Here is a 72,089-nt window from a genome sequence, read left to right on the forward strand (position 1 = left end):
ATCTGTCCAAATATGGGATCAGTTGATTATATGAAGCAAATGGGTCTTTGTAGTGAAAAGGGTGAATTACAGTAGCTGATATGGTGTTCCTTCCAGATAATAATTAGGACTGAGGTGTTCATTAAAAACAAACAAACAAACTCCCCTCAACCAAAGGGAACTGCCACATCTGAGGTTTTCTTCTCTTCACAGGGTCAGTCTTCATCTGTGTCTAGTCAATACAGGGGTGTGAAATCATGATCACTCTGACTAAAACAAGGACAAAGATTCAGAGCTTCCTGAACAGCATTATAATCTCCTCTCATCCAGTCTCTTGTCCTTCACTTTGTAATAGGAGGTAATGCTGAACATACTCCCTAATCATTACAAGCTTGAAGATTTGCATCTCTGAGTCTGTTTCCCAGGAAAAATTACTTAAGATAGAGATTATTCATTTTTACTTTCAGAATTCTTAGAATACTTTTGGACATACTGTCATATAATTTTACTGAGGAAACTCTAAATATCAAGGTTGGAATGCACAAATCCTTTCAAAGTTACTCATCCAAACCATATTTAAGGAACTCCAGATAATATTTTCTTTGACATGGAAAATAGCAACATCTCTAATAATTATCAGAGAACCAACATTTGAGTATACATTACAGTTAAAATTATATGCCAGACATCTTTATCCATACTTACAGATTGACCTTTTTCTGAAAAGAAGTATGATACATACTGTGTAAAGTATGCTACACAGAATGCCTTGTCTTATGAAAAATAAGATAGAAAAGGGAGGGGGGGAATGAGATGTTGCTAAGTACACTAGATTAAGGACAAAGAAAGGATACACTTACAGCTCAGACTAAATTTAGCAGACAGAGGAAGTTATAAGGCCTGAATTTTACTTCCCTTGCCTCTGTCAAGGAGCAGACTCTTCACCCTAGAAAAAGTAGGATAAATATATAATCTGAACAGAAGCCAAAGATGATTGAGGGGATAGTAAAAGAAACTTACATGGTCTTTAGTGAATTCAATCTCCAACCACAGAAACAATCTTACCAATTCACTGTGAAGAGTTGTAGTGAGACTGTAAAGGCATTGGTAGTATTTTTAAGTAATCATGACTAGCTAGAAAATGTGAAAGAAAAGATATGGTGGATGATATTTCGAGTTTTGAAAGGGCAAAAATAACAGAAAAATTTACAGACCAGTGAACCTGGATCTAGACAAAAACTTCAAATGGATTATTTAAAGAAGAGCCTGTAAATACTAGGAAAGGGACATAGCCATGGCTAGATACTAGAATGCTAGACTCTCATCAATTCGTATGTTGATTCAGACATTAAAATGACAGATCATTTTGTTCTTATACACAGAATAGTTCAGAATTTCAACAAGACATTAACAGAATCCCATGGGAATTATACATACAAGATAAAATCTGTGAGCTAGATGATGGCAAAGTCTGAAGTTTTATATAAAAAGAACACACTCAAGTCAATTGGGAAGAAATTCCAGAGCACTATGGCTCAAGCTTCATCCACTGCAAAAATTTAGGACACACTTTTTATGTACTTACCACAATGATATAAATAGCCCCATATTATTTTAAGCATAGTAACAAATTTAGAAAATGATAGAAATTGAAAATCTGACTTCTATACATTATCAGGATTATATTAACTCAACAAATGAGGTTATACATAATAAGCTATATATTTAAGTAACAACATTTTATGGTGAAAACACTAGCTTCTTGCTACCATTCATGTAAAAGAGACAGGTTTCAATTGATGACAAGAAATAATGACTAAATCACTAGGAAGAAGCTTCCCAAAAGGAACAGGTCTGTCACATTAATAGTAGGATTATTATAAAAATCAACACAAAGATAGTCCCAACTGTTGGCTTGTGAATCTTGAATTCTGTGTATGGTCCTAACTGTCATTAGTTAAGAGAAAAAGAAAGATCACCAATATTAAACATATACCAAGTACCATTTTAAAGTCACCAGAGAAGCCAATGCTATTTAATTTTTATAATAAGTAGTTGAGGTAGTTAAAATTATTCCAATTTTACAGCTGAAGAAATAAAATCTCAAATTGTTTAATAAATTTAGCCAAGCAAACAAAGCTGTAAGTAGAGGCAGTAAGGGCTTCCCAGGTGGCACTAGTGGTGAAAAAACAAAACAAACAAACCAACAAACAAAAAACACAAGACAATACAGGAGACAGAAGAGACTCAGGTTGGATTCTGAGTCAGGAAGATCCCCTGAAGGAGAAAATGGCAACCCACTCCAGTATTCCTGCCTGGCGAATCCCATGGACACAGGAGCCTGACAGGCTACAGCCATGGGGTGGCAAAGAGTTGGATACCCCCGAAGTGACTTAGCATGCACACATACAGAGGGAATAAGTTTAACCAAAATTTGTCAAACTCTGAAACTTTCTTAGAGTTCCTAATGTAAAACTTTAATGTTCTTAATAAAGAAACGCAAGCCCATGGAAGATGGGATTTCTATTACCTATAATAACTGACCTTTAACACTTTTCTTGGGCTTCCCCAGTGGCTCAGTGGTAAAGAATCCACCTACAAAGCAGGAGATTCCAGTTCGATCACTGGGATGTAAAGATCCCCTGGAGGAGGGCCTGGCAACCCACTCCAGTATTCTTGCCTGGAGAACCCCATGGACAGCCTGCTGGGCTACAATCCATTGAGTTAGTTGCAAAGAGTCAGACACGACTGTAATGACTGAGCAGGTGTGGACAGCACTTCTCTTCCTTACTATGATTGTGACTATTTTAAGAGTCATAATTCTTCTGGTCCTAGTTAGGATATCTTTTTCTTCGTCTGCACAGCTTTCTTCTCTCTCAAACACTTTCTCTCTCTCTCTCTCTCTACCCAACACATGAATTGAATAAATGCTAAAATATTATTTATAACAAATAAACTATAAGAAAAATGCATACTTCCTCACTTGTTTCCAATTCACTCATTCATATCTAGAAATTAATGAGTATCAGAAATTAATGAGGATTTCTTAAGTAATTTTATTCTACTAATATATATTTTCAATATCAAACAAATTGAAACACATTGATAAACTGCTATAAATTCCTTCACATTGCAAGTATTTTTACCAAGTGATGTCTTGGGGATTCTTTCCATAAATTTATGTCTACATACACATGTACAAGTTATTTTACAGTTGTTTTAAATTGCAATTCTTGACTTTTATTAATATCACTGTAGTTCAAAGTCCAAGTGAAAGTGATGAATGGAAATATTACAAGTCCTAATGCCTAATCTTTAGGACAGATCTTTAGGTTTAAGAACTATTTAAATATCAGGCTAGTAATGACCAAGATAAGCAGGGTTGATTTTGAGTCTAGTGGCATTAAAAAACGTATAATGTCTGTAACAGAAGACATTTGTTTTTGACAAGAGATCTCTTGAATTATAGGACTACAGGCTTCAAGAATGTTCAGTTCAGTTCAGTTCAGTCACTCAGTCATGTCCAACTCTTTGTGATCCCATGAGTCGCATCATGCCAGGCCTCCCTGTCCATCACCAACACCCAGAGTCTACACAAACCCATGTCCATCGAGTCAGTGCTGCCATCCAGCCATCTCATCCTCTGTCGTCCCCTTCTCCTCCTGCCCTCAATCTTTCCCAGCATCAGAGTCTTTTCAAATGAGTCAACTCTTTGCATGAGGTGGCCAAAGTATTAAGAGTTTCAGCTTCAGCATCAGTCCTTCCATTGAATGCCCAGGATTGATCTCCTTTAGGATGAACTAGTTGGATCTTCTTGCGGTCCAAGGGGCTCTCAAGAGTCTTCTCCAACACCACAGTTCAAAAGCATCAGTTCTTCAGAGCTCAGCTTTCTTCACCATCCAACTTTCACATCCATACATGGCCACTGGAAAAACCATAGCCTCGACTAGACAGACCTTTGTTGGCAAAGTAGTGTCTCTGCTTTTGAATATGATATCTAGGTTGGTCATAACTTTCCTTCCAAGGAGTAAGCATCTTTTAATTTCATGGCTGTAATCACCATCTGCAGTGATTTGGGAGCACCCCAAAATAAAGTCTGACACTGTTTGCACTGTTTCCCCATCTATTTCCCATGAAGTGATGGTACTGCTTTTATATTTTATCTCAGTCCACAATACACCCCTGCAATTCTTTGAGGTTTTTCATTTAGACTTTGGAATACAAAGGCCACCACTCCTCAATTCTGGCCTACTATCTAGATGTTAAAGAATCCACCTGCAGTGTGGGACACCTGGGTTTGATCCCTGAGTTGGGAAGATCCCTGCAGGAGCGAATGACAACCCACTCCAACATTCTTGCCTGGAGAATCCCAATGGACAGAAGGGTCGCAAGGATTTGGACATGACTAAGTGACTAAGCATACATCTAGTTTTAGGCTGCCTGACTTACACTGTTCCACCATGCTGTTTACTGTCTTGTCTTTTGCATTTAAATAGATGTTTCCTCACTGAAGACCTTGAGACATTTTTATAGTAGCATGTGTTGCCTGGCTGGCTCAAGAGTAATACTTTTCAAAATTTGTATATTTAAATTCTGCTCCTTGTTAATAATAGCTTACAAAACATTCATGTATTTAACCATGTTTAGAGAACATTCTTTTACTTTGATATGGTAGAGAATCTGATTCACTATTGAACTGGAGTATGTTAAGTAGTAAAATATTTAATTTTTACATAAATAACTGAGTTCCATATTTTGAGAATAATGATATGGTGGCTTGTAGCAACCAGTGGGCTTATGATGCTTTATAGCTTGTAAGTTCTCACAAAGGCAGTGGCTTCATATTAGAAAATAACTAGGCTATCAAAATCCTAATCCTCAAGGGATTCATATTTGAAATGGAAAGTTTGTGTTATTCACTGGAGAAAAGAATTTTTAAATGCTTAACCATAGCAGGAAAATGGAGTAATTTTTCCAGACTTTAAGCATGTACTGCCTTTGTTGCTGTGGCTATGATTTTTTATTTATTAATGATTTATGTTTATGAACTAAAGTAAGTTAACTATAATCTGTTAAATATGAACTTAAGTATTTTTCTTCAATTTGTGAGATGATATTCAAGAAGCATCTCATATTGGTTTACTTTCAAAGAAAAAGACAAAAAAATACTATGAAAATTTGTGGTGTTTGTTAAAATAGATTATGATCAATTTTCAATTAATAAATATTTCTCACATTTTGGTGTGAATTGTTTTGCTAGGTATACATTGTAATATTGACTTATTACAACTTGTGTTATACTTAAATTGCTCAGTTAACTGTAGCCTCTGTACAATATTTATGTATTTAGAAGTGCTTTGCCTCAACATAGGAACCATATGTGGTATTTGCTGTGTTGCACTACTGGAGTATGTTAATAGCTCTTGCCAACAGAGCACAGAAAACAATACAGATGATAATCTAACTTGAGTTGTTTGAAAAGTGAAAATTACAGTGGTATTAACAATGAGTGTACAAATTTAGAATTATGTCTAACATTCTTTATATATATGGTTGCCACTTACTATTGATTTAGGCTTCCCTGATAACTCATTTGGTAAAGAATTCACCTGGAATACAGAAGGCCCCAGTTTGATTCCTGGTTCAGGAAAATCCCCTGGAGAAGAGAGGCTATCCACTCCAGTGTTCTTGGAATTCCCTTGTGGCTCAACTGGTAAATAATCCACATGCAATATGGGAGACCTGGGTTTGATCCCTGGGTTGGGAAGATCCCTGGAGAAGAGAAAGCATTCCAGTATTTTGGCCTAGAGAATTCCATGGACTGTATAGTGAAAGTCACTCAGTCGTGTCCAATTCATTGTGACTGTATAGTCCATGGAGTCGCAAAGTCTGACATGACTGAGCAAATTTTACTTTCACTTACTATTGATTAATGATACAAAAACTCAAAATTAAATCAAGTATCAGTGATATGCCTCATCTATGCTGAGCCCTTAGTTCTAACAGAACCCCTATGAAGTAGATATTTTTATTATCCATTTTATAGATTAAAAGAATGAAATTCAGGAATTTAAGGAACTCTCCCATTTTCAGCTAGTATATAAATTAAGGAGTCAAGATGAAAGACAAGGCTGTTTACTTTAGCAGTCCTATTCATGAATATCTCATTTTATTCTAAAAGAGCCTTTCTCTTTAAGTATTCCTATACTTAATCAAATAGTTTTTAACAGTACAAAATGTGTGTGTGTGTCTTATGTGTAACATGGCTACAGTAACAAAAAAAAAAAAATCCTAACAAAGAATTATTTAAGTTCTGTGCAAAATCAGGTAGTTAATAAGGCTCCTCTGTGCAGTGGGTAGCCATTCCCTACTCCATGAGACCTTCCTGACCTAGGGATTGAACCTAGGTCTCCCACATTGCAGGCAGATTCTTTACTGTCTAAGCCACCAGGGAAGCCCACCTAGTGAGATGACTACTGTCATATTATACATATATGTACCTTAGGTTTCTAATTTACTGTCAGGTACTATATTGCATAACTTTTTACACATTTCATTGGTAGAGACAAAAATATTATTAATTTTGTTGACATATAAAGCAGTGATCAGCCAACTAGCACTTATAGTCCAAATTCTGCTACTTTTTTCTGTAAATAAAATATGCTCATTCCTTTATGTATTGTCTATAGTTTTACTCTATAACTATAGAGTTAGGTAATTGCCTTAAGATCATGTGACTATACCAATGCCTCAATCAAAAACGGGAAAATGATTTTTGATGGAATCAGAATATGTTGTGAAATAATAGTTTTTAGAAAGATTCACAGAGAACACATTTTGTTTTTGTATAAATGAAAATTTTTTCCATGTGTTTAATAATATATAAGTATCCTATGTGTTTCATTGACTTAATTTGTCTGACTAGCACCCATAGGCATTATAATTTATCAATCACTGTGTCTATATGTGATCTAACCCAGAGCGTTCTTGAACTCTTTTGCATGTTTTTACCTTTTTCAATATATCTTGCCCTGATTTCATTTTGTTCTTGCTTCTTTGTGTTATTATTTATTCTTTTACAGAAGGATATAAATGTAGATATAATTATATATATATATGTATATATAGATACACATATGACAATAGTAATGAATATGGATATAGACATACACATCTTTCTAGTTGAACTCTTTTCTTAATGTGTAAGACACTGGAGATACTTTTCAAAACAATGAATTAAATATAGCTAATCTCAAGTATCTCCCTTCCATTTTGGAAGATCATATTCCTTCCTCAGGCACAAAGTCTTCCAATGAATTTTGCTTAAACAACAGATATCTATACCATCCCTGTTCCTTTCAGTCCAGGCTAGAAGTATTTCTACTGGTATAAAATTCTCAAGCCCTCTTGGCCCTCTGTGAATTTTGAGGAGATCCATGCCATTAGACACCACGATTCTCCACAGATCCTTTCTGGATAACTCCAGTTTTCTTCCTGGGTTTTAATGATTGTTGTTGCATACATAAGCCACATGCCTAATCACATGCCTAACTGTTACCTTAGTAAATAGTTGTTCAACTACACTCTTGGCTCTACCCCCAGAGCATGCTGTCTGGATGGGCGGAAAACTTTCCAAATCATCAAGCGTTGGTTCCTTTTCATTAAACAGTTAATTCCTCAATTTATTTCTTTTCTCTCACAATATACTACAAGCAGGAAGGAAAAATCAGGTTGTACCTTCTAAACGTGGCTTAGACATCTCCTCAGCTAAGCATCCAAGTTAACAGTGTACAAGATTTACCTTCCTATATTCAACAGTATAAAACAATCTAGCCTTGTTTTATGCCACTTATAACAAGGATAGCTTTTCTTCCAATTTCCAACAGCAGGTTTCTCTTTTCCATCTAATACCTCACCAGAAAAGCCATTAGTGTTTCTGGCAACATTCTATTTATAATATATGTATACTCCAAGGTGGTAGAAATTTTTATACAGTTCTGTTTATTTCTTTGAGTACACACCAGAATCACCTTCACTATGTATGTATCTCTACCAACAGTCTTTTCAAGGTGGTTTAGATTTTACTATCATGTGCTTCCAAACACTTCCATTCTCTATTCATTATCTTTAAGAGAATGTATTCCTAGTGGAAATGAAAAATATCTCCATGTGTTTAATGAAGATACTTACACATCTGAGTATTTGATTCAGTAACATTCAACTTCCTAGCACTAAAATCTAACTTTGTTTCCTAAGACAAATAAGCAGCTTAAAAACAAGCAAACAAAAAGCTTTGTTTCACAGTTCTGGAACCTAGAAGTTCAAATCGACCATGTTCCCTCTGAGTCTCGGTAAGCAGGTTGGGGAGGAGTGAATTCTAATTTTGCTTCTCCCAGTTTCGGTTAATTATCAGCAATCTTTGGTGTTCCCATCTTTGTCTCCATTTTTCTTAACTGTTTTTTCTTGAAGTATTACAGGTATTATACCTGAAACATTGCAAATTAACTTTACTTCATATGTATATATCTATTCTTTTCCAGATCATTTTCCATTATAAGTCATTACAAGATATTGAATATCTATACAGTGATACCTTGTTGTTTGTCCATCTTATACATAATAGTTTGCATCTACTAATCCCAAACACCCAATCCATCCCTCCCCAAAAGCCCCTTGGCAACCACAAGGTTGTTCTTTATGTCTGTGTGTCTGTTTCATAGATAAGTTCATTTGTGTCCTATTTAGATTCCACATCCAAGTAAAATCATATGTTATCTCTTTCTGACATACTTAACATAAAAATCTCTAGGTTCATCCATGTTGCTGCAAATGGCATTATTTCATTCTTTTCTATGGTGGAATAATATCCCAGTATGTCTCTCTCCATGTCTGTATATGTGTGGGCACGTGTGTGTGTATGTGATATATACACCCCACATCTTTATCTATGCCCCTGTTGATGACATTTAGGTTTTTTCCATGTTTTGGCTATTGTAAATAGTGCTCCTATAAACACTGGGGTGCATGTAACTTTGCAAATTAAGGTTTCCTCCAGGTATGCTCAGGAGTGGGATTGTTGGGTCATATGATAATTCAACGTTTGTTTTTTTAAGGAACCTTACCATTGTATTTTCCGTACTAATTTACATTCCAGCCAACAGTGTAGGAGGGTTCCTTTTCCTCCACATTTTCTCTAGAATTTATTATTTGTAGACATTTTAATGATGGCCATTCTAACTGGTGTGATGTAACACCTCATTGTGGATTTGATTTACATTTCTTTAGTAATTATCAATGTTGAACATCTTTCCATGTACCTGTTGGCCAGCTGTATTTCTTCTTTAAAGAAATGTCTGTTTAGATTTTTGGCCTTTTTTTGTTTTGTTTTTTTTTTTTTTTTTTTTTGATTAGTTGTTCTTTTCTCTCTCTCTCTCTCTCTCTCTTTTTTTTTTTTCCCCTAGATGTTGAGCTGTATGAGCTATTTGTATATTTTGGAAATTATTTGCTTGTTAGTTGCATCATTTTCAAGTATTTTCTCCCAGTTCATATGTTGTGTTTTCATTTTGTTTATGATTGCTTTGCTATTCAAAAGCTTTTACATTTAATTAGGTCACATTTGTTTATTTTTGTTTTTCATTACCCTAGGAGATAGATCTAAAAAAATATTGCTGTGATTTATTTCAAAGAGTCTCCTGCCTCAGTTTCTTCTAGGTATTTCATAGTATCTGGCCTTGAATTTACATTTTTAATCCATTTTGAGTTAATTTTTGATTAAAGTGTTAGAAAACATTCTAATTATATTATTTTACCTCTAGCTGTCCATTTTTCCTAGCACCACTTATTGAAGAGACTGCCTTTTCTATGTTGTATATTCTTGCTTCCTTTGTTGTGGATTAGTTATGCATAAGTCCCTAGGTTTCTTTCTGAACTTTCTATACTGTTCCATTGATATATGTGTTGTTTTTGTGCTAGTACTATAATGTTTTGTTTACTGTTGTTTTGTAGTATAATCTGAGATTAGAGAGCATGATTTGTCCAGCTCCATTCTTCTTTCTCAAGATTATTTTGGCTATTTGGGAGTCTTTTGAGTTCCCATGCAAATTCAAAAAATTTTTGTTCCAGGTCTGTGAAAAATGCCATTGCACCGAATCTGTAGATTCCCTTGAGTAGTTTGGTCATTTTAACAATGTTAATTCTTCCAATCTAAGAACACAGTATATCTTTCTATCTGTTTGTGTTATCTTCATTTTCTTTCATCATCATCATCATACAGTTCTTGAGTACAGGTCTTTTGCCTCCTTGAGTAGGTTTATTCCTAGATTTTTTTTTTTTTTTTGATATGATGGTTAATGAGATTGTTTCCTAAATTTCTCTTCCTGATATCTGTTTCTTTGTCTCAATTTTACGTGACCTTGTGTGTTTCTGTTTCTGTGTCCAAATTTCCCTCCTCTTACAAGTACATGACTTACATTGAATATGGAGCTTATCCTAGTCTTAACTTGAGAATCTTTGCCAAGCCCCCATTTCCACAAAAGGTCACATTCAGAAATTCCAGATGATCTTAAAGTTTGCAGGGACATGGTTCAATTCAGTAAAGAGGTTTAAAAAACTGTGTTGAGAAACTTATGGAAATTCCTTTTGGATTAGCTAACTAAAATTTTAACTTTCCCAGAAAAAGGATTTGTACCACTATTGTTAACATTCACTAATCCCATTCCAAATAAAGAAATTTCAGGCTTTATGTAAGTTGTAAGTCATGCTTGGGTCTTCTTTTTCATGGAGGAGAGCCAAACATGAGGGTTTTGGGGGCCAAGTTCAGAATCTCTTATTTTGTTAAAGGAATAAAAAAGAAAACTATTTTAATGAATAAATTATCAGGAAAATTGACATCAGCAACATAAACCTAAATTCAGTACAAGCTAGAGAGCCATTTATGCCTGTGAGGATATCAATTCCTTTTAGACACCAGCTTGATCAAACAAAACAAAGAACAAAATACATCCTGATCTCTCTTCTTTTCTTAGGACATTTTATTGCAGAGGTAGATTGGCTCAAGGATTGGTGCCCCTTGCCAAAGGTCTTTGTGTAAATATCAGGTTTTGTTATGGGTCTATGTGACATCAAATCTCCTTCCTTTCCAGGTGATTGTGTTGGCACCCAGACATGAGCTTCCTTCATCAGTCACAAATCAAACTCCTATACCAACTGGACTGAACATTCACTAAAGACAGACTTCCTGATGGGAAAAGAACTGGCACATGATATGCCAGACAGGTTGCCAATACTGTCTTTTTATTTCTGTACATCATTTTATGCTATTCCTTTATAATGTGTGACTGGTCACCCAGAGAATACACTTCCCTTTCAGCACATTCTACCCCAAAGCAAATCAAAGACTGTCACACTACATACATTGTGAAACTTAAGCCTACCAATATAAAAGAAATTTAATGAAAACAGAAAGAACCATTTATAGTTATTAGGATACCATTCATCCATTTAGTTATTTATTCATTTTTTAAATTATTGCACTCCTACTACATGCCAGATATCTTTGCATATGAAGAGGTTACAATCTGATTTCATTTTTATTAGAATTTAGTGTTAGTAAAATAACAAATTTTATCTTATAGGATTTTTAATGGTTTTAGTCTTGTACATGAAACAATAGCATAGTGCTTAATTATGCTACCTTGAATAAATTGTGCAAATACATTCTGCATGTGAGGTGTTTCTCTGGAATGTTAGCACAGACAAACCTCTAGGAGTATACATTTTCAATGGAAAAATTCAGGAAATCCTTCATTGAATAAAAAATAATCCACCTTTGTCACAGAAATGTTAAGTATAATTTCAGACTTCATAAGGGTCTACAACACTGCCTATTTCAATGAAAATTTTCACCAAGAATAGATTAATTATCATCCTGCATCTGGGAACATAGAATTGTCTTCCAAGTAACTTCAACTATGTGCTAATTCATTCATTTTCTTTTGCTTGTTATGCTATTATGGTGATTTTGTGTCTTATGCCATGCTAATTTGTTCCTCTACTTTAAAAAATCAAAATAAATTAAACTGATGAACAAACACACAATTTGCTAATTAGCATCATAACAATTATCATAATAAGGCAAAGAAAATCAAAGAGAAGTAACATATAATCTTAATTTATTATCAATGTGAAGAAAGCATAACTGGCACTAATCCCCTGCAAGAAAATCCTCCATAGAGAAGTCTAAATCTTTCAGAAGATCTTTGTTCCTGCTTCATTAACACCCATTAAGATCTGTGCTTAAACGGTACTACTGACTTTCAGTATATTTAAGGAAAAAGAATCCTTACAAAGTAAAGAAAGAGAAAAGGATGAATCAACATGTAAAGGACATCAATTAAAAATTTTCACTTTACTTAATTTCATTAACTGAATTTTTATATAATCCAATTATAAATCTAAAAAGTTCAGGTTTCTTTGGTGATTTGAATTTTCACCTTTAAAGTGTGGTCAATCTGTTACACATCCATGCACAAATCCTTAGAGCCACATCATTTTTGTTCACACACTTCTGAACAAATAACAGTGAATTTCTTCCATTTCAGTACACAAAATGCTGCTTCTTTTCTCTTTTTTATCTGTGACAATATATTATAGGTTATATATTAAGGAAAGAATGCAAAGTAGAGGACATGAAATATGGATCCTAATTCCAAATAGATGATTAACTTCTTCAGTTGAATGGAGTATGAAAAATAATTCCAGATTTTCTTTTTATTTCTTATAGTTGTACAAAGCAAGGAAATTCAATGGCAATTGACTCCTAAGAATAAAATTAATCTGTATTATTTTCATTTAGCTTGTTAATAATTTGCAATAATGTCCTCTATTTATGTTTGTAGTACAAGATTTCATCCTTCAAAAATTTACAACCAACAGTTTTAAAAAATATGTTATTCAGTTCAGTTCAGTCACTCAGTCATGTCCGACTCTTTGCAACTCCATGCACTGCAGCATGTCAGGCTTCCCAGACTATCACGAACTCCCAGGGCTTGCTCAAACTCATGTCCATCAAGTCAGTGATGGCATCCAACCAACTCACCCTCTGTCATCTGCTTCTCCTCTTGCCTTCAATCTTTCCTAGCATCAGTGTCTTTTATAATGAGTCAGTTCTTCAGGTGGCCAAAGTATTGGAGCTTCAGCTTCAGTATCAGTCCTTCCAATGAATATTCAGGATGGGTTTCCTTTAGGATTGACTGATTTGATCCCCTGGTAGTCCAAAGGACTCTCAAGAGTCTTCTCCAACACAACAGTTCAAAAGCATCAATTCTTCGGAGTTCAGCATTCTTGATGATCCAACTCTCACATCCATACACAACTACTGGTAAAACCATAGCTTTGACCAGATGGACCTTTGTTGGCAAAGTAATGTCTCTGCTTTTTATTATTTTGTCTATGTTTGTCATAGCTTTTCCTTCAAGGAGCAAACGTCTTTTAATTTCATGTCTGCAATCACCATCTGTAGTGATTTCAGAGCCCAAGAAAATAAAGTCTCTCACTGTTTCCATTGTTTCCCCATTTATTTGCCATGAAGTGATGGATGGTCTCGGCAACTCTCGGCGATCCCAGCAACTCCCTGCCATCAAGCCGTGGTACTTGTGGATCAGCGCGCAGTGCCAGCCAGGGCATGCTTCTAGACCCCAGGGAGAACCGCAGGAGCCTGCAGGATGCAATGCAAGGCAGTCAGCGATGCCCTGTGCAGCTTTCTTCTTTAGAGGGCTTTGGAATTTCCAGATTGCTTCTCATGTTTGCGAACGTTCTTTGGATATTTGAGCAGCAGTTGCATTTTCTCCAGGATATGCAGGTGAATGTGGGTCAATTCAAGGAGCAGTGGCTGCGTGGGTACAGGAGGGCCAAGAGGAGCTACTCCACATTCAAGGTCAGGAGGGGCGGCTGTGAGGAGATACCCCTCATCCAAGGTAAGGAGCCGCGGTTGCACTTTGCTGGAGCAGCCATGAAGAGATACCCCTCGTCGAATGTAAGAGAAAACCAAGTAAGACTCTAGGTGTTGCAAAAGGCATCAGAGGGCAGACACACAAACCATAATCACAGAAAACTAGTCAATCTAATCACACCGACCACAGCCTTGACTAACACAGTGAATCTAAGCCATGCCATGTGGGGCCACCCAAGATGGGTGGGTCATGGTGGAGAGTCTGACAGAATGTGGTCCACTGGAGAAGGGAATGGCAAACCACTTCAGTATTCTTGCCTTGAGTTCCCATGAACAGTATGAAAAGGCAAAATGATAGGATACTAAAAGAGGAAATCCCTAGGTTAGTAAGTGCCCAATATACTACTGGAGATCAGTGGAGAAATTATTCCAGAAAGAATGAAGGGATGGAGCCAAAGCAAAAGCAATAGCCAGTTGTGGATGTGACGGGTGATAGAAGAAAGGTCTGATGCTGTAAAGAGCAATATTGCATAGGAACCTGGAATGTCAGGTCCATGAATAAAGGCAAATTGGAAGTGGTCAAACAGGAGATGGCAAGAGTGAACATCAACATTCTATGAATCAGCGAACCAAAATGAACTGGAATGCATGAATTTAAATCAGATGACCATTATATCTACTACTGTGGGCAGAAATCCCTTAGAAGAAATGGAGTAGCGATCATGGTCAACAGAAGAGTCCAAAATGCAGTACTTCAATGCAGTCTCAAAAATGACAGAATGATCTCTGTTTCCAAGGCAAATCACTCAGTATCACAGTAATCCAAGCCTATGCCCTTTCCAGTAAGGCTGAGGAAGCTGAAGTTGAAAGGTTCTATGAAGACCTACAAAACTTTTTAGAACTAACACGCAAAAAAGATGTCCTTTTCATTATAGGGGACTGGAATGCAAAAGTAGGAAGTCAAGAAACACCTGGCGTAACAGCCAAATTTGGCCTTGGAATATGGAATGCAGCAGGGCAAAGGCTAATAGAGTTGTGCCAAGAAAACTCACTGGTCATAGAAAACATCCTTTTCCAACAACACAAGAGAAGATTACACTTGGACATCACCAGATGGTCAACACCGAAATCAGATTGATTATATTCTATGCAGGCAAAGATAGAGAAGCTCTATACAGTCAGCAAAAACAAGACCGGGAGCTGACTGTGGCTCAGATCATGAATTCCTTACTACCAAAGTCAGACTTAAAATGAAGAAAGTAGAGAAAACCACTAGACCATTCAGATATGACCTAAATCAAATCCCTTATGATTATACAGTGGAAGTGAGAAATAGATTTAAGGGCCTAGATCTGATAGACAGAGTGCCTGATGAACTATGGATGGAGGTTTGTGACACTGTACAGGAGACAGATATCAAGATCATCCCCATGGAAAAGAAATACAAAAAAGCAAAATGGCTGTCTGAGGAGACTTACAAATAGCTGTAAATAGAAGAGAAGTGAAAAGCATAGGAGGAAAGGAAAGATATAAGCATCTGAATACAGAGTTCCAAAGAATAGCAAGGAGAGATAAAAAAGCCTTCCTCAGCGATCAATGCAAAGAAATAGAGGAAAAGAAAAGAATGGGAAAGACTGGAGATCTCTTCAAGAAAATTAGAGATACCAAGGGAACATTTCATATAATGATGGGCTCAATAAAGGACAGAAATGGTATGGACCTAACAGAAGCAGAAGATATTAAGAAGAGGTGGCAAGAAAGTAGAGGATATTAAGAAGAGGTGGCAAGAATACACAGAAGAACTGCACAAAAAAGATCTTCATGACCCAGATAATCACGATGCTGTGATTAGTCACCTAGAGCCAGACATCCTGGAATGTGAAGTCAAGTGGGCCTTAGAGAGCATCACTACGAACAAAGCTAGTGGAAGTGATAGGATTCCAGCTGGGCTATTTCAAATTATGAAAGATGATGCTGTGAAAGTGCTGCACTCAATATGCCAGCAAACTTGGAAAACTCAGCAGTGGCCACAGGACTAGAAAAGGTGAGTTTTCATTCCAATTCCAAAAAAGGCAATGCCAAAGAATGATCAAACTACTGCACAATTACACTCATCTCACATTCTAGTAAAGTAATACTCAAAATTCTACAAGCCACGCTTCAGCAATAAGTGAGTGGTGAACTTCCAGATGTTCAAGCTGGATTTAGAAATGCAGAGGAACCAGAGATCAAATTGCCAACATCTGCTGGATCATGGAAAAAGGAAAAGAGTTTCAGAAAAACATCTATTTCTGCTTTATTGACACTTTGTGGATCACAATAAACTGTGGAAAATTCTGAAAGAGGTGGGAATGCCAGACCAACTGGCATGCCTCTTGAGAAACCTATATGCAGATCAGGAAGCAACAGTTCAAACTGCACATTGAAAAACAGACTTGTTCCAAATAGGAAAAGGAGTACATCAAGGCTGTATATTGTCACCCTGCTTATTTAACTTACATGCACAGTATACCATGAGAAACACTAGGCTGGAAGAAGCACAAGCTGGAATCAAGATTGCCAGGAGAAATATCAATAACCTCAGAAATGCAGATGACACCACCCTTATGGCAGAAAGTGAAGAGGAACTAAAAAGCCTCTTGATGAAAGTGAAAGAGGAGAGTGAAAAAGTTGGCTGAAAGCTCAACATTCAGAGAACTAAGATCATGGTATCTGGTCCCATCACTTCATGGGAAATAGATGGGGAAACAGTGGAAACAGTGTCAGACTTCATTTTGGGGGGCTCCAAAATCACTACAGATGGTGATTGCAGTCAAGAAATTAAAAGATGCTTACTGCTTGGAAGGAAAGTTATGAACAACCTAGATAGCATATTCAAAAGCAGAATCACTACTTTGCCAACAAAGGTCCATCTAGTCAAGGCTATGATTTTCCCAGTGGTCATGTATGGATATGAGAGTTGGACTGTGAAGAAGGCTGAGCACTGAGAATTGATGCTTTTGAACTGTGGTGTTGGAGGCCTCTTGAGAGTCCCTTGGACTCCAAGGAAATTCAACTAGTTCACTCTAAAGATCAGTCCTTGGTGTGCTTTGGAAGGACTAATGCTAAAGCTAAAATTCCAATACTTTGGGCACCTCATGTGAAGAGTTGACTCATTGGAACAGACTCTGATGATGGGAGGGATTAGGGGCAGGAGGAGAAGGGGATGACAGAGGATGAGATGACTGGATGGCATCACGGACTCGATGGACATGAGTCTGAGTGAACTCCGGGAGTTGGTGATGGACAGGTAGGCCTGGCGTGCTGTAATTCATGGGGTCGCAAAGAGTCAGACACGACTGAGTGACTGAACTGAACTGAACTGATGGATGGTCTTGGTTTTTTGAATGTTGAGTTTCAAGCCAGCTCTTTCAATGTCCTTTCACTTTCATCAAGAGGCTCTTCAGTTCCTTTTCACTTTCTGACATAAGGGTGGTGTCATCTGCATATCTGAGGTTATTGATATTTCTCCTGGCAATCTAGATTCCAACTTGTCCTTCATCCAGCCCAGCATTTTGCATGATGTAATCTGCATATAAGTTAAATAAGCAGGGTGACAATATAAGTCTTGACTTTCTCCTTTCCCACTCTGGAACCAGTCCATTGTTCCATGCCTGGTTCTAAATGTTACTTTTTGCCTGCATACAGATTTCTCAGGAGGCAAGTTAGGAGGTCTGGTATTCTCATCTCTTGAAGAATTATCCAGTTTTCTGTGATCCACACAGTCAAAGGCTTTAGTGTAGTCAGTGAAGCATAAGTAGATGTTTATTCTGGAATTCTTTTGCTTTTTTATGCTCCAGTGGGTGTTGGCAATTTGATCTCTGATTCCTCTGCCTTTTCTAAATCCAGCTTGAATATCTGGAAGTTCTCAGTTCATGTAATATTGAAACCTAGCTTGGAGAATTTTGAGCATTTCTTTGCTAGCCTGTGAGATGAGTGCAACTTTGTGGTAGTTTGAATATTCTTTGGCATTGCCTTTCTTTGGGATTGGAATGAAAACTGACCTTTTCCAGTCTTGTGGCTACTGTTGACTTTTCCAAATTTGCTGGCATACTGAGTGCAGCACTTTCACAGCATCATCTTTTTATGATTTGAAATAGCTCAGCTGGAATTTCACCACCTCCACTAACTTTGTTAGTGGGAAATTCTGAAAGAGATGGGAATACCAGACCACATGACCTGCCTCTTGAGAAATCTGTATGCAGGTCAGGAAGCAACAGTTAGAACTGGACATGGAACAACAGACTGGTTCCAAATAGGAAAAGGAATACGTCAAGTCTGTAGATTGTCACCCTGCTTATTTAACTTCTATGCAGAGTACATCATGAGAAATGCTGGACTGGAAGAAACACAAGCTGAAATCAAGATTGCCAGGAGAAATATCAATCACCTCAGATATGCAGATGACACCACCCTTATGGCAGAAAGTGAAGAGGAGCTAAAAAGCCTCTTGGTGAAAATGAAAGAGAAGAGTGAAAAAGTTGGCTTAAAGCTCAACATTCAGAAAATGAAGATCATGGCATCTGGCCCCATCAGTTCATGGGAAATAGACGGGGAAACAGTGGAAACAGTGTCAGACTTTATTTTCGGGGGCTCCAAAATCACTGCAAATGATGACTGCAGCCATGAAATTAAAAGACGCTTACTCCTTGGAAGAAAAGTTATGACCAACCTAGATAGTATATTCAAAAGCAGAGACATTACTTTGCTGACAAAGGTCCGTCTAGTCAAGGCTACAGTTTTTCCAGTGGTCACGTATGGATGTGAGAGTTGGACTGTGAAGAAGGCTGAGCACTGAAGAATTGATGCTTTTGAACTGCGGCATTGGAGAAGACTCTTGAGAGTCCGTTGGACTGCAAGGAGATCCAACCAGTCCATTCTAAAGGAGATCAGCCCTGGGATTTCTTTGGAAGGAATGATGATAAAGCTGAAACTCCAGTACTTTGGCCACCTCATGCGAAGAGTTGACTCATTGGAAAAGACTCTGATGCTGGGAGGGATTGGGGGCAGGAGGAGAAGGGGACAATCGAGGATGAGATAGCTGGATGGCATCATGGACTTGAAGGACGTGAGTCTGAGTGAACTCCGGGAGATGGTGATGGACAGGGAGGCCTGGCGTGCTGCGATTCATGGGGTCGCAAAGAGTCAGACACGACTGAGCGACTGTACCAAACTATGCTTCCTAAGGCCCACTTGACTTCACATTCCAGGATGTCGGGCTCTAGGTGAGTGGTCACACGATCATGTTGTCTGGGCCATGAAGATCATGTTTTTATAGTCTTCCTTGTATTCTTGCCACCCCCTCTTAATATCTTCTGCTTCCATTAGGTACATACCATTTTTGTCTTTTATTGTGCCCATCTTTAGCCACTCCAGTGTTCTTGCCTGGAGAATCCCAGGGACGGGGGAGTGTAGTGGGCTGTTATCTATGGGGTCACACAGAGTCAGACACAACTGAAGTGATTTAGCAGCAGTAGCAGTGCCCATCTTTACATGAAATATTCCCTTGGTATCTCTAATTTTCTTGAAGTATTATTCTATTTTAAATAGACATTCATTCAAAACCGTTTTTTGTTTTTCATGAAAATCTCTCCAATTTATCTCTTCATGACTAACGCTTTTAAATTTTTTATTTATTTGAAAAATTATTTTACTAAGACTGCTTAATATCAATATCATGAAAGAATAGATAAATGATAGAACGTGAAATGTTTTCATATTAAATGATGCGATTTTTATTAACATTTGTATTTTCTTTTTCCTCATTTTTGTATGCAATAGCTTACAAATATACAGATAATTATATGAAATTCTTATCAGAGTTGTAACTTCTTTATAGAGCTCATGTGTATTCTTTTTCTTATTTCCTATCCTTTTATTTTTCATATCTTAGTGAGTTGGCTAAGTCTTGCAGGAAAATATTGAATAAATACTATAAAATATGAATATTAATCAATGGTATTGGCTGTTTTTGTCTATTTCTTGATTTTACATGTAATGACTTTTATACCTACCCATTGAATATAATGTTTCCTATAAATATTGAACTGACATGATGCATAAGGTTATGGAAGTTCTCTCCTTGTCCTAATATGCTATTTTTCTCATGAATGAATGTTGAATTTTGTCATAGGATTTTTTTCTATACCTATTCATTTAATTGTTTCCCACCTTTTAATGTTAATGTAATATATTATAATGTAATCTTTTTTTTTTAAATAATCTTAAAACATCTTTGTATACTTGGGCAAGTCCAGTTCGGCTAGGATATAATTTCATTTTAAACCACTGATGCAATCTAATTCCTATTAATTTATTAAGGAGTTTTGTGTTAATGTATATGAACTTGCATGCAGTCTTCTCAGTTTCCTTATCTGGTATGGTGGGCAGCCTTTAAGGTGGTCTCTCTCCTGCAAATCCCTGCCTCCTTGAACTCACACATTTGTGTAACCCTTCTGTCTCTGGACAGAGTATTGCAGGATGAGATGAGATGTCATTTTCAATATCAGATTCTAAAAATACTGTGGCTTCTGTCTTGGTTATTCTCACTCATACTTCTCTCTCAGATACCTATCTCTGGGAGAAGCAAGTTGCTATGTGGTGAGCAGCCCTATGAAGAGAACCAGGCGGAAAGCAATAATGTCTTCCTCCTGTGACTGACATGTACTCAAAGCCTGCTAAGAGTCACAGGAATGAACTTGGAAGTGGAGAGTTTTCCAGGTAAGTCCTGAGGTTACTGCAGCTTAGACAGACATCCTGAGCCAGAACGTTTTAGATAAGCAACTCTGAGGTTCTAGAGTCACAAAAATAGATCACAAATACTTATTATTTCAATCACTAAAATTTGGGGAAATTTTACATCTGATTCTGGAATTAAATTTTTACTAGCATTAAATAATTTTAATTCCCTCTTTTTCTACTGCCTGTACTGTTTTTACTCTCTTTATAACTTTGTAAAATATTCAAACTCTTTCTTGATTGACAGAGTACAATACACATTCTAAATACTCTTAGACTTGGGTTTTCTTTGTTGGAAAATTTTAAATTACTGATTTAATTTTTAATAGTTACAGAAATTATGTGGATTTTAAGTCAGTTTTGAAAATTTACTTTTTTCTAGGAAATATACAACTTATTTTTAATATTTTAATGCCTACTGTTATTGAAGTTGTATTATTTATATTCTAATACTTGTATTTATGTCAGTTATTTTTCTTGTTTCATCTTGAAGATTTACAAACTCTATTAACCTTTTCAAAGAATTATATTTTCTGAGTTTTTAAAATCTTACTTTATCTTGTTTTTCTATTTCATTTATTTACTTATGTTTTCTTCCTACTTACTCTGTGTGGCATATTGATGTTCATCTTCAAAATGCTTAAGGCATTTGCTTAGTTTTATTATTTGTTTAGTTTTTCTCCTTGTTGAATATATGCACCTTAGACTGTAAATTTCTTTGTAAGTACTGCTTTACCAGCATTTCACAAGTTTGATAGGTAGTATTTTCATTATAGTACTTTAATTCCATTTGATTCCATATGGACTCGGATTTTATTTAGCAACATATGACATGTAGATTTATAAAGATTTAGTTTTTAATCTATTTGTACTTTTTTGATCTATAACAACTGCATTTTGGCAAAATTTTGATCTGTATAAAGTCTATATTTGGGGATATATTGGCTCACACTTTAATATATGATTTATTCTCAATTTCTTAACTGACTTGCCCATCCTTAAAGAAAATGTGTATTCAATAATAGTTGGCTGAATGTTCTATATGTCAATTAGATCACAGATGTAATTTTTTTCCATCTTCTACATCTTTAATAAATATATTGCTTTTTGAAAAATTACTGGATATTATAAAAGTATTCAAGCATGCTGATGATATACCTTCCTATTTCCTAATTCTCTGTTCAGTCATATCTCATTTGTCATTTAACCCTGGTATTGCATTTTAATTTCATATACATTTCATTTCTAAAATTTCTAAATTTCTTTTTAAGATATTTTGGTTTATTTTTAATTTGTTATTGCTACTTTTATTGTTTAAAATTCAGCTCTTTATCCTTAAAGTTAGAAAAGATTTTTTTTTTTATTTTATAATATATAACCTTTTTATTTGAAGTTTTTATGATTCTGGCCCTTTTGTTAAAATTTTTTTTTCCTCCACACTGTTCTCCATAGTGGCTGTACTAGTTTGCATTCCCACCAACAGTGTAACAGGGTTCCCTTTTCTCCACACCCTCTCCAGCATTTATTGCTTGCAGACTTTTGCATAGCAGTCATTCTGACTGGTGCGAAATGGTACCTCATTGTAGTTTCGATTTGCATTTATCTGATAATGAGTGATGTTGAGCATCTTTTCATGTGTTTGTTGGCCATCTCTAGGTCTCATTTGGAGAAATGTCTATTTAGTTCTTTAGTCCACTTTTTGATTGGGTCTTTGACCCAGCAATCCCACTACTGGGCATACATATGGAGGAAACCAGAATTGAAAGAGACACGTGTACCCCAATGTTCATTACAGCACTGTTTATAATAGCCAGGACACGGAAGCAACCTAGATGTCCATCAGCAGATGAATGGATAAGAAAGCTCTGGTACATATACACAATGGAATATTACTCAGCCATTAAAAATAATACATTTGAATCAGTTCTAATGAGGTGGATGAAACTAGAGATTATTATACAGAGTGAAGTAAGCCAGAAAGAAAAACACCAACACAGTATACTAACCCATATATATGGAATTTAGAAAGAAGGTAATGATAACCCTGTATGCGAGACAGCAAAAGAAACACAGATGTATTGAACAGTCTTTTGGAGTCTGTGGGAGAGGGCGAGAGTGGGATGATATGGAAGAATGGCATTGAAACATGTAAAATATCTTATGTGAAACGAATCGCCAGTCCAGGTTTGATGCATGATGCAGGGTGCTTGGGGCTGGTGCACTGGGATAACCCAGAGGGATGGAATGGGGAGGGAGGTGGGAGAGGAGTTCAGGATGGGGAACACATGTACACTCATGGCTTATTCCAGTCAATGTACAGCAAAACCAATACAATATTGTAAAGTAATATTAATTAAATTTTTAAAAAATTTTTAAAAAAATTTCCTGAAAATTTGCTGATTTTTCTGACTCCAGCTCAAGGTGCCTTGCCATTTTTATGTTATGTGAGTGTGTTAATTTTAGTTAAATAGTTATTCTCAATTTTCATTTGTATTCCTTCAGAGAGTTACTAGAAGACCTGGGTTGAGCCTGTTTTATATGGACTTGTTTTCCTATGACCCTAAGGGATTCTCCAAAAAGGATTCATTAGAGTTGTTAATGGTCTTTTCATGTTATTGTTGTTGTCAACCCTGGAAGTGAGAGAAAGAAATGCAAATAGTGGGCAATTAGATTCCAAACCCATGGGTGTACATGTGTTCCCAGATTCATGTCAATGTATGGCAAAACCAATACAATATTGTAAAGTAAAAAATAAATAAATAAATAGATTCCAAACCCAAGTGAGGATAAGCTGTGCCTGCTCAGTCTCTCAGTTGTGTCCATGTCTGACTCTTTGGGAACCTATGGTGTAGCCCACCAGGCTCCTCTGTTCATGGGATTTTCCAGGCAAGAACCTTGGAGTGGGTTTATTACCCCTCCCCCAGGGGATCTTCCTGATCCAGGAATTGAACCAGTGTCTCTGGCATTGGCTGGCAGAATCTTTACACCAAGTTACCTGAGAAGCCTGAGTATTAGCTAGTAACTTTTGAACATTTCCACAAGAGTTTTGTTGTTAATGTTGTTGCAATTGTTGTTTCTGTTATTTTAAATTTCACCTTTTACCTCCATCTGAAGTTTAGTTCCAAAGAGAAGAAGACCCAGCCTATCTGCTTATACTGGGTAAGTTTTCTTCTGACTTACTTTTTCTTTTCCCCTCATGATTCTGAATTCTGCATTTGCAGAATCATAACTCTATTTGTGTGTGGAGGAGGGGGAGACTTTTATCTAGCTTGTCATCCTGAGGGTGAGGATAGTTTAACCACAACCACATACAAAAAACTTACTGTTTGACAACTGTTAAGCTACTTGATTCTAAAGATGCATTCCAAAGGTACTGGGCTTCATCACCATGTTATCTTGAATTAATACCTACAGTTAGTTATAATCTTATAAGTTATCACCTCTTTTTGGTTACATAACTAATTAATTAAATTAAAATGTGAGTTCTAATATTGAATATATTCATAACTAAACAGTGACTATCTAGAAGTTATATTTCTGGAAAATGAATCCCCTTCTCTTGTTATCTCTCTTACAAAATTTTACTTAAAATTTGTGGTCCAGCTATGTCTTTTAAACCCACCTAAAAGCTCTCAACATTTTTTAGTTCCCAAGGCACTTAACACATCCCTAAATTTTAGTAACTAGTAACCAAGTGTGGGAAATAAATATATCATCAAATAAAACTTAAGTAAGAGAGAAGAATTTCTAGTCCATGAAAATGCCATATGACCCAATTGAGGCTACAATTCATTTGTTTAGATATTAATGACAAAATGAAAAACAAAACATAATTGGGATAGTCAATGGTGATCAAATATTAGACTTTTATGAAGTTTATTATAGTTTGTGAATCTGGTATAAGTTCAAAATGTTATCTAGAGTTCAAATTGTTTTTAAATTTTGAGGGGTAATATTTTAACATTGACTAGTGTTAGGATTACAAAAAGAATTCAACAAGTTAGAAATACACTGGATAGAAAATCCCTCATCTTAGTCCCAAGAAGAAAAATAAAAATATTTTTATTAAATATTATGCTCAAAATTTTGCAGAGAATATTTTATAAACAAAAATTAAGTGGTCTTTCTTAAATGTGAGATAGTTGGAGAATACTAATTACCAAATCCAAATTATCAAAATTTTCATTTTGGTCCAAATGTAATTTCAAAAACATATGAGAATCTAAGAGGAAACATCTATTAAATAATCATCAAGGGAATGTTTAATCTCATTAGTCCAAAAGGAAACATAATTGCTGAGCTGAATATCTGTCAGCTTAAATTTAATTCTGAAGGTATATTTGAGAAATGCATATAGCAAATACTTTAAAGGAAAAAATAATAATTTTTGTTAAGAATTAATTGAAAATAAAGGCTATTATATTTATTAGTTTGCTAAATATGTATGTACTATTTACATATGTAAATATGTATGTACTATTCTCTTTTAGCTACACTATCTTTCTTCTTTACAAATCACTCTGTATTTAACTAACAAACTATGCCTGGCTTTATCTTCAAAGTCAAACCCATTATATTAATATTTTGTATTTACCTGCTGATTTATTTTGCCAGTTTTGAACTGAGTGAGAATATGAGCATTATTTGTATAGTTTACTGCCTTGAGTTGGACCTGGCCCAAAGCCTAACATACAAAATAGTTTGCATCACAGGTATTAAACTAAAGTCATTTTATGTAGGTTAGGCAAGTGTAGAAATAAAAAGCAACCAGATTAGTACAAGCATAAGTTATTTTTTCAGACCTTGCTCTAGCAAGGGAGTCAACCACTATTACTTTCATTTTCACAGAATCTCAAAGGAAGGCAAAGGGAGAAGAATGGGAAAGCTTTATAGTAGAAAAGAGGGAAAGCTTCAAGTATGCCCTGACTGGAGGGTGTTGGCATGGAGAAGCTGTAGGCAGGCTTACTAGGAGGGTGTATACTATGTATTCGGATAGGCATGCATATTTAGCTTTCTCAATTAGAATTAAAATGGAAACAGGACAAATATTAGCAAAGCAACCAATTACTAATCGGATACTATTCACTTGGAACTGATTGTTATAGGAGTTATTGTTTGTCTATATAGACTATTTTGTAGAGACAGTGGTCTGACTTCCTATAAGTTTGACTTATAGATAGTAAGATGGCTTTCTGGACTGGTTACTGTAGATAGAGTTGGATTTTATATAAAGAGGTTCACAGCTATTGTCCTGATACATAATACTTTACCAAAATAATCTTATTAAAAACCTTACATCTATAAATGAATAGAGATGCATAAAAATAAAGCATGAAATCCCTCAGTGATCATATTTGATCTAACTTCAGCTACAATAGACAAGCAATTTCAAAATTCTATTTTGACCTTTACAAGATCATGAATCTTCAAAAACATCAGAACTAGACTAGAATAGATATGTTTCCGATATAAAAATGGGAACAGTAACTATAACTGAAAAGAAAGAGAAAGAGAGTGAACTGGAATTCACCTGTGGATCATGGCATCTGGTCCCATCACTTCATGGGAAATAGATGGGGAAACAATGTCAGACTTTATTTTGGGGGGCTCCAAAATCACTGCAGATGGTGATTACAGCCATGAAATTAAAAGACACTTATTCATTGGAAGGAAAGTTATGACCAACCTAGATAGCACATTCAAAATCAGAGACATTACTTTGCCAACAAAGGTCCATCTAGTCAAGGCTATGGTTTTTCCAGTAGTCACGTATGGATGTGAAAGTTGTACTGTGAAGAAAGCTGAGTGCTGAAGAATTGATGCTTTTGAACTGTGGTGTTGGTGAAGACTCTTGAGAGTCCCTTCGACTGCAAGGAGATCCAACCAGTCCATTCTGAAGATTAGTCCTTGGTGTTCTTTGGAAGGACTGATGCTAAAGCTGAAACTCCAGTACTTTGGCCACCTCAGAGTTGACTCATTGGAAAAGACTCTGTTGCTGGGAGGGATTGGGGGCAGGAGGAGAAGGGGACGACAGAGGATGAGATGGCTGGATGGCATCACTGACTCGATGGACGTGAGTCTGATTGAACTCTGGGAGTTGGTGATGGACAGGGAGGCCTGGCGTGCTGCGATTCATGGGGTCTCAAAGAGTCGGACATGACTGAGCGACTGAACTGAACTCAATATTAAAACCTAGAATAAACCTTGATGTGAAATACACTGGTTTGTTATGAATCACTAGTAAGTGGTTCAGATGACTTTATGAGACTCTGGGACAACAGGAAAAGCTGCCTTATCATAATTTTTTGTGATTACCAAACCTTAGAGGGTAACTTGAAACCAGTGAGCCAGAAAACCTTTTTTTATAAAAATCTGCATTTGATTTGTATGTCACAGATAGTTTAAAAAATTAATATGTAAATTGTATTAAAATAAGTATCCTAGTTAAGAATAGGGGCTTCCCTGGTGGCTCAGACGGTAAAGCGTCTGCCTGCAATGTGGGAGACCTGGATTCGATTCCTGGGTTGGGAAGATTCCCTGGAGAAGGAAATGGCAATCTACTCCAGCACTCTTGCCTGGAAAATCCCGTGGACGGAGAAGCCTGATAGGCTACAGTCCATGGGGTCGCAAAGAGTCATACACGACTGAGAGACTTCACTCACTCAGTTAAGAATAGGTGGGTTTAATAACAATGGCCACATAAGTCTTAAACCCTTCCCTCATCAGTATTGTGGTATTAACAATTTTTGGCAAAAGGCAATAAAAATGAGTAAATTTCATCACTATAGGAAAACAAAATTAGCAAATTTTACATGGTATTTATTTCACCCAATTTTTAGGGAAAAAATATTTAAAACTTTTCCTTGATTTTAGTTATATTCATATAATATATATGGAATTTAAATCATGTGAGGCAGTAATAATAATCTCATCAGAAAACCCCAAATGCATTTGGCTAACCATAAATAAAACAGGAAGATGTGTTTCAGTACAGTTTCCTTACTTTGATTTATTTTCTTTCCCTTGAGATGTACTTCCTCAGTTCATGCTAACTCAAGTCTTCTGAGAATGTCCCAGCATAGATTTATTTTTCAGAACCTTCTTCTGTGTAAGACTCTGCCCTATGAAAATATATAAACTGTCCAACTTAGTGTTTCAGACTATGCTTATTTTGTTAATATTATTCAAGTTGAGGAAGGGAACATTTTTAGGGACAAATGTAAATCAAGATGCTGGCTTCATAGTAAAAATAAACAAAATTCTGCTGTCCTAGAATCTGATAAAGTCATTTGAACTACTTATCATTGATTTATAATAAGCCAATATATTCCATGTCAAAGTTTATCTGTATGTTTTTAAAGTACACTTGTAATGAGTATAATATTTATCAACTTTATATAATGTGCCAGTTACTTTATTAGGTACCTTGAAAAATTATCTCATTTATTGTTTGTATCTGGAAGAATAGTAATCTCCATTTAGCAGATGATAAAACTGAGTGTCTAAAGGTTAATTTCTTTGTTAAAGGTTGCACAGGCAGTAAGCAGTACAACTGTTACTTAGTCCAATTCTTTTCTGATCTTCTGATTCCAAAGACAACATTCTTTATGCCCTCCCTACTGGCTTGTGCTATAACACAGAGGAGTGAAATAACTAATGAAGCTCAAACATGGCCTGGACAGAAAATATATTAAGACTAGAACTATACTTCCTACTATCTTCCCATAAATTTCATTGCCTTCTAGATATGGTTGAAATTCTAAACACTCTAATATGCCAACATTCTCTTTTACTTGTTTGGAAACTGAACCTAGAAAGTTATAAGTCTTTTTCAAGTTCCAAAAGCTATACACACAGATGTAAAACTAGGATTCTGTTCTGACACACTTTGCTCTGGAAGCCACAAGGCCATAATGTAATAGTACCTGTGGTAGGATGATTCTCATTTTAGGAAGAAGTGTGCCTGTGTCAATGTAAATGATCATTTTTTGATGTAATGTCCTCTAAATTAACATAAGTGAGATGGATTGTTAGATCCAGGGATAATTCATGTGCCTTGAAATATATTTTCATCAGTGCTTGCTTATACAGTATATTTAGTAATAACCATTTATATGCTTAAATATTCACAACCTGGAGAATTCCTAGAGAAGAACCAGGAGAAGTCCTGAAAACTTGAATGCAGTGACTAAAAACAAGATTTTGCTTCACTCTTTACTAAATAAATGTGCTGATGTAAGCAACTTTACATAATAAAAAAGGAAAGTATCCTTATGCCAAGTAAAAGATGAGGCAGCAAGCTTTCAGCTTAGAATTAATCAAAAGGTCCCTTAATAGTCAATAAAATCTGTCCCTCTTTTGTTATATTTAGTATTTTAATAAGGAATTAATGATCAAAATTAAATTATTTTAAGGTTGGTTAAGCAGAGGCACTTAATGAGAGTGAATTTTGCTCTTGGTTGAAGGATAATAAATGCAAAGTTATATCTCTATCACAGTGTAGTTTCAAAAAAGTGATTGAATTTTTCATGATTACATATCTCAATGTCCTCCCCAAAGAGAATCATTAAAAAGTATGTCATTATTATTTTCTATAGTATCCTAAATCTACTATGTCTTCATGATGCCAAAGAGCTTTGACATGTGAAAATTTAATAGACTCTTTAGTCTCTGTATTCCGAACAATTGGTATCAATTACATTTCTTTTGTTTGACCAAATTAGACTTCCCTGGTGGCTCAGATGGTAAAGCGTCTGTATACAATGCAGGAGACCTGGGTTCAAGCCCTGGGTTGTGAAGATCCCCTGGGGAAGGAAATGGCAACCCCTTCCAGTACTATTGCCTGGAAAATCCCATGGACAGAGGAGCCTAGTAGGCTACACTCTATGGGGTCGCAAAGAGTTGGACACGACTGAGCGACTTCACTTACGCATTTCTTTTGTTAGACCAAATTGAACAGTGATACCATCCTGGTCACTTTAACATAAAAATAAGATATTTATACTCTTGGCAAATAAAATTCCATGCAATATATATAAATAAAGGTGTATCCTATAAATATCTATTTCCTGATTTTTTTCCCTAGTGTAATACTTCTGAATATATTTACTAATGCCCGCAGTATAAGATATGTGCTTATTTCCTCAGTCATATGTGACTTTACAATCCTATGGACTATACCCTGCCACGCTCCTTGTCCATGTGATTTTTCAGGCAAGAATACTGGAGTGGGTTGCCATTTCCTCCTCCAGTATATGACATGAAGTCACTGTAAAATAATACATTATCATTTTGTGATCACTGAGAGTAAATTGGTAAATTGCATTTAATCAGAGCTAGTTGTAGCAGTTAGGGATGCATTTAACTACAATTAACAAACACACACACATAACTTCATGAAAAGATATTAATAGGGCTTTTCACCTATCATTGGATGGCATCATCGACTCAATGGACATGAGTCTGGGTAAACTCTGGGAGTTAGTGATGGACAGGAAGGCTTGGTGTGTTGCACTTCATGGGATCTCAAAGAGTGGGACACTACTGAGGGACTGAACTGAACTGAAGAGGAAAGTAGTGTTCAGTTCAGTCGGCCAGTCGTGTCTGACTGCGACCCCATGGACTGCAGAACGCTAGGTTTTCCTGTCCATCACCAACTCCCAGAGCTTGCTCAAACTCATGTCTATCAAGTCTCATGACCACTAAGACCATCAGTTCAGTTCAGTTCAGTTCAGTCACTCAGTCGTGTCCAACTCTGCAATCCCATGAATTGCAGCAGGCCAGGCCTCCCTGTCCATCACCAGCTCCCAGAGTTCACTCAGATTCATGTCCATGGAGTCAGTGATGCCATCCAGCCATCTCATCCTCTGTCGTCCCCTTCTCCTGCTACCTCTAATCCCTCTCAGCACCAAAGTCTTTCCCAATGAGTCAACTCTTCGCAGTCAACTCTTTGAGGTGGCCAAAGTACTGGAGTTTCAGCTTTAGCATCATTCCTTCCAAAGAAATCCTAGGGTTGATCTCCTTCAGAATGGACTGGTTGGATCTCCTTGCAGTCCAAGGGACTGTTAAGAGTCTTCTCCAACACCGCAGTTCAAAAGCATCAATTCTTTGGTGCTCATAGCCTTGACTATATGGATTTTTGTATGCAGAATAATGTCTCTGCTTTTCAACACATTGTCCAAGTTTGTCATCCCTTTCCTTTCAAGAAGCAAGCGTCTTCTGATTTCATGGCTGCAGTCACACTCCACAGCAATTTTTGAGCCCAAGAAGAGGAACTCTATCACTATGCCCACTTTTTCCCCTTCTATTTGCCATGCAGTAATGGGGCTGAATGACATGATCTTATTTTTTTTAATATTTAGTCTTAAGCCGGCTCTTTCACTTTCCTCCTTCAGGCAGATTGTTTACCAGCTGAGCTACCAGGGAATCCTGATACAAGGCTCTAATTGTTGCTTCTTGACCCACATACAGGATCCTCAGGAGATAAGTAAGATGGTCTGGTATTTCCATCTCCCTAAGAGCTTTCCACATTTTGTCATGATCCACACAGTCAAAGGATTTAGCTTAGTCAATGAAACAGAGATAGATGTTTTTTTTAATCTGAAATTCCCTTGCTTTCTCAATAATCCAGCAAATGTTGGCAATTTGATCTCTAGTTTCTCTTCCTTTTCTAAACCTAGCTTGGACATCTGGAATTTCTTGGTTTACATAATGCCGAAGCCTAGCATGAAAGATTTTAAGCATTACCATACTAGCATGGGAGATGAGTGCAATTGCCCAATGGTTAGCACATATTTTGGTACTACCCATTTTGGGGATTGCAATGAGGATTGACCTTTTCCAGTCCTGCAGCCACTGCTGGGTCTTCCAAACTTGCTGATATAATGAATGCAAAACCTCTGTGGCATCCTCCTTTAGGGATTTGAATAGTTCTGCTGGAATTTCTTCGCATCCACTAGCTTTATTAACAGCAGTGCTTCTTAAGGCCCGCTTGACTTTGCATTTGTGAGTGTCTGGCTCTGCATGCTAATCACACCATCGTAGTAATCCAGTTCATTAAGATCTTTTTTATACAGTTCTTCCATGTATTCTTTCTATCTTTTCCTGATCTCTTCAGCGTCTATGTCTCTACCATTTTTGTCCTTAATTGTACCCATCTTTGGGTGGAATGCTCCCTTGATGTTTCCAATTTTCCTGAAGAGATCCCTAGGCTGGTATATATTTGCCCTTATATATAATATTTAGGCTTCAAGGTCCCTTCAAAGTAGGTTTCTTGTATGCAACATACAGCTGGATTTTCTGTGTCTCTTTGAGAATAAACGAGTTAAATCCATTTACATTTAATCATATGATTTGTTTTGTTCCAACTGCTATTTTATTGTTATATCTATTTTCTACATATGTGCATTATATTACTTTTAATATGTTTTATTCTTTAGTTTTTTTTCCAATCCCTTTTGATGTGAAGATTGATTTTATTATTTTATTATATGTTATTTATTTTTTAATTTCAGGTAAAATATTATTTTTTATAATCAGGTACTCTGATTTTATGTATTATAGGTTTTCCTTTACCTGAACTATGTATGAATGTCCTTTTTTACTGATCTTTATACTTTTCTCTATTTCATCATCATGCTTTCTTTTTCAGTTTTCAAGTATCTCCTCAATACAGTCATTAAATTGTGAGTATAGTCTTCCTTTGGTGACTTGTAGTTTTATATTATTTTGTATATGTTTTATTCATTAGTTTCCTTTATATGTTCTCTTTTTATATGTTTTTATTCCTTAGTTTTATTTTTAGTCCCTTTTGATGTGAGGATTTATTTTATTATTATATGTTATTTATTTGTTTTTTATTTCAGGTAAAAAATACTATTTTTTTTATAATCAGGTACTCTGATTTTATGTATTATAGATTTTCCTTTACCTGAACTATGTATGAATATCCTTTTTTTTTTACTGATCTTTATGCTTTTCTCTATTTCATTATCATGCTTTCTTTTTTTTTTTTCAAATATCTCCTCAATGCATTCATTACATCTCAAGTGAATATAGTCTTCTTTTGGTGAGTTGCAGTTTAGTTGTCATTTTTAAGATCTTGTAGTATTTTTATTCAATATTTTCTTTTGTTTCTTATCTTTCTATTTTTATACATCTATATCCTTGAATTTGTGATTGGTGGAAGAATGTTCAGACTTTGAAACATTTTTTACTCTAATTTTCCAGTTTTGTTTTTTTTTCCTAAAGTGTTGAAAAAATGTCTCTTTTCATTTCCTGTTTATGTACTAATTTTATTTCTTCTCTAGACCAGCTAAAACAGTTGTCCATGGTCATAGAGAAAAGTATGGGGATCTAACTAGATTTCTAAGTTCAAAACTGCTCTCTGCATTGGCATATGAAAAATGTAGCTTATTTTATTTATGGTGGAGAATATACTGAACAATAGCCCATAAAATGTGTTCATGTCATCCTAGAATCTGTGTTACCTTATATGGCAAAAGAGAATTTGTCATTAAATTATCTAAATTAAAGCGAGTGCCTTGAGATAGGCAGATTATCCTGCGTTATAAGAGTGGACCTAATGTAATTATTAGCAGAATGATTACTAAAAGAGTGACATAGGAGGAATCACAGATAGAAAGAAATGTGATGATGAAAGCAAATTTTTGTTTGATGAGCTTTAAATGTGGCAGAAGGGGCCCCTAGAAGCTTAAAAAAGCAGAAATGTATTTTCCCCAAAAAAACCTCCAGAAGAAATCAGTCTTACAATATCTTGGAATAACACTTTGACTTCAGTTTGGTGAAACTGATTTCAGACTTCTGGCTCCCAGAACTGTAAAATAAAAGATTCATATTGGTATAAGTCACCAAATTATGGTAATTTCTTACAGCACCAATACAGTGAGAAATTTATAAAGAGTGTGACTTACAGATTTTTAATTTGTATGTGTTTCACCAATATCACTAATTAATTTTCCTGCTTGCTTCTTTTTCTTTCCCTCCAAATCTCCAAGGGGTCCATTCTCCTTTTAAGTAAGCCCCTTATTCTACAGAAGTGGTGCCTTCCTAGTACTGTTCCATTGGCCCACAACCTTTCAACTTTCTCCTTTTTGATTTCTCAAGGGCTACTATTCTGATGTATCAGACATTAGATTTCTTCACAGTGTTTACCACTCAGTGTGTGACAAGTCTTTCTGAGAGCAAGTGTACCCAGGATCCATCACACTTACGTGTGGAGTTGTTTTCTGGTAGATTCAGGTATGTATTTTTCAAATGTACAGGTAGTTTGAAGTTCACAGAGTTCTCCATCTCATAGTTATGCTGAATATGTTATTGTTTTCTTGGTGGAAGTGAGTAGAGAGATTTTAATTTGTGTCATTATCATTATTCTGTAATAAACCATAAGTCTAGGCAGTGTCCACTGATTATTTGATATGAATGACCAGGATTTTGCTGACTTCAACACTTTATATCATTAAATGAAGATTTCACATATATATGTTAAATTTTTTCTACTGGTTATCTTTATAACTGTAAATTATATTATTGAGCCTCCATCAACATACAAAAAGTTCTTTTTGGCTTAATGTTTTGTCAGATAATGTTATCTGCTTATATACTCTCAGATCTGCATCTAATTTCACTTTTACATTGCCGTGCTGATAATAATTTATCTTTTGTTCTCCAATAACAATTCTTAGGTTTGCTCTTAGTTTCTAGTAATTTAAATCATTATGATTTTGTGACTCTTAGTATCAAGCTGTGAGTTAGAATTATATTTCTTTCTACTAGAAAAATAGAAGCCTGCCCCTCTAAAAGAGCATTGTACCTGGGATCAAAGTCAGTTGGAAGGGATTCCATATTCAATCCCACTGCTGGGCATACACACCGAGGAAACCAGAATTGAAAGAGACATATATACCCCAATGTTCATTGCAGCACTGTTGATAATAGCCAGGACATAGAAGCAACCTAGGTGTCCATCAGCAGATGAATGGGTAAGAAAGCTGTGGTACATATACACAATGGAGTATTACTCAGCCATTAAAAAGAATACATTTAAATCAGTTCTAATGATTTATACATTTAAATCAGTGTATGAAACTGGAGCCTATTATACAGAGTGAAGTAAGCCAGAAAGAAAAACACCAATACAGCATAATACATATATATGGAATTTAGAAAGATGGTAAAGAAAATTAATAATTCTTATTCATAATTTTCCTAAATCCTGTGTTTTTCCTATTACCATATTCTCATCTTTTCTCTAGCTCTTATATACTATTTTCCGTTGTGCCATGCATTGTTCTTATTGCTTTATAATAATTTTATGTGCTTCCCTGGTGGCTCAGTGGTAAAGAATCCACCTACAGGAGACACAGATTTGATCCCTGGGTTGGGAAGATACCCTGTAGAAGAAAATGGCAATGCACTCCAGTATTCTTGCCTGAGAAATCCCACAGAGAGAAGAAACCAGTGGGCTGCAGTCCATAGGGTTGACAAAAGAGTCGGACATGAGTTAGCAAATAAATGACAATAATTAATTTAGTTTTTACAAAAATTTTATTATCCCAGTTACAAACATAAATAAATTGAGGCACAGGGTTATTGATTAATGTAACATAGGCTACAGAGGTGATGATCTTAAGTGAAGCCTCCTACCCTAACTCTAAATTACATAATCGCATATATTTTCATTTAAGTACTCTTTTACTTGTTTACTGACCCCCTCCCCGCAGAGACCCCTCTTAGTGCTCCTGCTGTTCCAATTTTTAATGCTTTACGTACGGGCTGGCTGATATTGTCATCCTATAATTCCCTTGTTCTCCTGATAATACTCTTTGGGATCAGATCCAAAGCTTATTAATAAACATTACTTCACCAACAAAGGTCCATCTAGTCAAAGCTATGGTTTTTCCAGTAGTCATGAGTAGATGTCAGAGTTGGACTATAGAGAAAGCTGAGAACCTAAAAACTGTTTCTTTTGAACTGTGGTGTTGAAGAAGCTCTTGAGAGTCCCTTGGCCAGCAAGGAGATCCAACCAATCCATCCTAAAGGAAATCAAACCTGAATATTCATTAGAAGGACTGATGCTGAAGCTGAAACTGCAATAGTTTGACCACCTGATACAAAGAACTGACTCACTAGAAAAGACCTTGATGCTGGGAGGGATTGAAGGTGGGAGGAGAAGGGGCCAATAGGGGACAAGATGGTTGGATGGCACCACCGACTCGATGAACATGAGTTTGAGTATGCTCCAGGAGCTGATGATGGACTGGGAAGCCTGGTGTGCTGTAGTCCATGGGGTTGCAAAGAGTCGGACATGAGCAACTGAGCTGAACTGAATTATTGAACCAGTGTCATACTACACCTACTGGTATCCAAGCTGATTGGTCTATACTTGAATTCTGTAAAGTGCATCTAATTTCTTTCCTAGATTCCCTGGGATATATTCCAAAAAGCTTCCCTAATAAAAGGTACATGTCAGGTGAAAGTACCAAGACCACAAAGTATTGAGAATATCTTTATGATATCCTAGCAAATAACTGATAGATTATTCAGGTGAGAATTTTATGTAAAAATTCCAGTTCCAGTTCAGTTGCTCAGTCATGTCTGACTATTTACAACCCCATGAACCACAGCATGCCAGGCCTCCCTGTCCATCACCAACTCCTGGAGTCCACCAAAACCCATGTCCAATGAGTCAGTGATGCCATCCAACCATCTTATCCTCTGTGATCCCCTTCTTCTCCTGCCTTCAATCTTTCCCAGCATCAGAGTCTTTTCAAATGAGTCAGCTGTTCGCATCAGGTGGCCAAAGTATTGGAGTTTCAGCTTCAGCATCAGTCCTTCCAAAGAACACTCAGGACTGATCTCTTTAGGATGGACTGGTTGGGTCTCCTTACTGGCCAAGGGACCCTCAAGAGTCTTCTCCAACATCACAGTTCAAAAGCATCAATTCTTCAGTGCTCAGCTTTCTTCACAGTCCATCTCTCACATCCATACAGGACCACTGGAAAAACCATAGCCTTGACTAGATGGACCTTTGTTGGAAAAGTAATGTCTCTGCTTTTTAATATGCTATCTAGGTTGGTAATAACTTTCCTTCCAAGAAGTAACTGTCTTTTAATTTCATGGCTACAATCACCATCTGCAGTGATTTTGGAGCCCAGTAAAATAAAATCAGCCATTGTTCCCACTGTTTCCCCATCTATTTGCCATAAAATGATGGGACCAGGTGCCATGATCTTGATTTTCTGAATGTTGAGCTTTAAGCCAAAATTTTCACTCTCTTCTTTCACTGTCATCAACAGGATCCTGGGCAGGTTCTTTAGTTCGTCTTCACTTTCTGCCATAAGGATGGTGTCATCTGCATATCTGTGGGGTTTGATATTCCTACAGGCAGTCTTGATTTCAGCTTGTGCTTTTTCCAGCCCAGCATTTCTCACGATATACTCTGCATAGAAGTTAAATAAGCAGGGTGACAGTATACAGCCTTGACGTACTCCTTTTCCTATTTGGAACCAGTCTGTTGTTCCATGTCCATTTCTAACTGTTGCTTCCTGACTAGCATATAGCTTTCTCAAGAAGCAGGTCAGGTGGTCTGGTATTCCCATCTCTTTCAGAATTTTCCAGTTTATTGTGATCCACACAGTCAAAAGCTTTGGTCAATAAAGCAGGAATAGATGTTTTTCTGGAACTCTCTTGATTTTTCCATGATCCAGTAGATGTTGGTAATTTCATCTCTGGTTCCTCTGCCTTTTCTAAAACCAGCTTTAACATCGGGAAATTCACAGTTCAAGTTTGTTAAAGCCTGGCTTGGAGACATTTGAGCATTACTTTTACTAGCATGTCAGATGAGTGCAATTGTGTGGTAGTTTGAGCATTCTTTGCATTGCCTTTCTTAGGAATGGAATGAAAACTGGTCTTTTCCAATCCTGTGGCCACTGCTGAGTTTTCCCAAGTTGCTGGAATATTGAGTGCAACACGTTCACAACATCACCTTTTAAGAATTGAAATGGCTCAACCGGAATTCCATCATCTCCACTAGCTTTATTCTTAGTGATGCTTCCTAAGGCCTGCTTGACTTTACATTCCAAGATGTCTGGCTCTAGATGAGTAATCACACCATCATGATTATCTGGGTCATGAAGATCTTTTTTGTAGATCTTGATATCTCAAATTTCGAAGAGATCTCTAGTCTTTCCCATTCTGTTGTTTTCCTCTATTTCTTTGCATTGATCGCTGAGGAAGGCTTTCTTATCTTTCCTTGCTATTCTTTGGAACTCTGCACTCAAATTGGTACATCTTTCCTTTTCTACTTTGCTTTTCACTTCTCTTCTTTTCACAGCTATTTGTAAAGGCTCCTCAGAAAGTCATCTTGCTTTTTTGGATTTCTTTTCTTGAGGATGGTCTTGATTCCTGTCTCCTGTACAATGTCATATACCTGCATCCATAGTTCATCAGGCACTCTGTCTATCAGATCTAGGCCCTTAAATCTATTTCTCACTTCCACCGTATAATCAATCATAAGGGATTTGATTTAGGTGGTTTTCCCCACTCTCTTCAATTTTTCCCCACTGGTGGTTTTCCCCCACTCTCTTCAATTTAAGTCTGAATGAATTTGGCAATAAGGAGTTCATGATGTGAGCCACAGTCAGCTCCCAGTCTTGCTTTTGCTGACTGTATAGAGCTTCTCCATCTTTGGCTACAAAGAATATAATCAATGTTTCATTGTTGACCATCTGGTGATATCCATGTGTAGAGTCTTCTCTTGTGTTGTTAGAAGAGGGTGTTTGCTATGATTAGTATGTTCTCTTGGCAGATCTCTGTTAGCCTTTGCCCTGCTTCATTCTGTACTCCAAGGCCAAATATGCCTGTTACTCCAGGTGTTTCTCAACTTCCTACTTTTGCATTCCAGTCCCCTATAATGAATAGGACATCTTTTAGGGGTGTTTGTTCTAGAAGGTCTTGTAGGTCTTCATGTAACCATTCAGCTTCAGCTTCTTTGGCATTAGTGGCTGTGGCATTCTTGGATTACTGTGATATTGAATGGTTTGCCTTAGAGACGAACAGAGATCTTTTTTTTTTCTTTTTTTTTTTTTGAGATTGTATCCAAGTACTGCATTTCAGACTCTTTTGTTGACTGTGATGGCTACTCCATTTCTTCTAAGGGATTCCTGCCCACAGTAGTAGATATATTGGTCATCTGAGTTAAATTCACATATTCCAATCCACCTTAGTTCACTGATTCCTAGAATGCTGATGTTCATTCTTGTCATCTCCTGCTTGAGCACTTCCAATTTGCCTTGATTCATGGGCCTAACATTCCAGGTTCCTATGCAATATTGCTCTTTACAGCATTGGAGTTTGCTTCTATCACCATTCCCATTCACAGCTGGGTGTCCCTTTCTCTTTGGCTCCATCCTTTCATTCTTTCTGGAGTTATTTCTCCACTCTTCTCAGGTAGCATATTGGTCACCTACCAACCTGGGGAGTTCATCTTTTAGTGTCCTATCTTTTTGCCTTTTCATACTGTTCATGGGGTTCTCAAGGCAAGAATACTGAAGTGGTTTTCCATTCCCTTCTCCAGTGTCCCACATTCTAGTTTTTCCTTAGGATTGTAAAAGTTATTGCTATAGTGCCAAAGAAATCAGTTTTATGTTGTATTTCATCTAAATCTGCTAAAACTAGCATTTGTTTTCCTATTTATCCCAATAGGATAGGAACTAGACATAAGAGACTGATATTTTCCACTAATAGAAAGTCTAAACTCTTTTTTTATAGGCCCAAGTAAGATTAACATAGTTCATTAACTTATTTTCCTGCTATAGTCTGTAGATTAAATGAACAATAAAATGTTTTGCAATTTAAATAAGACTCTTTTGCACTTGTCTAAGATATTAATAGAGTCTATTTTACCCTGCTGCTGGGGTTATAGATTTTAAGTACCTGTATCTTACCCCTATAATGGTATTTTATTTTCAAGGCCAATCAAATACCTTAAAGACTATTAAGGTGAGATCAAAATATTCAGCTAATAAACTGGTGATGTCATAGTGTAGAATTGTCTCATTTAAAACTGCTAAAACTAGCAGATTTTTGGACTGCATTTTGGACTCTTTTATTAACTTTGAGGGCTACTCCTTTTCTTCCAAGGAATTCTTGCTCACAGTAGTAGATATAATGGTCATCTGAATAAATTCACCCATCCCTGTCCATTTCAGTTCACTGATTCCTAAAATGTCGATGTTTACTCTTGCCATCTCCTGTTTGGCCAATTCCAATTTACCTTGATTCATAGACCTGACATTCCAGATTCCTATGTAATATGTTCTTTACAGCATCAGACTTTACTTTCACCACCAGACACATCCACAACTGGGTGCTATTTCAGCTTTGGCTCAGCCTTTTCATTCCTTTTAGAGCTATTTTTCCACTCTTCTCCAGTAGCATATTGTTACCTACCAACCTTGGGAGTTCATCTTTCAGTGTCATAACTTTTTGCCTTTTCATACAGTTCATAGCGTTCTCAAGGCAAGAATGCTGAAGTAGTTTGTTATGCCCTTCTCCAGTGGACCATGTTTTGTCAGCACTGTCCACAATGACCCATCCATCTTGGGTGGCCCTACATGGCATGCTTATAGTTTCATTAAGTTACACAAAGCTGTGGGAAGACAGATATTAATCTATGTTTTCTTGTCATTTTCCAGAAAACTAGTTTAATTTCATTTAGTTTAATTTTATTTGGTTTAATTCTCTGAAATCTTTCACAATCTCTTCTTAATTATTGGTGTTATGAAGTTTCCTACTGATATAATTAAATACATATTGACTCTGTTATGGTGAGCACTTAGAGTTTTAAAAATTGAATATATGCAGCCAACTTTGAGAAACCCTCTTCTCTAGTTATCATCCCACTACTTGCTAGAAAAACTGTTTTTTGTTTGTTTGTTCATTTTGTCCTTATAATGGCCTTCCTCGATTGACCCACTGCGGGGGCTGCTCTGCAGAAAGAGAGAGGCAGTGGAACTTCCCTCAGCAAAGCCAAGGGGTCCCGAGGAGAGGTGAGTCTGCTGTCTGCCAACCCAGCCCCTTGGAGAGTGAGAGACAATCAGACGCGACAGGGGTTCTGTCTAAGCAGTTCCGCTTTATTGCCACAAACACTTGGTTTATATAGGCAAGCACGGGGGTTTTGAGAGGGACTTTCTATAGTTGCACCAATCATGTTAAAGGTCAAATCGTAATATGCCATAGTTGCACCAATCACATTAAAGGTCAAGTTGTCATGCGCTTCATTGTAACAGGAGTCTATGGTGATCACGCGCTGTCCACATGCACAGGAATCAAGAGAGCCAATCAAAAGTATTGACAAACAACTTATGCCACGACCTCATCTCTTCCACCAGGCGCCATCTTAGCTCTAAACTGCAAAGCTAGCCCTTCTTTTTTAAGGTTTCCCATTTAGGGCTCCACAACCCACCATGTCCTTTATGTTGTCCCATCATCTAATTCTCTGTTTTGCTTTTATATTCTCTGTTTGGAATACCTCTAACACATATTTTCCTTATTTTCATTTTCCACATTTCCTATCATCTTTTAAATGTTGTACAGCTGTTATCTCCTTAACTTTATGTATTTTTATGTAGCAGTCATATTTATGAAAACTATTATTTTTTACTTTGTCTGAATATGTTAATTTAACTCTTGAAAATATAATCTTGTTTTCAATTACTTGAACATTTTATTCTGGAGTTACTTATATTTTCCTAATTACCTCCATTGTTGTTTATATTAGTCATTGTTTTTATATGCCATGGAATCAATTTTCCATTATGAAAGACTGGCTTATTGTATATATAAGAATCATCTCCTTTTCAATGTTAAATTAATTTTTTTGGAGTATAGTTGCTTTACATGGTTGTTACTTTCTGCTGTACAGCAAAGTGAACCTGTTATACACATACATGTATCCCCTCTTTCCTAAATTTCCTTCCTATTTAAGCCACCACAGAGCACTGACTAGTGTTCCTTCTGCTATACAGTAGGATTTCATACTTATCTATTTTATACATAGTAATGTATATATGTCAGTCCCAATCTCTCAATTAATCCAACCACTCCATTTCCCCCTGGTTTCCATAAGCTTCTTCTCTACATCTGTATCTATGTTTTGAGAATAGGTTAATATGTAACATTTTCTAGATTTCATATGAGTGATATTATATGAAATATTTGCTTTTATTCGTTCTGACTGACTTCACTTTGTATAACAGTCTCTAGGTTCATCCGTGTCTCTGCAGATGGCACAACTTCATTCTTTTTTTTTGGCTGAGTAACACTCATTGTATCTCCCAAGTGATGCAGTGGTAAAGAACCTGCCTGCCAATGCAGGAGATGTAAAAGATGCAGGAAAATGCCAAAGACAGAAGAGCCTGTTGGGCTACAGTCTATGGGGTTGCAGGGAGTTGTACACAACTGAGCAATTGAGCATGCATGCACATTATTCATTGTATATATGTACTATAGCTTCTCTATTCATTCCTTTGTTGATGGACATTTAGGCTGCTTCCATGCCCTGACTATTGTAAATAATGCTGCAATGAACATTATGGCTCATGTATCTTTTTGAATTATGGTTTTCTCTGAGTATATGCCCAGAAATGGGATTGATAGACCTAAAATGGCAATCTGCTCCAGCACTCTTGCCTGGAAAATCCCATGGACAGAGGAGCATGATAGGCTACAGTCCATGGGGTCACACAGAGTTGGACACGACTGAGCGACTTCACTCACTTCACTTCACTTCACTTTATGTTAGCTCTATTCTTAGATTTTTAAGGATGGTCCATACTGTCCTCCATAGTGGCTGTACCAATTTACATTTCCACCAACAGTGGAAGGCTTCCCTTTTCTCTATATACTCTCTAGCATTTATTATTTGCATATTTTTGATGATGGCATTCTAATTGGTGTGAGGTGATACCTTATTGTAGTTCTGATTTGCATTTCTCTATTAATGAGTGATGTTGAGCATGTTTTCATGTGTTTGTTGGTCACCTGCACGACTTCTTTGGAGAAATGTCTATTTCGGTTTTCTGCCCATTTACTTTCTTTCTTTCTTTTTTTTTTTTTAATTGCACTAAATGAACTGCTTGTATATTTTGGAAGTTAATTCCTTGTCAGCTGTTTCATTTGTAATTATTTTCCCATACTGAATGTTATCTTTTTGTTTTGTTTATGGTTTCCTTTGTTGTGAAAAAGCTTTGGAGTTTAACCAGGTCCCATTTATTTAGTTTTTGTTTTTATTTTCATTACTCTAGGAGGGAGGTCAGAAAGATCTTGCTTTGATTTACGCCAGAGAGTGTTCTGCCTAGGTTTTCCTCTAAAAGTTTTATAGTATCAAGCCTTACCTTTAGGTCTCTAATCAATTTTTAGTTTATCTTTATGTTCATCAGTGACATTGGCCTATAATTTTCTCTCTTTTATGTGGTATTGTTTCCTGTGTATCTTTTTTTTTTTTTTTAATCAGGGTGATGATGCCCTTGTAACATAAGCTTGGGAGTGATTCTTCTGCAATTTTTTGAAAAAGTTTGAGAATGGTAGGTGTTAGCTCTTCTCAAAGTGTTTGATAAAATTTGCCTATGAAGCTATCTGGCCCTGGACTTTTGTTTGTTGGAAGAGTTTTAAATCAGCTTCAATTACACATGATTTGTTTGTTCATGTTTTCTATTTCTTCATGATTCAATATTGGGAACCTGTATCTTTCTAGGCATATGTCCACTTCTCCCAAGTTGTCCATTTTATTGGCATATAGTTGCTTGTAGTAGTCTCTTATGAGCCTTTGTATTTCTGCAGTGTCAATTTTAACTTCTCTTTTTTCATTTCCAATGTTATCAATTTGTGTTATTTCCCTTTTTTCTTCCTTTATGAATCAATACAGATTTATTGATTTTGTTTATCTTCTCAAATAACTAGCTTTTAGTTTCATTGATCCTTGCTATTGTTTTCTTCCTATTTCATTTATTTCTGCTCTGGCCTTATGATTTCTTTCCTTTCACTAAATTTGGGTTTTGTTTGTTGGTCTTTCTTTAGTTGCTTTGGGTGCAAATTTAGGTTGTTTATTTGAGCTTTTTCCTATTTCTTGAGGAAAGATTGCTATAAACTTCCCTCTTAGAACTGCTTTTCCTGCATACCACAGGTTTTGGGTCATTATGTTTTTGTTGTGATTGTTTCTAGGTTTTGTTTTTTTTTTTTTAATTCCTCCTTTATTTCTTTAGAGATTATTGGTTATTTAGTATCATATTATTTAGCCTCCAAGTGTTTGTGTTTTATACAGTTTTTCCTGTTACTGATTTCTAATCTCATAATGTTTTGGTTGGAAAACTTGCTTGATATGGTTTAATTTTCTTAGATTTACCAAGACTTAATTTGTGACCCAAGATGTGATCTATCTTGGAGAATGTTATTCTGCTACTTTCAGATAGAATATCTTCTGAATATCAATTAAGTCTATCTGGTCTATTGTGTCACTTAAGTCTTATGCTTCCTTAAATTTCTGTCTGGATGATTTCCAGATTTCAATTTTCGTTTTCATTAAATATAATTTTCCATCCCCTCACTTTCAGTTTGTACTATCTATAGGTCTGAAATGGGTCTCTTTTAAACAGCTTCAGTTCAGTCATTCAGTCGTGTCTGACTCTTTGGGACACTATGAATCACAGCACGCCAGGCCTCCCTGTTCATCACCAACTACAAGATTTCCTAAACTCATGTCCATCGAGTCAGCGATGCCATCTGTCTATCTGCTATCTCATCCTCTGTCGTCCCCTTCTCCTCCGGTCCCAATCCCTCTCACAATCAGGGTCTTTTCCAATGAGTCAACAATTCACATAAGGTGGCCAAAGTATTGGAGTTTCAGCTTCAGCATCAGTCTTTCCAATGAAAACCCAGGCCTGATCTCCTTTAGGATGGACTGGTTGGATCTTCTTGCTGTCCAAAGGACTCTCAAGATTCTTCTCCAACACCACAGTTCAAAAACATCAATTCTTTGGTGCTCAGTTTTCTTCATAGTTCAACTCTGGAAAAACCATAGACTTGACTAGATGGACCTTTGTTGGCAAAGTGATGTCTCTGCTTTTTAATATGCTATCTAGGTTGGTCATAACTTTCCTTCCAAGGAGTAAGTGTCTTTTAATTTCATGGCTGCAATCATCATCTGAAGTGATTTTAGAGACCAATAAAATAAAGTCTCTCACTGTTTCCACTGTTTCCCCATCTCTTTCCCATGAAGTGATGGGACCAGATGCCATGATCTTAGTTTTCTGAATGTTGAGCTTTAAGCCAACATTTTCACTCTCTTCTTTCACTTTCCTCAAGAGGCTCTTTAGTTCCTCTTCACTTTCTGCCATAAGGGTGGTGTCATCTGCATATCTGAGGTTATTGATATTTCTCCCAGCAATCTTGATTCCAGCTTGTGCTTCTTCCAGCCAGCATTTCTCATGATGTACTCTGCATAGAAGTTAAATCAGCAGGGTGAGAATATATAACCTTGACGTACTCCTTTTCCTATTTGGAACCAGTCCGTTATTCCATGTCCAGTTCTAACTGTTGCTTCCTGACCTGCATATAGGTTTCTCAAGAAGCAGGTCAGGTGGTCTGGTATTCTCATCTCTTGAAGAATTTTCCACAGTTTACTGTGATCCACACAATCAAAGGCTTTGGTATAGTCAATAAAGCAGAACTAGATGTTTTTCTATGGGTCTTATTTTTGTGTCCATTCAGCCAAGCTGTGTATTTTGTTTGGAGCATTTATTTGACTTACATTTAAGTTAATTATTGATATGTACATTACTACTGCCATGTTCTAAACTGTTTTGGTTTGTTTTTGTAGGTCTTTCTTTTTCTTCTTCTTCCCTTCCTTTTTTGTTTTCTTTTCTTGTGTTTCTTGCCTAGAGAAGTTCCATCAACAGTTCTTGTTAAACTGCTTTAGTGCTACTGGATTCTCCTAACTTTTACTTATCTTTAAAATTTTTGAGTTGTCTGTTGACTCTGATCTCCAGTAGCATATTGGATGGGGAGTTCATCACCAAAGAAATAGAGGAAAACTATAGAATGAGAAAGACTAGAGATCTCTTCAAAAAATTTACAGATACCAAGAAAACATTTCATGCAAAGATGGGCTCAATAAAAGACAGAAATGGTAAGGATATAACAGAAACAGAAGATATTAAGAAGAGGTGGCAAGAATACATAGAAGAACTATGCAAAAAAGATCTTAATGACCGAGATAATCACAGTGGGGTGACCACTCTCCTAGAGCCAGACATCCTGAAATGGGAAGTCAAGTGGGCCTTAGGAAGTACCAATATGAACAAAGCTAGTGGAGGTAGTGGAATCCAAGTTGAGCTATTTCAAAGTGCTATACTCAATATGCCAGCAAATCTGGAAAACTCAGCAGTGGCCACAGAACTCAAAAATGTCAGTTTTCATTCCAATCCCAAAGAAAGGCAATGCCAAAGAATGCTCAAACTACCGCACAATTGCACTCATCTCACACGCTATTAAAATAATGCTCAAAATTCTCCAAGCCAACCTTAAGTAATACATGAAACATGAACTTCCAGATGTTCAAGCTGGTTTTAGAAAATTCAGTGGAACCAGAGATGATATTGCCAACATCTGCTGGATCATCAAAAACGCACAAGAATTCCAGAAAAGACATCTATTTCTGCTTTATTGACTATGCTAAAACCTCTGACTGTGTGGATCACAACAAACTATGAAAAATTCTTCAAGAGATGGGAATATCAGATCACCTGACCTGCCTCCTGAGAAATCTGTATGCAGGCCAAGAAGCAACAACTGGACATGGAACAACAGACTGGTTCCAAATAGGAAAAGGAGTACATCATGACTGTATATTATCACTGTTTACTTAACTTTTATGCAGATTACATCATGCAAAATGCTGGGCTGGATGAAACACAAGCTGGAATCAAGATTTCCAGGAGAAAAATCAATAACCTCAGATATGCAGATAACACCACCCTTATGGCAGAAAGTGAAGAAGAACTAAAGAGCCTCTTGATGAAAGTGAAAGAGGAGAGTGGAAAAGGTGTCTTAAAGCTCAACATTCAGAAAACTAAGATCATGGCATCCAGTCCTGTCATTTCATGGGAAATAGATGGGGAAAGAGTGGAAACAGTGGAAACAGTGAAAGACTTTATTTTTCTTGAGCTCCAAAATCACTGCAGATGGTGACTGCTGTCATGAAATTAAAAGACTCTTGGTCCTTGAAAGAAAAGCTATTACCAACCTGCACAACATATTAAAAAGCAGAGACATTACTTTGCCAACAAATGTCTGTCTAGTCAAGGCTATGGTTTTTCCAGTAGTCATGTATGGATGTGAGAGTTGGACTGTAAAGAAAGCTGAGCACCAAAGAATTGATACTTTTGAACTACAGTGTTGGAGAAGACTCTTTAGGGTTCCTTGGACTGCAAGTAGTTCCAGCCAGTCAATCCTATAGGAAATCAGTCATGAATATTCACTGGAAGGACTGATGTTGAAGCTGAAACTCCAAAACTTTGGCCACCGGATGTGAAGAGCTGACACATTTGAAAAGACCCTGATGGTGGGAAAGATTGAAAGTGGGAGGAGAAGTGGGAGAAGGAGGAGAAGGGACAGAGGATGTAATGGTTGGATGGCATCACCTACTCAATGGACATGAGTTTGAGTAAGCTCAGGGAGTTGGTAATGGACAGGGAAGCCTGACGTGCTGTAGTCCATGGGGTCGCAAAGAGTCAGACATGACTGAGTGACTGAACTGACTGTTGACTCTGAGGTAGAGCTTTGCTGGATAAAGTATTCTTAGTTGTATCTTTCTCTCTTTTATAATTTTGAATACATCTGCCTCTCCCTCTGGCCTTCAGAGTTTCTACTGAAAAATCATCTGATAACCAAATGAGATTTCCTTTGTATGTTACTTGTTGCTTTTCCCTTGTGGCTTTTAATATTTCTTCTTTGTAATTATTTTTCATTAATTTGACTAATATTTGTCTTGTTGGAGAAGGAAATGTCAACCTGCTCCAGTATTCTTGCCTAAAGAATCCTGTGGACAGAGGAGCCTGGTGGGCTGCTGTCCATAGGGTTGCATAGAGTTGGACACGACTAAAATGGCTTAGCATGTATGCATATATTGGAGAAGGAAATGGCAACCCACTCCAGTATCCTTGCCTGGAGAATCCCAGAGATGGAGGAGCCGGTGGGCTGCTGTCTATAGGGTCGCACAGAGCCGGACACGACTGAAGCAGCTTAGCAGCAGCAGCAGCATATGTCTTATAGTTTTCCTCCTTTATGGGACTCTGTGCTTCCTAGACTTGGGTGACTATTTCCTTTCCTATGTTAGGGAAGGAATCACTTTGTTTAATGCTATCTACCTGATTGGAATGTAGTGTGAGCAGACAAGCCATGCCAATTCACAGTTTTTATTTTTGAATAGGCTTCCTATCAATTACAAATTCTCATATCTCCAAACTTGTGCCAATTTTTCTTTGTTAGTGTGTGTGTGTGTGTGTGTGTGAAATCTCTTGGTCCCTTAAAAATGTTTAGTCTTCAACAAGGTCTCTTCCTAATCATTTATTGTATATTCTTTATTCTGGAACACCAAATATATACATTAAAAGCTTTACTTTTATCAAATGTGCTGTAATATTTTGACAAATGTCACTCTTTTCTGCCTGCTTCTCACTTCTAAATTTCACAGATATAAGAGCATCTTAGGGGTCCCAGTGACACACCTTTTCCTCCTCCTCCAACACCCACTTGCAATCATGTCTGTTCCACCTTACCCTCAATCATTCCCTAAGTTTTTCTTCCCAGGGAACTATGTTAAAATGTCTCATCCTTTACTGAATAGCCCATCAACTTCTCCTTCACTTCGCAGAAATTAAGTCATATTCATATTTTAAAACTTTTTATTTTAGTAGAATTAGAGGAAAACCTGGAGCTAAGTAAACATGCCTAGTTTGCTATTTTGATGTTAAACTTGCCTTTTGAAACTGTTACTAGGGATTAATGATTGATCTTATAGAACCTCAAAAAGAAACAAAATTTTAAAAATAAGTATTTTGAGAAACAGCTAACCTATACGCAATGAGGAGAAATTCAAATTCCTTTCTCAACAAGAAGCATTATTTGGCCTTAGCTCTGATCATGATGCTGTCATTCCAGAGATCACATAATAAAAGTCTACCGTGAATGAATACTGCCCTCTACAAACCCCAGCTACTTTCTACATAGCTTGCAGTGTCAAGATTCAGATTCCTTATCTCTGCTAAGGTTGCACTGCAAGATTCTAAGTGGTAAATGCTGACTTTAGCCACTATCCCAAATCACCATTCTCCTCTAGGCCACAAAATATATATGTATTGTTAAAGAGGCAAACGGCTTCAAAATGAATCTCTTGTTTACAAAATATCTCCTAGAAATTCTGAGGCATCTCTTGAGAAATACAGTTTATACACTCCCCTATCATTAACATTATTGTCCCTGTATCTTCTAAGTCCCTACCCCCTGCCCCAGACAACATTATTATACTCAGGATGAAAGTATTCACATCATTAAGTCCTAAAGTTTTATTTTTTAAATAGATATACAGAGGGTATGTTCAGTGCACCAGAATTTTGCAACAGAGGAATTATCAGTCAGGGTGGTATTAAAATAAATATAAATGGTTAGCTGTTTCAATTTGTTTTTCAAAGGGGAATTCCTGTTAGAATGTGCCACTAAAACTTCTTTATTGTAAGACAGAAATAATAGCCTGTTTCTTTTGCCTTAAGAACTGAAAGTGATAAACCACCTAATTCTTAAAAAGTAAAGGGTTTTTCCATTTACATTGAATATAAGATTTTAATGATGTTATTGTTTAAGTGCTTGTCTACAGTGAAAATGTGAAGGAACATTACTCTGGGAAAATTTTCTGAGGGTATTCATTAGTTTTCTTGTAGTTTATTTCTCTATGTGTGTAAAATACTTGAATATTGTTGATAAATTTATAGAAAGACAACGTTCTATTTTAAGTATGATGGAATAAAATTATTTTTAATTATAAAAACATGTATACAAATTATATTAATGTTTAAACTATAATAATATTGCAAGATGCATATATTACAACCAAATGTTATACACAGTATCTTTCCTGTAATACTTGTACTTTTCCTAAATGGTATTTCATTATAAAAGCTATCCAATTCAAAGTAAAAAAAAAAAAAAAAAGTTTAAGTTATCACTGAAATATAAGTGCTCTGTTAGATATGTATTACATAATAAAAGCACAGTATTGCATCTTAAAACAAAAAAAAAAAAATCAAACCCAGGAATCATTCACATATTTTAGCAGTAACTAGTGTGTATACATTTACCAAAATATTTAACTACAACATCCATATCACAGCATTTTTTCCACAAATAGATGGCTCTCTGAATAGAACATTCTGACAAAGGGACCAGTTGTTTTTTTTCAAAATATCATGCATATAGATTATAAATTTCCAAACATTGCCTTTCCTATGTAAAAAACTGGCTTCAACTTTGAAAATTTTGTCCTACAATCTCAAGTGGGTGCTCCCCTTGAGCAAGTTAATTTTCCATATTGTGATATAAAATACCTTAATCTAGAGAATTATTCTAGTACTTTGTTCTAGACTGAGTCAAAACCTATTAAAGAGTATATTTATCTAAAGAATTTCAAGTATGCTCTAAAATTCTTTTCCTTAAGTAGAAAAACTTGTGCTTCATGTGTGGAATAATCATTTGGCCTAGCGATGACTTTTTTTAATTGAGATACAGTTGACATAAAATTGCATGTTTCAGATGTATAACTTTTTGACTTGATTTTTGTATATATTGGAGAAATGATTACCACAATATGACTAGTTAACATTTATCATCACAAACAGTTTTTTTTTTTTCTTATGAGAACATTTAAGATTGCTCTCTTAGCAACTTTAAAATGTATAATGCAGGATTGTTAACTGTAGTCACTATATTGTGCATTACATTCCCATTAATAATTTACTATATAAAGAAGAGTTTGTACCTTTGGTCTTTCTTTATCCACTTAGTCCACCACCTACCATATTCCTCTGGAAACCACTGATCTGTATTATTTGTGAGTTTGGAATCTGTTTACTGGTTTGTTTGTTTTTAGCTTTTAAATATAAATGAGATCATACACTGTTTCTCTGTTCAACTTCTTTCACCTACCATAATGCCTTCCAGGTCTGTGCATGTTGTCATAAATGGCAAGATTTCTTTCCTTTTTATGGCTGTATAATATCCCATTGTGGTGTGTGTGTGTGTGTGTGTGTGTGTGTGTGTGTGTGTGGTGTGTGTGTGTATCCTATCTTCTTTATCCATTCATTCATTGATAGACATTTAAGCTATTTCCATGTCTTGAGTACTGTAAATAATAGTGCAGTAAACATGGGGGTTCATATAACTTTTCAAGTTTTTGTTTTTGTTTCCTTTGGACAACTACCTAGTTTTTTGAAGAATCTCATTCTGTTTTCTATCATGGCTGCACCAAGTTTCATTCTCACCAACAGTGCAAAACAGTGTTTTGTTTTTTTCCCCCATATACCTTCCAAAACTTCTCTGTTGTCCTTTTAATAGTAGCCATTCTAATAAGTGTGAGGTAATATCTCACTGTGATTTTGATTTTCATTTCCCTGATAATTAGTGACACTGTGCATCTTCTCAAGTATCCATAAGCCTAGCCATTTATATTTCTTCTTTGGAAAAATGTCTATTCAGAACCTCTGCCCAATTTTAGTCAAATTGTTTGATTTTGATATTGAGTTGTATGAGTTTGTATATTTGAATAGTAACTTATTATCAAATATATGATTTGCAAATATTTTCTTCCATTCATTGATTGCATTTTTATTTTGTTAATGGCTTTCTTTGCTGTGCAGAAACTAATTAGTTTATTATTGTCACAATTATTTGTTTTGGCTTCTGTTGCCTTTGCTTTTGGTATCAAATCCAAAAGCAAATCACCAAACCTAAGTAAAGTAGGTTAACATTTATATTTTCCTCTAGGAGTTTTAAGAATTCAGGCTTTACATTTGGTTCTTCAATTCATTTGAGTTAATTTTTGTGTAAAGTATAAGAGAGCTCAGTTCAGTTCAGTTCAGTTCAGTCTCTCAGTCGTGTCCAACTCTATGTGACCCCATGAATCACAGCATGCCAGGCCTCCCTGTCCATCACCAACTCTCAGAGTTCACCCAAATTCGTGTCCATCTAGTCGATGATGCCATCCAGCCATTTCATCCTCTGTCGTCCCCTTCTTCTCCTGCCCCCAATCTCTCCCAGCATCAGAGTCTTTTCCAATGAGTTAACTCTTCACATGAGGTGGCCAAAGTACTGGAGTTTCAGCTTTAGCATCATTCCTTCCAAAGAACACGCAGGGCTGATCTCCTTTAGAATGGACTGGTTAGATCTCCTTGCAGTCCAAGGGACTCTCAAGAGTCTTCTCCAACACCACAGTTCTAAAGCATCAATTCTTTGGCTCTCAGCTTTCTTCACAGTCCAACTCTCACATCCATACATGACCACTGGAAAAACCATAGCCTTGACTAGAAGGACATTTGTTTGCAAAGTAATGTCTCTGCTTTTCAATATGCTATATAGAGAGTAGTCCAGTTTGTTTTATAAGTGGTGTCCAGTTTTCTTAACATCATTAGTGGAAGAAATTGTCTTTTCACCACTGTATATTATTGGCTTTTTTGTCATTAATTGATTGACAAAATATGTGGGGTTTTTTTCTCCTGAACTCTCTATTCTCTTCTATTGACCTATCTATAAGTTTTATGCTAATACCATACTATTTGATTACTGTACTTCGTAGTGGAGTTTGAGATCAAGAAGCGTGATGCATTCAGCTTTGTTATCTTTCTTTTTCCTCATAGAGTTTATATCTCATATGTGAAAAGTAAGTTAGAGAGGCGGAGTTTTAGCCAAGAATTAGAATTTCATAGAATGAGGCCATTATTTTCCAAATATGAACTACTTCCTAGTCATGTGGTTTTAATGGTGAAGGACAGGGAACCCTGGCATGCTGCAGTTCATGGGGCTGCAAAAAGTCAGACACATCTGAGCAACTGAACAACAATAATGCTATTTAACTTCACTTTACCTTACATTCTTAATCTATAAGTCAAGATGATAATAACAGGATTTATTTCATAATAAAGTAGATATGAGGATTAACTGAATTAGTATTTATAAGGTACTTAGTAGTGTGTCTGGCAGGAGAAGGCAACGGCGCCCCACTCCAGTACTCTTGCCTGGAAAATCCCATGGACAGAGGAGCCTGGTAGGCTGCAGTCCATGGGATCGCTAAGAGTCTGACACAACTGAGCGACTTCACTTTCACTTTTTACTTTCATGAATTGGAGAAGTAAATGGCAACCCACTTCAGTGCTCTTGTCTGGAGAATCCCAGGGAGGGGGGAGCCTGGTGGGCTGCCGTCTATGGGGTCACACAGAGTCAGACACGACTGAAGCAACTTAGCAGCAGCAGCAGCAGCAGCAGTGTGTCTGGCACATAAAACATACTAAAAAAAAATTGTGATTTGCATTATAGACATAAGGAATCCTAAAAAAGTCAGAAAACCATGTTATTTACAATTAAAAGAAAAAAAAAAAACTTCATAGGAGCCAACTGTGTGGTATAACTTTCTACAGAGCATGCACATATATTACCTCAATGAATCCGTTCCACCATTTAATCGATCCCATTTAGTACAAAGTAAAGAGGTCTTTCCAAGAGCATGCAACCAATGCATGTCACTTGTGAATAACAGCAGCAGAGGAGTGGGTTACTTTGGTAACTTTTATTTATCTTAGTTTTTAAGTTCTAATTGTATTCATGGTTGATTGCCTTTTTAAATATTCATTTTGTTCAATTTTAAAAAGTTACTTTCCATTTTCAGTTATTAGAAAATATTGACTAGATTCCTCACGATGTACAATGCATCATTGAGCTTCTCTTGTACACAATAGTTTGTACCTTCCATTCCCCCATCCTTATATTGCCCCTCTCTTCTCCTGGTAACCACTAGTTTCTTCCCTTTGTCTATGAGTCTGCTTCTTTTATGTTTTATTTATTAGTTTGTTGAATCTTTTAGATTCCACATATAAGTCATATCATTTAGTATTAATCTTTCTGTCTGACATTTCACTTAGCATAATGTCCTTCAAATCAATCTATGTTGCTCAAATGACAGTCTTTTTTATGACCAAGTGCTATTCCACTGTATATGCATAGCCAATCTTCTTTATCCATTCATCTATTGATGAACACTGAGGTTGTTTCCATGTCTTAGAAACTGCAGATAATGCTACTATGAACATTGGGTGCATTTAGCTTTTTGAATTAGTGGGAATTTTTCAGATATATACCCAGATATATACTGGAATTTTTGGATCCTATGGTAGTTCCACATTTAGCTTTTTAGAAACCTCTATACTGTTTTCCACAGTGGTTGCACCAATTTACATCTCACCACAACTGTGTAAGGAAACCCTTTCTTCCACATTCTCACCAACATTTGTTATTTGTAGACCTTTTTGATGGTAGCCATTGTTACCTGTGTTAGGTGACATATCACTATGGTTTTGATTTGCATATCCCTGATGTTTGGCAATGTTGAGCATCCCTTCTGTGCCTATTGGCCATCTGCATTTTCTCATTGGAAAAATGCCTGTTCAGCTCTTCTGCTATTTTTAATTAATTTTTTGATGTTGAGTTGTATGAGTTTATATATTTTGGATACTAATTTCTTATTTCTTATCAGTCATTTTATTTGCAAATATTTTCTCTTATTCAGTAATTTGCTTTTTCATGTTGTTATGGTTTCCTTTGCTGTGCAAAAGCTTTTAAGTTAAATTAGGTCCCATTTTTTAATTTTTGCTTTTATTTCCTTTACCTTAGGAGACATACCCAGAACAAATATTACTATTATTTATATCAAAGACTGTTCTGCCTATATTTTCCTTTATGAGTTTTAAAATATCAGGTCTTACATTTAGGTCTTTAATCAATTTTGAGTTTCTTTTCATATATGGTATTAGAGAATGTTCTCATTTATTCTTTTACATGTAGCTTTCCAGTTTTCTAAGTACCACTCATTTAACAGAGATGTCTTTTTGCCTCCTTTCTCATGAATGAATTGACCATAAGTAGTTAGGCTTATTTCTGGATTTTCTATACTGTTCCATTGATCTATGTGTTTATTTTTGTTTCAGTTGTTGTTGCTTAGTCGCTAACTCATATCCAACTCTTTTGTGACCCCATGGGATGTAACCCACCAGGCTCCTCTGCCCATGAGATTTCCCAAGCAAGAATACAGGAATGGGTTGCTGTTTCCTTCTCCAGGGTGTCTTTCTGACCTAGAGATTGAAGCCGTATCTTCCACATTGGCAGAATGATTCTTTCCCACTGAACCACCAGGGAAGCCCAGTACCACCATACTACTAAAACTCATCAATGAATATGGTACAGTTGCAGAATACAAAATTAACATATAGAAATCTATTGTATTTCTGTACACTAACAATGGAATGTCAGACATGGAAACTAATAAAACAATCCCATTTAACATCACATCGAAAAAAAGAAAATACTAGGAAGGAAAAATGACTGAGGAGGCAGAGGCCTATACTCTGAAAACTGTAAGATGATGGCAAAAGAAATTTCAGATGGCACAAAACAGTGAAAATATATGCCATGTTCTTGGATTGTAAGAATCAATAGTGCTAAAATGACCATACTAGTTAAGGCAGTCTACAGATTAAATGCAGTACCTATCAAAATAGCAACGGGATTTTTCACAGAACCAGAACAAAAAAATTTAGATTTGTATGGAAACACAGAAGACCCTGGATCGGCAAGGAAATCTTGAGAAAGAATAGAATTGGAGAAATACTGCTTCTTGCCTTCAGACTATAACATACCGTCAGTTCAGTTCAGTTGCTAAGTCTTGTCCGATTATTTGAGACCCCATGAACTGCAGCAGCCAGGCCTCCCTGTCCATCACCAACTCCCAGAGTCCATCCAAACCCATGCCCATCGATTCAGTAATGCCATCCAGCCATCTCATCCTCTGTCGTCCCCTTCTCCTCCTGCCCTCAATCTTTCCCAGCATCAGCGTCTTTTCAAATGAGTCAGCTTTTTGCATCAGGTGGCCAAAGTACTGGAGTTTCAGCTTCAACATCAGTCCTTCCAATGAACACTCAAGACTGATCTCCTTTAGGATGGACTTGTTGGATCTCTATGCAGTCCAAGGGACTCCCAAGAGTCTTCACCAACACCACAGTTCAAAAGCATCAATTTGTTGGTGCTCAGCTTTATTTATAGTCCACCTGTCACATCCATACATGACCACTGGAAAAACCATAGCCTTGACTAGACGGACTTTTTTTGGCAAAGTAATGTCTCTGCTTTTGAATATTCTGTCTAGATTGGTCATAACTTTCCTTCCAAGGAGTAACTTATAGTTACAGTATTCAAAACTTTATGGTACTGTTCCCTTTCTTAGGATTGTTTTGGATATTTAGGGTGTTTCATAATCCCATACAAATTTTAGAGTTATTTGTTTTATTTTTTAAAAATACCACTGGTCTTCTAGTAATGATTGGGTTGAACCTGTATATTGCTGTATGGGCAGTTTAACAATATTAATTCTTCCAACCATGGTCATGGGGTATCTTTCCATTTTTTTGTTACTTCTTCAATTTTTCTTCAATCTCTTATAGTTTAGGGTACAGATCTTTTTTACCTCCTTTGTTAAATATATTCCTAGGATTTTTTTTTTTTGATGGAAATGTCAATGGGAAATGTTTTTAAATTTTTTCTAATAGTTCATTGATGGTGTATAGAAAAAAGTAATATATAGAAATTTATATTGTATCCTGAAACAAGAGATGTAAGAATTGCAGGTTCAGTCCTTGGGTTGGGAAGATCCCATGGAGGGAGGGCACAGCAGCCCACTCCAGTATTCTTGTTGGAGGATCCCATATAGAGAGGAGCCTGGTGGGCTATGATGTATAGTGTCATAAAGAGTCAGATACAACTGAAGTGATTTAGCACAGCACAACTTTACTGAATTTGGTTATTCGTTCTTATAGTGTTTTGGTCAAATTCTTAGGGATTTCTATATAGTATTATATTATCTGCAAATGGCGATGGTTTTACTTTATTCTTTCCAATTGGTTCTCTTTATTTCTTCCTCTTTCCTAGTTTCTCTGGCTAGAACTTCTCAAACTATGTTAAGTGGCAAGAGTGGCTGTTCTTGTCTGCTCTTTATCTTAGAGGAAATGTTTTCAAATTATCACCATTGAGTATGATGTTAGCTATAGGTTTGTTACATTTGGCCTTTATTATGTTGAGACATGTTCCCTCTAAAACCACTTCCTTGAGAGTTTTTATTATAAATGGATATTAAGGTTTGTCCATTTTTTTTCCTATATTTATTTAGATGATCATATGAATTTTATCCTTATTTTATTGATCTGATATGTCACATTGATTTGTGTATATTATTCCATTTTTCAACCCTGGAATAAATGTCATTTGATCATGGTATGTGTGACTTTATTTTATTGTTGAATTTGTTTTATCATTTTTTTTTTTTTTTTTTTTTTTTTTAGTATTTTCGCATCTAAGTTCATAAGGGATAGTGACCTGTACTTGTATTTTCTTCTAATGCTTTCTCATAAAATGTGTTTGGAAGTGGTCCCTCTTATGCTATTTTTTGGAAAAAAAAAAAAAAAAAGAGAGAAGAATTGTTTTTAATTCTCTTTGAATGTTTGGTAAAAGTCACCAGTGAAGTTGTCTGGTCCTGGTCTTTTGTATTTTAGGTGGTTTTTAATTACCGATACAATGTCCATATTACTAATCAGTTTATTCAGGTTTTCCACTTTAAGATTTGGTCTTGGAAGGTTTTATTTCTAGGAATTTATTTCCTTTAAGTTGTCCAGTTTGTTGGTATACATTTATATTATTCTTTTATGGTTCTATTTCTATGATAGTGGCTGCAAGTCTCCTCTTTCATTTCTGATTTTATTTGAGTCCCTTCTCTTATTTTCTTGGTAATCATATCTAAAGGTTTGTTGGCTTGGTTTTTCTTTTCAAAAACTAGTACATGGTTTCTGATATTTTCTACTGTGTTTTGGTCTCTTTTTTATGTTTATTTCCCCTCTGGCCTTTGTTATTTTCTTTCTTCTACTGACTTTGGGCTTTATATCTTCCTCTTTTTCCAGTTCATTGAAGTATGATGCATATCACAATTTTGGGGTATGATGTGTTTCCATTTTTAAGGTATTTTTAAATTTATCTTTTGATTTCTTTGAATCAAGAAATGGTTAGTATCATGTTGTTTAATATCTACATACTGGTTAATTTGCTTTTTTCCCCCCGTATTGATTTCTAGCTGCAACTTCATACCACTGTGGTAGGAAAGGTACTTGATATAATTTCAGTCTTCTTGAATTTATTAAGACTTGTTTTGTGGCCTGAGTGTGATCTATCCTGGATAATGTTTCATGTGCACTTGAGAAGATTATATATTCTTTTGCTTTTGGATGAACTATTCCATATAAACCTGTTAAGTCTGTCTGGCCTAATATGTCACTTAAGGCCAATATTTCCCTAATGATTTTCTGTATGGATGATCTATTCATTGATAAAAAGCGAGTTATTTAATTTCCCTTCTGCTACTAGATTGCTCTCTTTTTCTCTGTTTAGGTCTATATTTTCCTTATATATTTAGGTGTTCCTATGTTGAGTGCAGAAAGTGAAAGTGAAAATGAAGTTGCTCAGTCATGTCTGACTCTTCGTTACCCCATGGACAGTAGCCCACCAGACTCCTCCATCCATGGGATTTTCCAGGCAAGAATACTGGAGTGGGTTGCTGTTTCCTTCTCCAGGGGATCTTCCCAACCCAGGGATCGAACCCAGGTCTCCTGCATTGTAGGCAGATGCTTTACCATCTGAGCCATCAGAGAAGCCCAACAGAGTGGAGTGCAGAAGCATTTACAAATGTTATATCCTCTTATCGGGTTGACTCCTTTATCGTTACACGATGACCTTCTTTGCCTCCTATTACAATCTTTGTCTTGAGATCATTTTGTTTCATATAAGTATCACTACCCTGGGTTTCTTTTGGTTTCCATTTGTATGGAATATAATTTTACATCCTATAACTTTCAGCCTATGTGTATCTTTAGGTTTGAAGTTCATGTCTTGTAGGCACCACGAGTCACTCTAAGTCTCTTGACTGAAGAATATAGTCCAATTACATTTAAAGTAATTATTGATGGGTATTACCTTATTGCCATTTTGTTAATTGTTTCCTGAATATTTTGTAATTCCTGTGTTCCTTTATTCTTCTGTTCTTTCCCTTTGTGATTTGATGATTTTCTATTGTGTTAAGTTTAGACTTCTTTTTTCTCTTATATCTCTAATATAGGGTTTTGTTTTGTGATTACCAAGAAATTTACATAAATTAGATAACAGTATTTCAAATCAATCACCCTTTAAGGTTAAACACATTCTAAAGCTCTACATTTTCACCCCTCTAGCCCCTCAAGTTTTATGTTCTGATGTCACAATTTGCATCTTTTTATCTTGTGTATCCATTAACAAACTATTATAGTTATTCTTACTATATTTGTTAACTCTCATAATAGCTTTATAATTGATTAACTCACCAACTTTACATTATATTATCTTGATATGTACTAAATACTTAACCTCTTTAGTGAGATTTATGGTTTTATATGTTTTCCTGTTACTAATTAGTACCTTTTCATTTTACATTAAAGAAATCCCCTTAACATTTCTCTAAAGGCTGTTCTGCAGTGATGAACTCCTTTAGCTCTTGTTTCTCTAGAAAACTCATTTTCTGTTCAATTCTAACAAATAACTTTGCTGTGTGGAGCATTTTTGGTTTGCAGGGTTTTTTTTTCCTTCTTTCTCTCTTTCTTTATTTCTTCCAATAATTTGAGTACATTTTTCCACTCTCTTTTGGCCTATAATATTTCTGCTGAAAAAATCTACTGATAATCCTTTGGAAGTTCCTTTGTATATAACGTTTATTTTTTCCTGTCTTGCTGCATTCAAGATCCTCTCCTTGTCCTTAACATGCAACATTTAATTATAATGTGTTATTCATCATGTTTGGAAGTCTCCAGTCATCTTGGATTTGAATGTCAGTTTCTTTCCCAGGTTAGGAAACTTTTCAGCCATAATTTAATCAATTAAATTTTCTATCTCATTCTTTTCCTTTTTGGACTCTTATAATGTAAATGTTGATCTACTTGATGTTGTTCCACAAATCCCTTAAGTGCTACTCACTTTTTTCATTATGTTTCCCCTGCTGTACTTGTGTGAGTTCCACTGCCTTTTCTCAAGTTCGCAGTTGCTTTCTTCACATCATCTAGCTTGCTCTTGAATTTCTAAATTATATTTTTCACTTCAGTTATTGTATGAATATTCTTCATTTCTGTGACTTCTCTTTGGAACTTTCTTGTATTTTCTTTTTAATTAAATCTCAATTAATTAATTAATTTTCAATTAAATTTAATTAAACTTGTTAATCCATTCTTCTGAGATGAGTGAACATTTATATGACTATTATTTTGAATCTCTTTATTGGGTAAACTACTTATATCTACTGCATTAAGTTTTGTTTTGTTTTGTTTTTTCCTCCCCTGAGGTTTTATCTTGTTCTTTTCTTTGGAACATACTCCCTGCTGCTTCATTTTCCTCAACTCTCCGTGTTGGTTTCTATGCATTAGACAAAATAGACACCTCTCTTGGTCTTGAAGGAGAAGCCTCATGTAGGGGATATGTCTTATCATTCAACCCTACTCTAATCTTAGTTATCTCCCAGACTTTGGTGATTTTATAGGCAGCCTTTACTTTTAGTGGCTCCCAATAGTTCAGGATATGTTAAAACCTGTCAGTGTCCCAAAGGGGAGAATCTTTGTCATCACCTAGAATCAGGCTGACTGGAAGCCAAACCCTGAGGTAGCAAATATACCTTCTTCAGAAGAAGATTTGGAAATGCACATTTCTGTCTGCTCCCTCTGCACTGATTTTAGGGTTCATATCCAGTTCATAACTCTTTCCTTTTTTTTTGCTGCAGTCCAATTTAACTACTGAGCACAAACTTTGCTGACCACCAGAGTCAGTCAATTAAGTGGTATCCCCTAGGTAGCAGCCACAAAACCAGGGTACAAGACAAAAACAACAAGAGCAGTATCAGACATGTACATAAATTCCACAGGAGGTACTGGCAATCTGGAGTGCAGCAGAGGGAGGAGATGAAGATAGAATCCACCCTTCCATGTCTCTGGAGAGGAGTACAGTGAGCCCTTAGTTGTGTGTTTAGTTAAAATCCTGCTCTTTAGGCCACTGCTATGAGGATAAGCTAATAGGCCTCTTTCACAGAAAGACTGGACTCCTCAGTCTGTTGTCTCTCTTCTCTGTCTTGAGAGTAGTAGCTGTTTAAAAAATCTTTCACCATTTGTTTTAGTCCTGTGGAACCTGTAAGCATAAAGCTATTCTAACCACTAGAACAATGTGATCTAGAGGTGTCCCCTGGGTGGCAGTCATAAAAACTTGGGTGCCAGACAAAGAAACAAGCTCCTTTCTAGGGCAGGAGACACAGAATGAGAGGGGAAAATAAGGCACCCACTAGAAGAATATTTCAGTAGGCTTCTATATGTGTAGGCAAATCCTTTCAGATAAACAAGGCTTTTTCATCTAAAGTCTGAGCATCTCACAATGGGCTGCCTCTGTGCTGGACCCTAGGGTGGGTGAGTCTGTTTCTGAGTCAATTAATAACTGTTTCTCAATTGTTGCAGACTTGTGAGTCTCATGGACAGAAGCCCACTGTCTTTCAAAGCTAGATGTATTGAGGGATCATCTCTTAGCTCAGTTCAGTTCAGTTCAGTTCAGTCACTCAGTCGTGTCCTTCTCTTTGCAACCCCATGAATCGTAGCATGCCAGGCCTCCCTGTCCATCACCAACTCCCAGAGTTCACTCAAACCCACGTCCATTGTGTCAGTGATGCCATCCAGCCATAGTATCCTCTGTCGTCTCCTTTTCCTCCTGCCCCCAATCCCTCACAGCATCAGAGTCTTTTCCAATGTGTCAACTCTTGGCATGAGGTGGCCAAAGTACTGGAATTTCAGCTTTAGCATCATTCCTTCCAAAGAACACCCAATGCTAATCTACTTTAGAATGGACTGGTTGGATCTCCTTGCAGTCCAAGGGATTCTTAAGAGTCTTCTCCAACACCACAGTTCAAAATCATCAATTCTTCGGTGCTCAGCTTTCTTCGCAGTCCAACTCTCACATCCATACATGACTACTAGAAAAACCGTCACCTTGACTAGATGGACATTTGTTGGCAAAGTAATGTCTCTGCTTTTTAATATGCTGTCTAGGTTGGTCATAACTTTCCTTCCAAGGAGTAAGCTCTTAATTCCATGGCTGCAATCACCATTTGGATTTTGGAGCCCCAAAAGATAAAGTTTGACATTGTTTCCACTGTTTCCCCATCTATTTCCCATGAAGTGATGGGACCGGATGCCATGATCTTCGTTTTCTGAATGTTGAGCTTTAGGCCAACTTTTTCAGTCTCCTCTTTCACTTTCATCAAGAGGCTTTTGAGTTCCTCTTCACTTTCTTCCATAAGGGTGGTGTCATCTTCATATCTGAGGTCATTGATATTTCTCCCACCAATCTTGATTCTAGCTTGTGCTTCTTCCAGCCCAGCGTTTCTCATGATGTACTCTACATATAAGTTAAATAAGCAGGGTGACAGTATACAGCCTTGTTCTATGTCCAGTTCTAACTGTTGCTTCCTGACCTGTGTATAGGTTTCTCAAGAGGCAGGTCAGGTGGTCTGGTATTCCTGTCTCTTTCAGAATTTTCCACAGTTTATTGTGGAAAAGGCTTTGGCATAGTGAATAAAGCAGAAATAGATATTTTTCTGGAACTCTCTTGATCCAGTGGATGTTGGCAATTTGATCTCTGGTTTCTCTGCCTTTTATAAAATAAGTGGTGCTGGGATAACTGGTCAACCCCTTGTAAAAGAATAAAACTAGATCCCTTTCTAACACCATACACAAAAATAAACTCAAAATGGATTAAAGATCTAAACGTAAGACCAGAAACTATAAAACTCTTAGAGGAGAACATAGTCAAAACACTCTCTGACTTAAATCATAGCAGGATCCTCTATGACCCATCTCCCAGAATGTTGGAAATAAAAGCAAAAATAAACAAATGGGACCTAATTAAACTTAAAACTTATGCACAAAACAGAAGCTATAAGCATGGTGAAAAGACAGCCTTCAGAATGGGGGGAAATAATAACAAATAAAGCAACTGACAAACAGCTAATCTCAAAAATATACAAGCAACTCCTACAGCTCAATTCCAGAAAATTAAACGACCCAATAAAAAAATGGGCCAAAGAACTAAATAGACATTTCTCCAAAGAAGACATACAGATGGCTAACAAACACAGGAAAAGATGATCAATATCACTCATAATTAGAGAAATGCATATCAAAATCACAATGAGGTACGATTTCACGCCAGTCAGAATGTCTGTGATCCAAACGTCTACAAGCAATAAATGCTGGAGAGGGTGTGGAGGAAAGGGAACCCTCTTACACTGTTGGTGGGAATGCAAACTAGTACAGCCACTATGGAGAACAGTGTGGAGATTTCTTAAAAAACTGGAAATAGAACTTCCTTATGACCCAGCAATCCCTCTGCTGGGCATACACACCAAGGAAGCCAGAATTGAAATAGACACGTGTAGCCCAATGTTCATCGCAGCAGTTTATAATAGCCAGGACATGGAAGCAACCTAGATGTCCATCAGCAGATGAATGGATAAGAAAGTCGTGGTACATATACACAATGGAATATTACTCAGCCATTAAAAAGAATACATGTGAATCAGTTCTAATGAGATGGATGAAACTGGAGTCTATTACACAGAGTGAAGTAAGCCAGAAAGAAAAACACCAATACAGTATACTAACACATATATATGGAATTTAGAAAGATGGTAATGATAACCTTGTATACGAGACAGCGAAAGAGACACAGATGTATAGAACAGTCTTTTGGACTCTGTGGGAGAGGAGAGGGTGGGATGATTTGGGAGAATGGCATTGAAACATGTGTAATGTCATATATGAAATGAATCGCCAGTCCAGGTTCGATGCATGATACTGGATGCTTGGGGTTCATGCACTGGGATGACCCAGAGGGATGGTAGGGGAGGGAGGAGGGAGGAGGGTTCAAGATGGGGAACACGTGTGTACCTGTGGCAGATTCATGTTGATGTATGACAAACCAATACAATATTGTAAAGTAATTAACCTCCAATTAAAACAAATGAATTCATATTTTTTAAAAAAAACTACCTTATTGCTTTCTCTAGGAAAATGATTAACTGGTGGTAGTGAGAAATAAGGGACATCATACATCTATCTTAAAATTTAATAATACTCTTCAGGGAAATGCAACAATTAGCACATATACAAAATTTCACACATTTTCTGGTATTAATACATACTGATCTCTAAGGATGCATTTGAAAGATGTTATCAGGCATTGCAATATTTACCTGAGAGTGAGGGGAGAGAAGAAAGACCATAATAGCTATATGAATGTCTCAGATTCTGTAAATAAACATTTTGTAAGTGAATAATAGGTGGCAATAGGCCTTGCTATCCTCAGATAATTTAATGACATACTGCAGGCCTTCTGGAGGTGGAAAATAGGAATTATCTTTCCTGAATTACCTAGGATATATAGCATCTCTGGAAATTTAAATTTTGTTCTTCAATCATTTATTAAATTATTTCAATTTGAAAAGATTTGTACAAGTTGATGTAAAATATCATCAGTGTACTTCCATTTATCAAAGCTTAATAATGTAGTCAATCTCATTTTAACCTGACTTTCAAAAAGTGAAAAGACTCATAATAATTAACTTACAGTGAAGATCAGAATGTGAACTGTGAAGAAGAACATAAAGAAGGCATGAACACAGTTGCAAATTGAACAAAATATTTGTCAGTGTTGACAATACAAAGCTATCTTTGTGGTTAACATTTTGACCTTGGGAAATTAAGTTATAATCTATTAGCATTTTATGAATAAGACAGATGGTGATCTTTATAGCAAATCTGATAGAAGCCTAGTTTCACAAAACAATTGCAATTCAAGATAGTCAAGTTTTAAAACTGTGGCTTCTACTACAGGAAACAGCTTAAAATGCATGAAAAATATTGTATGAGAGTGCTAAGAATCATTTTCAAGAAATAAAGGATTGATTAAGTGTGTGTACCACATGACCCTAATATTTCCCTATTGCCATCAAATGTAATAATCTTTGCAGCTTTCTTTGAAATGAATAAAGATTATTTCCCACAAGAAGAAATTCATATAAGAAGAGGTATAAGAAAAATGTATAATCTTAACTCTTTTCCTGTGCTTGATGTTTTGCTGTAAGTTTATTCTATGCTGTAATTTTAACAAATAAAAACATGTTAGCTAACATACAATACCATAGCATTTTCTCTTGAAGAGTAAAGTGTGGACAAATGTTTCCTTGAGTAGAACTTCCTGGATTAAACCTACTTTCAATTGTTTGGCTATATTGGGGCGATTATTTAAAAATATTCTGTTTGGCTGAATTTATTGTACATCATAATTACATAAGAAAATAAGAAACAATGTGTGTAAAAGTGTTTTGTAAACTTTAAAATATTCTACAATGATTTTTAAATTAGAAACAGTAACTGGAGATGACTTCTCTCACCCTCCCACATATTACCATCTGTTTTAAAAAAATATTTTCATGCCCTCTCCTGGCTTGAATTGAGAAACGAATTTTGGCATTTTATAATGTTTCCAGTGAGACTTTTTATGTTATCCCATTACTGATAGACAAAATTATGAGATATCATGTGATACTTCTTAGTTACTGTTCAAAATGTTCACAAATTCTTCTTTTTATTGACGTCTTAAATAAATATGATAAATTGAAGAGAGTAGTAAATTTTAAAAACTCCATTCACTAAGAATATTAATTAGAAAGGATAATGGAAAATGTAAATATCTGATAAGTATTTAATGACTTTGTGGGTATAGATAATATACTTGTTAAAGATGATTTGTTATATAGAAAAAAGAACAAATTCATGAGGAGGTGCCAATATTACATTCTTAGATATTCTATCAGTAACATTATATATAACAGAGTTTTTTTTTTATTTATATAGTAATAGTATTACCTTCATGTTTGTTTTGAAGATTTTTTTTTTTTTAAGAAAGAAAGAAACTTGCCCCTATAAATTCTGTCTCTAGGCTTCAGGCTTTTGTAGCACTGTTTAAGAGATGAAAAGTAGAAAGGATGATATTTTTCTTATAGATGTTAGTATATTTCAGCATTCCTAGGAAAACACTGAGCCCATTATCAGTCAAGATTATCTAAAACAATAGTGTATAGATATGCTGCTGCTGTTGCTGCTAAGTCGCTTCAGTTGTGTCCAACTCTGTGCGACCCCATGGACGGCAGCCCACCAAGCTCCCCCATCCTTGGGATTCTCCAGGCAAGAAAGAACACTGGAGTGGGTTGCCAGTTCCTTCTCCAATGCATGAAAGTGAGAAGTGAAAGTGAAGTCGCTCAGTCGTGTCCGATTCTTAGCGACCCCATAAGCCTGGTAGGCTCCTCCACCCATGGGATTTCCCAGGCAAGAGTACTGGAGTGGGGTGCCATTGCCTTCTCCAAGCGTATAGATATACAGATACATATATACAGATATAGATAAAGCTATCATATATATATACATACATATATATATATATATATATATATATATGCTGTCAATAAAGAGAGAGAGAGAGATTTATTTTAAGGAATTGCCTCACAATTGTGGAAACTGGTAAATTTAAAATCTGTAGGTCAGTCTAATAGGCTAGAAATTCCACTAAGAATTGTTGCTGAAGTCTTAAATCCAAAATCTATAGAATAGACCAGGAGACTAGAAATTCAGTCAAGCTTTTTTATGTTACAGTGTTGAGAAATAATTCCTTCTTCTCCGGGAAGCCTCAATTTTTCTCTTACTGCTTTAAACTAAATGAATGAGGCCTACTCACATTATCAAGAGTAATTTGCTTTACATAAAAAAAAAAGTGATTATAAATACTAATCACATTTACAAAATGCTTTCACAGAAACATTTAAACTAGTGTTTGACCAAACAGCAGGGTACCATAATCTAGCTAAGTTTACACATAAAACTAGCAATCACAAGTTACCTAGTAAGTATTTGACTTTTACTTTGTAATCTTAACTAAGAGATAATTGAAAGATATTATTTTTGGACCAAGAAAGGCAGGAAAGTAATATATGAAATTTATCCAAAACTTTAAATGATCTTGACTAGTTATAACTGAAATAGTTGTAATGGGTATTAAGACATCCTTGATAATTAACTTCAAAAATGACTTGAAATCAGTGAATTTGGAAAAGATGAACAAGCATCCACTGCTAAAGGAAATTTTTCTACCTTCTTATTCAGCTTCTTGTGATAGCTTAAGTAAAGATAGATGTTCAAGTAACCATATGAGGCAGTGAAAAGCAATTTTACCTAGCTGCAATGATGAGTTAACATTTTTTCTTTGTTTTATTAAGACACAGTTGACATACAGCTTTATATATTTAATGTATATAGCACAGTGATTTAACTTGCATACATTATGAAATGATAACCACAATAATTCGGGTTAACAACTATCTTCTCAGATAGATAAGAAGAAATAATTTTCCTTTGTAATGAGACCTCTTAGAATTTTCTCTTAACAATTTTCATATATATTATATAGCAACATTAACTACATCTATCAGGTTGCACATCACATCTCTAGTACTTACTAATCTTACAACTGGAAGTTTGTGTCTTTTGACCACCTTGAGCCAATCCTTACTCCTCCAATCTCTATTTCTTTCTGTTTTAAAATTTTATTTCACATTGGAGTATAGTAGGTTAACAATGTTATGTTAGTTTCAGGTGTATGGCAAAGTGATTCAGCTATAGGTATATATGTATCTCTTCTTTTTCAAGTTCTTTTCCCATTTAGGTTATTATAGAGTGTTAAGCAGAGTTCTCTCTGCTATACAGTAAACCCTTGTTGGTTACCTATTTTATTAATAAACATAGTAGTGTGTACATGTCAATCTTTCTGGTCCTTTAATCTTTCACTACCCCCTCACTGTTTCTTCCTGGTAACTATCAATTTGTTCTGTGAGTCTGTTTATGTTTTATAAATAAGTTCATTTGTGTCATTTTTGTTAGATTACACTTTTAAGTGATATCATATATTTGTCCTTCTCTGCCTGACTTACTTGACTTAGTGTGATAATATCCAGGCCCATCTGTATTGCTGCAAATGGCATCATTTCATTTTTTTAATGTCTGAGTCATATTGCATTGTATATATAGAACACATCTTTATCCATTTATACATTGATGGATATTTAGGTTGCTTCCATACCTTGGCTATTGTAAACAGTACTGCAATAAACACTGGCATGCCTGTATACTTTTAAATCATGTTTTTCTCTGGATATATTCCCAGGAGTGGGATTCCTGGATCACACAGTAGACCTATTTCAGATTTTAAGGGGCTTTGATACTGTTCTCCATACTGGCTATACCAAATTATATTTCCACCAAAAGTATAGGAGGTTTTTTTTTTCTCCACAGTCTTTCCCAAATTTATGGTTTATAGACATTTTGATTATGGCCATTCTGACTGATGTGAAGTGATAGCTCATTATATTTTTGACTTGCATTTCTCTAATAATTAGCAAACTTGAGCATCTTTTCATATGCCTTAGTCATCTGTATGTCTTCCCTTCTGGAGAAGTGTCTATTTAGTTCTCCTGTCCATGTTTCAATTGATTTGGTCTTTTTTATATTTAGCCTCATAAGCTGTAAATTTTTGATATTACAGTCTTGTTGGTTACCTCTTTTGCACATATTTTCTCACATTCTGTGGGTTGTCTTTTCATTTGGTTTATGGTTTCCTTTGCTGTTTCAAAAATTTTGAGTTTAATTACATCCCTTCCCCCCCCCCATATACTCTAGGAGACAGATCTAAAAATATCTTGCCATTTATATCACTGATGAACATAGATGCAAAAATCCTTAACAAAATTCTACCAAACAGAATCCAACAACATATTAAAAAAAAATCATACATTATGACCAAGTGGGCTTTATCCCAGGGATGCAAGGATTCTTCAATATCCACAAATCAACATAATACACCACATTAACAAATCGAAAGATAAAAACCGCATGATTATCTCAATAGATGGAGAGAAAGTCTCTGACAAAATTCAACATCCATTTATGATAAAACCCCCCCAGAATGCAGGCATAGAAGGAATATACCTCAATATAATAAAAGCTATATATGACAAATCCACAGCAAACATCCTCAATGGTAAAAATTTGAAAGCATTTCCCTTAAACTCAGGAACAAGGATAGGGTGCCCACTCTCACCACTACTATTCAACATAGTTTTAGAAGTTTTGGCCATAGCAATCAGAGTAGAAAAATAAATCAAAGGAATCCAGATTGGAAAATAAGTAAAACTCTCACTGTTTACATATGACATGATCCTCTACCTAGAAAACTCTAAGGACTACACCAGAAAATTACTAGAGTTAATCAATGAATATAGTAAAGTTGCAGGATATAAAATTAACACACAGAAATCCCTTTCATTCCTATACACTAACAATGACAAAACAGGAAGAGAAATTAAGGAAACAATTCCATTAACCATTGCAATGAAAAGAATAAAATATTTAGGAATATATCTACCTAAAGAAACAAAAGACCTATATATAGAAAATTATAAAAGACTGATGAAGGAACTCAAAGAGGACACAAATAGATGAATACTATGTTCCTGGATTAGAAGAATCAATATAGTGAAAATGAGTATACCCCAAAGCAATCTATAGATTCAATGCATCCCTTATCAAGCTACCAATGGTATTTTTCACAGAACTAGAACAAATAATTTGACAATTTGTATGGAAATACAAAAAACCTCGAATAGCCAAAGCAATCTTGAGAAAAAGAATGAAACTGGAGGAATCAACCTGCCTGACTTCAGGCTATACTACAAAGCTACAGTCATCAAGACAGTATGCTACTGGCACAAAGACAGAAATATAGATCAATGGAACAAAATTGAAAGCCCAGAGATAAATCCATGCACCTATGGACACCTTATCTTTAACAAAGGAGCCAAGAATATACAATGGAGAAAAGACAATCTCTTTAAAAAGTGGGGCTGGAAAAACTGATCAACCACTTGTAAAAGAATGAAACTAGAACATTTTCTAATACCATACACAAAATAAACTCAAAATGGATTAAAGATCTAAATGTAAGACCAGAAACTATAAAACTCCTAGAGGAGAACATACCCTAAATACTCTCAGACATTATCACAGCAGGATCCTCTATGACCCACCTCCCAGGGTAGTGGAAATAAAAGCAAAAATAGACAAACGGGACCTAATTAAACTTAGAAGCTTTTGCACAACAAAGGAAACTATAAGCAAGGTGAAAAGACAGCTTTCAGACCATGGAGAAAATAATAGCAAATGAAGCAACTGACAAAGAATTAATCTTAAAAATATACAAGCAACTTATGCAGCTCAATTCCAGAAAAATAAACAAACTAATCAAAAAATGGGCCAAAGAACTAAATAGACATTTCTCCAAAGAAAACATAAAGATGGCTAACAAACATATAAAAAAATGTTCAACATCACTCATTATCAGAGAAATGCAAATCAAAACCACAATGAGGTACCATTTCACACCGGTCAGAATGGCTGCTATCCAAAAATCTACAAACAATAAATGCTGGAGAGGATGTGGAGAAAAGGGAACTCTCTTACACTGTTGGTGAGAATGCAAAGTAGCACAGCCACTATGGAGAACAGTGTGGAGATTCCTTAAAAAACTGGAAATAGAACTGCCTTATGACCCAGCAATCTCACTGCTGGGCATACACACCGAGGAAACCAGAATTGAAAGAGATATGTGTAGCCCAATGTTCATTGCAGCACAATTTACAGTAGCCAAGACATGGAAGCAACCTAGATATTCATCAGCAGATGAATGATAAGAAAGCTGTGGTACATATACACAATGGAGTATTACTCAGCCATTAAAAATAATACATTTGAATCAGTTCTAATGAGGTGGATGAAACTGGAGCCTATTATACAGAGAGAAGTAAGTCAAAAAGAAAAACACCAATACAGTATACTAACACATATATATGGAATTTAGAAAGATGGTAACGACAACCCTATATGCGAGACAGCAAAAGAGATGTAGATGTATAGAACAGTCTTTTGGACTCTGTGGGAGAAGGCAAGGGTGGGATGATTTGAGAGAATAGCATTGAAACACGTTTATTATCATATGTGAAACAGATCACCAGTCCAGGTTTGATGCATGAGACAGGGTGCTCAGGGCTGGCACACTAGGATGTCCCAGAGGGATGGGATGGGGAGGGGGGTGGGAGGGGTCTCAGGATGGGGAACACATGTACACCTATGGCTGATTCATATGAATGTTTGGCAAAACCACTACAATATTGTAAAGTAATTAGCCTCCAATTAAAATAAATAAATTTTTAGAAAAGAGAGTTTTCTGCCTGTTTTCCTCTAAGAGTTTTATAATATCCAGTCTTACCTTTAGGTCTTTAATTCATTTTTATTTTATTTTCATGTATGGTATTAAAGAGTGGTCTAGTTTCTTTCTTTATTTTAACATGTAAATGTCCTGTGTTCCCAGCACAATTTACTAAAGTTATTGTCTTTTCTCCATTGTATAGTCTTGCCTCCGTTGTTATAGATTAACTAGGCACTTGTGTTTGTTTCTGGGCTTTCTATCCTGTTTCATTGATCTTTATTTAATATGCAGTATACTCTTGAAGTCAGGAAAGCTGATTCCTGGAATGAAATTTTCCCCTTAATTTCTCTTTCTGATAGTTTGTTGTTAGTATTTCAAAATGCAGCCTGGAATGGGAATATCTCCTTAATTTCTTTTTCTAATAGTTTACTCTTAGTATTTAGAAATGAAATTAATTTCTGTATGTTAATTTTGTATCCTGCAACTTTACTGAATTTATTGCTGCTGCATTCTAAGCTTTATGTGTGTGTGTTAG

Source organism: Capricornis sumatraensis, chromosome 7 (genome assembly GCF_032405125.1).
Source record: "Capricornis sumatraensis isolate serow.1 chromosome 7, serow.2, whole genome shotgun sequence".
NCBI classification, from domain to species: domain Eukaryota; kingdom Metazoa; phylum Chordata; class Mammalia; order Artiodactyla; family Bovidae; genus Capricornis; species Capricornis sumatraensis.